A 72,089-nucleotide genomic window follows, 5' to 3' on the forward strand; every position below is an offset into this window, starting at 1 on the left:
ATAGACTGTTTACAAACAGGGTAACGTTACGACCATAGACTGTTTACAAACAGGGTAACATAAAAAAACAATTGGGGGATATATTTATTTTACTTTGTTTTTGAGGGAAAATCTATGTTGTATGGACCATATATTTTTCCAATTTAAATGATAAAAAAGCCTATTTCAATATGAGATTGCAGGAGGGAAATTGCAGGAAACATATCTTATTAATAGGTGTGTTGACAGGCTCAGGATAACACAATGAACCCAAGGAGAGAGTTTTGTTTCTGAAAAGCATGAGTATAGCTTGGACCCGGAAGCGGTGATGCGTGACGTCAGAGTTACGACCCTCTTGAGCGGATATGAAAAAAAAAAAAGGAACAATATGTTGCGCACGCGCAATACATGGACTTGTTGTCGGACGAATTTAGGAGACGGACTCGCGCGTGCGTACATGTTTGTGGGAGGAGCCAGCAACAAAACGCGAAAATTATTAATGAAATCATCAAGTATACGCGTTTATGTGGAGGTCTCTCTCGATTTCAACTCCTTTTACATAATCTAAAAGGTGTGAGAAACATGCTACAATGAAAGGTCTGCCACTAGCTCTTATCTTATCCTTTTACATGTCAAGGTTGTTTATTCATAGTATAGTTTATATTTGTATTATTATTTAATAGAGTGTGATATCTGCCTTACATAACGTTACTGTTTTACTTTGACAGAAAAAAACCCCCTGAAAACCTCTAACTGCACAAACACAGACCACACCCTCTAAAGTTTCTGGAACAAGATTCAAACTGATTTTATATTTCAGGAAAAGACATTAATGATAAGGTAATGCAGGTGTACACTGGTGTAGACTGCAATACTGTTGCACCTTTTTGTGTGTTTGTGCGTTGGTTATCTATAGTTTTTTCTTACTGTTTCAGTCTGAAGTAGCTGCTCAAGAGTTGTAATGGAAATCTTACCATTTGAGGAGGTGGAGTTTGTTGCTGATGCCAAAGTACAGCTGCAGCAAGGTGGAGTCTCTGGTATTCAACAGCATGTAAGTGATGCAGGAATTACTCCTTGAGAGAACGTTTAAAAACACCTCTCTTTCTATGAACTTGCAGGGAAACACAAATTCTGGTTTGACGTTCTCATTTGTACTAAGGAGTTACTTGCTGTATTAATAGTGTTTTTCTAGCAGAAGATTTTCTCAATTGCAATTGAATGACATGGTGGACATCTGCTGACCAACTCAGTCATGCACATGCACAAAAAGCAAAAAAGGCCTGGCATTTACTCACCTTGTTCTGAAACCATTTTTAGATGGTTTTCTTGGTAGTGGTATGTCAAAAGTTTTATTTATACAATTATAGGGATCTATTCTAATATTTCTGTTGGAATATCTTTGCCATTGTGCCCTTAAGCTAAGTATTTAGACTGTTGCGCCAGAGAGATGATCATGACCACTGGGTGACTCTGAGTGACATGCATAGCATTTTCACTAGGAAATAGCTGAAAATTCAGCTTTGCTATCACAGGAATTAATTACATTTTAAAATTAAATTACAATTTAATACTATTGATGTTATATTATTGTATTGTATTGTATTTTTGATAAATGCACTCCAAGGTAAGGATAAGCAACTTTCAAAAACATTAAAAAAATGTAAATGCTAATAAATATTAATTTATATTAAAGTGAAAGTATTACATCATGACCCCCTTTCCTGTTTCCTTCTCTTTTATGAAATGTACAAGGATTGTTTTCTTTGTTTTTAGGGCTATTACAACATCATCTCTGCACCTCTACAAGGTTTCTCAGAAGACTCCAGTGATGAGGATGACTACATGGCACCACTGGGACCTAAAAGTGAGGAAGGCTCTGTGTGCTGTGTTTGTGGAGAAAACATCCCCTTACTGAATAAACTGATAGATCACTTCAAGACACACACAGCTGAGGTGTCTTGCCACCTGTGTTGGACAAAGTTTGGACAAGTTATGTCACTGGCAGTACACTTAAAAAATGCCCATCCAAGGAAAAATTTTATGTGTGGAATCTGCAGAACTCTCTTTAGGTGCACGTGGCGTCTGAATGGACATATGGAAAAGCATCGGAAAGACATAATGGAGGTAAAACCTGTGGTTAAAGTGGAACAGACAGAAGAAATCAGCATCAAGGAGAACATAAGATACACTGATATGAGACAAATAACCTTGATGGATCATTCATATTGTGTCTCAGATCAAGCAGCTACAAATGACACTTGCAGTGCCATCCAGAAACACATCGACAATGATACAAACTCCACAAATCAAGAATCACACATCGAAACACAAACCGAAAGATTGCCTCTTTTTGATAAACAAAACGATACCTTGACCTTTTCTTTATGCCCTTGGAATCAATCAGAGCGAGAGCATCTAAGCTTTAAACTGAAGGTAGAGTATGAGGATGGGCTCGGAGAAACTGCAGCTTGTGAAACGGCTGCACAGGATGAAATTAGACTGATGGAGGATGACGAAAGTACCGACACTGATGAAGATGTCAGCGCCATCCCCCCTAATATTAGAGATGTAAGGGTAAGATAATTTCTTATCATGATTATAGTCACCAAAATTATCACAGCTATCAGTATAATCACGGTATTGTTCAATTTTGCTGGAAATGTTCAAAAAGTACTGACACATAAATCACTTCACCAAGTTTTATATCATTTTTTTTAAAAACTAAACCTATAGTTTGCATACTCACTAAAACAATAACCTTACCAATGACCCCGGATTTTAAATGACAACATGAGCGACAACAATTTATCTAACAGCATGTTCAGATATCTAATGTAAATGTTCAAGCAAAGCTTTGCGAAAAAGGTAAACCTCACATTTCAGTCTTTAAATAAAGAAAAGGGTTCGGTCAAAATGATATTTGATTAATAAATGATTTTATACATTTTTTTCTGGTCCATAAATAATTCTACCGTATTTTACGGACTATAAGTCGCACTTCTTTTCATTGTTTGGCTGGTCCTGCGAATTATAGTCAGGTGCGACTTATTTAGCAAAATTAATTTGACATGAACCAAGAGAAAACATTACCGTCTACAGCCGCGAGAGGGCGCTCTATGCTGCTCAGTGCTCCTGTAGTCTACACTGAAGACATAGAGCGCCCTCTCGCGGCTGGAGACGGTAATGTTTTCTCTTGGTTCTAAATAAATGTGACTTATAGTCCAGTGCGACTTATGTTTTTTTCCTCATCATGACGTATTTTTGGACTGATGCGAGTTATACTCCGAAAAATATGGTACTTAACTTATCTGAATAGTTTAAATGTGTAGAACCACATATGCTTGTTTTTAATGAACAAGTCAAAATTTACAGCAGGACAAAGAAAAACATCGCACAGGCTGAATGTAAAAATAAGTCTCTGTAAATCAACTCTCTGACAGAAGGTGGCGCTTATGGAAAAGCTGAATTACAGCTGTTTCCCGTAAACTCTGTGGTCAAAGCAGCTTTACGATTAAGAGCAGTACTATTACATAGAGCAAAGATGAAAACAAAACACCATCAAATCTTTTCTGAAGACAGTCAGTACCTTCAGAGGTACATTCATATAATTAGTTCATAAAAATATATTAATTTGTATAATTCCCTTAACACTCTTTTAAAACCTCCTAGCTTTTCCGCCATGTTTTCAACATATACTGTAAAAAAAAAAAAAAGGATTTCACACAAAACAAAACAACTCTGCGTGCTGTGCACACGTGAGACTGTTACTTAAAATTTGGCTTTATGCTGGACCAAATTTATTTATCTTCAGTTGTTCAAATCGCTGTAATCTATTATGGTTATAATGGTTATTAAAATATGAAACAGTAATACTAACTGTGGGGAACTTTATCATGATTTATTGTCAAACCGGTAATCGTTACATCACTAGGTAACATATTAATATTAAATTAAAGTGAAAGCATTACATCATGATTGAAATTATACAATCTAATTTAGATCAAAAACTGTTCATGTTCCAAATATGCAGCATCTTAGTTTTGTTAATGATTAAAATGCAGCGATTGCCTGCCTCTAATTTTAAATGGAAAGAGCACAGACAAAGACTTTTGTTTATATGAAGTGATTTCTTTTGCATTAATCATTTATTTGATTTGGGCCTTCTTTTAAAATGTCAATTTAGTTTAGTAAATGTTTTTTTACATTTACATTATATTTACATTTTGTTTTTTAGCAGACACTTTTATCAAAAGCGACATACAAATGAGGACAATAGAAGTAATCAAAACCAAAGCAATAATAAAAGGACTCAGGATTTAATTTGATAATTTGTCTTAAATCTCAATCGAGTGAATCGTTACATCCCTACTTTTATGAAATGTACAATGTGTAAACAACCAGTTTTCACAGGATGGTTTTCTTTGTTTTTAGGGCTATTACAACATCATCTCTGCACCTCTACAAGGTTTCTCAGAAGACTCCAGTGATGAGGATGACTACATGGCACCACTGGGACCTAAAAGTGAGGAAGGCTCTGTGTGCTGTGTTTGTGGAGAAAACATCCCCTTACTGAATAAACTGATAGATCACTTCAAGACACACACAGCTGAGGTGTCTTGCCACCTGTGTCGAACAAAGTTTGGACAAGTTATGTCGTTGGCAGTACACTTAAAAAATGCCCATCCAAGGAAAAATTTTATGTGTGGAATCTGCAGAACTCTCTTTAGGTGCACGTGGCGTCTGAATGGACATATGGAAAAGCATCGGAAAGACATAATGGAGGTAAAACCTGTGGTTAAAGTGGAACAGACAGAAGAAATCAGCATCAAGGAGAACATAAGATACACTGATATGAGACAAATAACCTTGATGGATCATTCATATTGTGTCTCAGATCAAGCAGCTACAAATGACACTTGCAGTGCCATCCAGAAACACATCGACAATGATACAAACTCCACAAATCAAGAATCACACATCGAAACACAAACCGAAAGATTGCCTCTTTTTGATAAACAAAACGATACCTTGACCTTTTCTTTATGCCCTTGGAATCAATCAGAGCGAGAGCATCTAAGCTTTAAACTGAAGGTAGAGTATGAGGATGGGCTCGGAGAAACTGCAGCTTGTGAGACGGCTGCACAGGATGAAATTAGACTGATGGAGGATGACGAAAGTACCGACACTGATGAAGATGTCAACACTTACTCACTACTCTCTGATGACACAGCGTACAACCTGGATGATGACTTCAGCTCAGAATCTGATGGCAGTGACTCAAGAAGCAGCTCATGTGGCCGTCACCAGTCAGTGAATACAATTTCCCCAGCCCCTGATCCTCCACATTTAACGCTGCAGCAATCGCTTCAGACAACTCCTTTGGTTCCTGCTAAGGTGTCAGATTTGGTTCCACAATTTGTGGCTATGCCGCAAACACTTATCAGGCCCCATTTCCCTCATAGTTCTTGTGTCGCTCGTCCGAAAATTCCTGTCCATATACCTTCAGTAGTGCGGCCATTGATGTCGAATCTGGCCAGGATGACTCCTCGTTTCCCTACCACTTCCAATTCACCTTTTCCAAGTCAAGACGTCGTATCCTTCTCACCCACAGTGAACATCTCTGCACCCTGTCTAGTTTCAGCCAACAGGCCTGTTCTGAGACAAACACCTGCAGCTGAAATTAACGTCCCACTGATGACCTCAGTCACTTGTCCCACCCTGGTCAGTGCTCTTACTGAACACAACCAGCCACAGATCCCTCCTGCCCAGGTTCAGGCTCCGTTACAAATAGTGGCCATGTTTGTGAACCAAAGCAGGGATTTGGCTCTGCAGAAGCGACTCAAGCAGAGCTGGCGCTCCAAGACCATCTTCCCCTGTCGCCACTGTGGGGCCGTCTCGAGACAACCGTCGCTGAAGGTGCGTCACCGCTACTTACACCGTGGGTCAAGGCTGTACAGATGTCAGTGCGGAAGGTCGTTCCAAAGGCAGCTGCATTTGCTGAGACACCAGATCCAGCATGCGGAGTCTGTCCGATTTGTTTGTGCACAGTGCGGAAATACATTTGAAGGGGCACATAAATTGACCTGGCACAAACAGAAGCATAGAAATGGCAGGCGGTGTGTGAAGAAGACATGCAAAGCGGCTTTTGACTGTAGCTGTGGACAGATGTTTACAAGGCCATCTGCACTGTTGTGGCATATGCTTCAAAACTCAAAACTCTCCAAAAACACTCGAAAAAACTCATATTTTTTGTGTAAATGAGACGCATAAGATTGGAAACTCACCTTTTAATCAACTGCAAATTGTTTTTATTTGGCCCTAATGGATATTTCTGTATTATTATGTGGTCAGCAGTGGTGTATCAGATTTTTTTCTTTAAGTCCAAATCCATAATAGCACAAATAGTAACATTTTAACCCTAAAGATAAGTTTTGTATCAGAAGAAATGTGAAATGGGAGAGTCTTTGTAATTTATAAAGATTTAGATTTTTCATAAGATGGATGTGACTACTGAAAGAACGGTTAGTGAGAGTATTTTAAGCAAGCTCTCGTTTATTAATGACCAAAAAAACACACTTTTTAATATTTTATGGAGGTTTTGTGTTGTATGGCAATGATTCAGTCTAACCCATTTGTAATAAATTTGTTTAAATAAATATACAAAGTATTCTGTGAGTGTGTGTGTGTGTGTTTTTAAGTGTTCTCGTCATCATGTAGTTGGGAAAACACAAAATTATTTTAACATGAGATGGCTTTATTAAAATGTGCAAAAATACTGCTGTAAACGTTTTTCTATCGTTTTCTATGTCACAATACAACATGCAAAACTGAATTCCCGATCAACTTATCTCGATTCTAAAGCAATACAAATATTTTGGTTTCCTTCACTATGTTCCTGAATAAGCAACAACAGTTAATGATTGGTGGAATAATGAGTCATATGCTTCCCTCATACCAGCAGTTTCAAATATGCAAAGACACCAGTATAACTAAGACAAAGTTCCTGTTTGTTTATAAAAAAAAAGCTGTTTTCTTATTCCCACTGCCTTCGTATAATCATTATAGTGTATACACATCTAGGTATTAAGTCTATTTTAAAAATATTCATTGCAAAAGATACAAAACAAGCACAGGAGTGGTGGCCAAACAAGCAACACATACTTTTGTCCACCAGGAGGAGATACCAGAGAGGACTGAGTCTTTGTCTTAATAAACTCAACTACAGTCTTGAGCAATAAAGATTTATCTGTCACACCAGTTTTCTGAATACCGTACTAGGCAAAACCACCACATGCCATCATTCAACAGATGCCATGTCAGGTTAAAGGGCTGATGGAAATTCAAGTCATTCCCAGATTTTTTGGGGGGGGGGCTGTGGGTGCAGGTTCTGCCTCACTTAGGGTTTTAAAAATATCAGTGAACAAGGGCAATAGACTGCCTTGACAATTTAATAATGACAATTTATCTGACTTACCTTTGAGAAAGTTGCCAGCAAGTTACAGAGACGTTCATCAATGTGTCATTACCAGGTTGTATGCACATGACTGAACAATAGCGTATCAAATTAGAGTCATAAAGTTATTATCAAGTTGCTCTGCATGATTCCTATTTCCCAATTCTGAGATGAACTTCTCAAGTTAAGGTGTTTTCTTCAGTTTGATTAAGATGAACTTCCCCAGTCTCATCTAGGAACAGGAACTATAGAAAGACTGACCATTTGTTCACATTTTTTTTTCAGTTTCACATTCCTTCTGTGACTTTCACACACTGATATAAATCACATTGAGGCCTGTGCGATTGACTAACAAGTAATCTAAATGTGTTCCTTTGTGTAACACCAGAATCCCCATCTCATAGTTTCGGTATCAATCATAAACTGAAACTCAAAAGTTTAAAATAACCAAAATAACCTTTTGAAAAGTTCATGTTTGGAGCACTGAGGAAGTGTTCATAAATACACGCGACAGAACGTCTGTTCAAAATAAAACAATGTCTGCTATGATGTCGCTGCTCTTAATCCTTTCGTTAAGTTCATCATAAAGTTCCTCCATCAGTTCAAGAGGCTTGATTGAAGAAGACTCAGAAGACGAAGACTATATTAGCCTTCGAGAGAGATGTCACAGGTCACCTGTACAGAAATAGATCCACGCTTGTATAAACCTACTCGATCAGGTCAAGCAAATAAAACTTTTGGGCGGCATTACCTGTGGTCCGGTCTGCGGCAATGCAGCGCCTGTGTGAGCAGCTCAGAGGTGATTTGGAAGGAGCGTCCCAGCTCGTCCAGCTTCTGCTCCATAGAGATGATTCGCTGCTCAAGCTCATGGTAAGAGCTGTTCCAGTTAGCACCCAGATCACACATGATCATCTGCATCTGTTTGAAGACAGAGGGCATTTTCAGATAAGAGCTTGGTATTAGCTGTCTTTCATGTGTGTAAGATGAACCCCCCCCCCCCATATTAAGCATATCAATATAGTAAGGACTTTAAAAGTTTGGTTATGTTTCTCTCTCAAATTAATTAGGAGATATAGCTTCTGAAACATCAAGGTCTTTTTATGTGCACAGCTGTATCACGCAAGAGCTGCTGATATCTGACACTGCTGACGTGTTTTCTGGTGTGCCCAATAACAAAGATAACACGTCAACAGCGTCATACATCAACAGCGTCACTGCAGTGTTGTGAACGTGCTCACGATTGACCCGAAAGAGAAGACAATGCTGAATAAAGTCGTCAATATTGTTATTTTTGGACCAAAATGTATTTTTGATGCTTCAACAAATTCTAACTGACCCTCTGATGTCACATGGACTACTTTGATGATGTTTTTGTTGATGATGTTACTTTGAAAGCTCTCGGACTAAATCTAAAATATCTTAAACTGTGTTCTGAAGATGAACGGATTTTACTGGTTTTACTGGTTTGGAACGACATCAGGGTGAGTTATTAATAAAATAATTTGCATTTTTGGATGAACTAACCCTTTAAGGTAGTTTTTACAGAGATTTTTATGGTTTCACTGATCATTTATATGTCTGGGTTACACGAATGCCTTTTTTTCAGGTAAATGGACCTAGAAACGAGTCTGATGTATGTCTGACTTACCTTTGAGAGATCCACCATCTCACTGGCATTGTCCCTTAACTTCCTATGCTTCAGTCGCAGGTGACGAAATCTAGTCGAGACAGGGAAAAAATGTGTTACATTTTTGTACAATGGTTTTAACAGAACTCTAGTCAGCTTGGTTTCTCCTCTATGTAGGAGATGTCAGGCTTTAGATATCACAGAATGCAAAAATATATATAAATGTGCTGGCCATTGGGTCATAAAAATAATATTTTTACCAACTGCTGGGTGTCAAAACAGTGCTATTTTAGTATAATTCGATAATATTATAGTAATTATTAAATTTGAATTAGCTTTTTATTTTTTTATTTTTGTTTAAGGTTTGTTAGCGTTGTTACATGCTTTTTTTTCTTGTTTTTATTACAGTTTTTCTTTTAAACATGTTAGTTAGTACTCTTATTTTATTTCAGTTAGTTGCCAAGGCAACATTTCTCATTTTTATTTAAGATTAACATTTTGAGGTTATATTTATTTGATTTCAATTTATTTCAATCAACAATTAAAATTTTTGTTACAATAACAATATTGGGTCAAAACAACCTCTGTGCATTTCTCAGAATCTTGACTGGTATTTTTGACAAGTTTTGTCTAGAGTAATATTCAATTCATTGATTCTCCCTGTATTTATAAGAAATGTGATTTGTGACATGATTTTATATATATATATATATATATATATATATATATATATATATATATATATATATATATATATATATTTATATATATTATTTTTGTAACTATCATTTTCAAGTGATTTTATCACTGGATAGGCCTCTTTTTTTCACGTGTGCAAACATTTCTCACATAATCATACATAAGTTCTATTTAGAATTAGTTAAACTGAATTTATTTATTGGTAATCAACAAATGTAATGTAAATGTAAATGAAACATTTTTATATTCATGTAGGTTTTTGAGGTCATTTTCAGGGTTAAATTCAGAATTTTTAATTTATTTTGCAAACTTTCATAACGAAAGTTTTAGCAGTACATTTGTGTATTTTTTGCAGTAGGCCTAGTTGCAGATGTCTCTGAATAAAGTCCCAAAAAAAGCAAAACGGAAACCGGTTATTGCAGGGGAACCATCAGCAACTGCCAAAGCATGCAGAAATGACCAGTGTCCATGTGTCATGGGAGCAAAAAGGGAACAGACCGAAAATCACAAACCAGAATGACCTCCTAACTATTTGGCGGTCTGCTTGCTGGCATGCTGTTTTAGCTGTCACTGCGGCACCCACTTTCTTTCCAGAGTATTTTTGGTGGTTCTGCTAACTGTAAAACAGGAAGTCAGAATCCCTCCACCCTTACGGCCATCCACGGTTACACAGGGATCTCATACATGCACATGGAACATTCTAAGAGCCGGATTCCTGTCATTAACAATGTTAAATGCCGCTGTGTAAATTCACACATTGCTGCTTCCTATTCACTGGTCATGAAGGAACTGCAGCCAAAGAGGGCAGCCAGCTGAGCCGCTCTCCCCAAAATCAGCCGCTTATCTGCAGGAAGATGTCAGGACTTACTTGTAAACAAAACAGCAGTCAACAATCAGCTGAGAGATGGGGAAACTGCCATTCTCGCAATGACCACAAGATAAACAATCACAAGACTACATTTTATTCATGCTGCTTCGCACTGCATAAAGTGACCTCTGTGGAACTGACAAGTCATGAAAGATTTTATTGAAAATGACCAAGTGGAAAATGATCAGTGTCCTATCACCATGGGCTTAAATAATAAAATATTCCAGGTGATGGACAAGATGTTTAACTGGTTAACTGTTGCACGAATTTCTCATTCTCATCTGATGTTTAATTTATATATTAAACATGTTAAAACTTTCCTCTACATATATTTATTTACAGGAAATGGCTTTGATGTGGTGCTTGAGGTACAGTTAGCATCTTAATGTGTACTTTATCATACATATCATACAATAAGTTATATAAACAATTTTTATTGAAACATATAGACTTCGGTTTTGTTAATAATTATTAAAAAGTCCACAAAATAGCATTAAAAATAATCTATTCCTCTAAAGTCCGATATATAAAATTCCATCAAATCTGCATAAAATACATATTTTACCTAAAAATATAACTTTATAAAATATTTTTATTAAAATGGAAAAAATGTAATACTATATATATATGTATATGTATATATGTATAAAAATTTAATTTTATGTTTATATATGTTTAAGTCACAATTAATATATATAATAAAATTATATATTAGAAATATGTATAATATTAGAAATTACAAATATTATAATTCAATAAAATAATTAATAAAATTAGTTAAATTATATGTTTGCTTAATTGTGTTTTAAATAAAAAATAACATGTTTAATTGCAATTAATCGCATTGTTGTGCACAAAACTAATAATGCATTCAAAAGTAGTGTATTGTGCACTTTTTTCATTTAAAAGTACTGCTATGAACAAAAGTGCAGTAACATTTGGTTTGCAAACACTTTAAACAGAGTGCGGTTCAGTTATATATAGATCAGTGAGTGTGAGTGCTAACCACGCTGAAGAGCAGATCTTCTGATATGTGCTGCATGATTGTGTGAATATTTCTGGGTGGCAAAAGCGATAGATGTGTAATATATTGTGAGAGGGATGTGTGTCACCGCGTCCCATACAACTCAACATAATAAACCACAAAGTTAGCAAAACGATTCACTCCACTGAGATGAGCAAGCTCTCCTCTGCTGTGTTCACGTGTTATCAGAAACTTCCTATTTCCTATTTATGAAGTCATGATTATGAGCTTATTGCATTGTTTTCTGCTAAAAATAACAGTTGACAGTGGTTTGTGAATACTGATGCTTAGCCTAAATAATTTGATCGGGAGCATTCCCAGCTGTGACCCATGATTTTTCTGTATGTGGATTTAGAGCCCAGGAGCAACGGACATTCATAATAATAAAAACTGAGTTAATCAATGAATGCGTGAATAACTTGCCCAGCCCTAATATATAAGTATTAAATTATAGGCTCTATATTATTATATATTAATACATTTAAAAGGGTTTTAAATTGATTATATTAGAGAAATTATTTACATATCTATCTTTCTACATAATTAAATTAAATATTAAATTATAGGCTCTATATTATTATATATTAATACATTTAAAGGGTTTTAAATTGATTATATTAGAGAAATTATTTATATATCTATCGTTCTACATAAAACGATTAAATAATAATATATATATAAAAAAATTAATATATTTGTTTTAAAACTGTCAGCTATCCACAGACGTTCTGTCTTTCTCTCCTAGTGAATCTCTAAGGATGTTGTGTAATGGTTGAGTGCTGGCTTTAATGGATCACTCACACACGGATGGCCTCCAGTAGGCATCTCTGGTGGTGACGATGGTCTCCGCTGTTGTCTTTTGTCTGGGTGGTGCGATGCAGCAGCCAACATTCTCTTAGCACGTTAGCTGCTGCGTGTCGGATCTGTGTCACAGAGAATTTGATTAGAGTAATAAGTAATCCATCCATCATAGCTCTACAATGATAGTATATTGACAGTCTGTAGGACATTCCTTAAGTAAATAGTGGCATGTTTACATTGTTCAGATGATGGCTGGTCAAACACTGTCTGGAGCTATACTGTACAGACTGCTGTCTGCTTAACTACACCTGCTAACTATGATATGATGATTGTGTAAATACAAATTACAACATAGCAGAGCATTACTAGAAAATCTGGACAGGATGTAAGGAAACTGTTGCTGTTTATTAAGGGGACGGCCTTGATGAAAATAAAAAAGGAAAGACGGGAACGGAAAGGAAAAGTTATGGTTATTTTGAGGGTGATTTGAGGATGAGAATAGCCATCATAAAGATGTGGGTTACGGACAGTCAAGGGCTTTTTTTAATCACACATTTCTGTGCTTTCTTTGAATCTATTATTGTCTGTGTGTCTTCCTGTTGAAGACCTGCTCATAATGATGTCACCAGCTTCCCTTGCAATTCTGTGTGTTTGTGGTTATTAATAGAGTGTCCAACTGTGTCCAGATGTCTTCCTTTAAAGTATCATCAAGGTAAATCATCACAGGGGCTGATGAGTCGGACCCGTGGCATGCACACACACACACACACACACACACACACACACACCCTGTGACAGGATATGGCTTCTGCCAAGTTAAAAACATAGGTTCAAGCCTTCATGAATAAAATGAATATTCTAGGCTCAGTTCAAGTGAAACTCAATCGACACCTTTAGTGGCATAATGTTGATTACCACAAAAACGATTTCCACTTGCCTCTCTTAAAAACAACAAATCAAAAGCTGGTCTACAGTAAGACAAACACAATAAAAGTAAATGAGGCCAGTTTGTGAACATTAGTAGCATAGTATAGCCACAAGAAGGAAACAATGTTTATTACTTTTTTTTTTTTTTTTTTTACTGTATATCACCAAATTTTACAACTTGTCCATGACAACAAAACATCAGAATCCCTAAAATAACAGAAAAAATGATTTGAATAGCTTAACAGCTATAAGTGCTTCCTGGGCCACATTCACTTCTATTTGAAGTTCCTCGTCATAGAAAATATTTATATTTATCTTGTATACAGTATAAATTGTGCATTTAAAAAATAACATAATATATAGTTTTATTGAATTATATTTTTATAATAAATTAAATAGGATAATGATTTAATAAATTAAATGAATAAATAAAACAATATTAATGTAAAATATGATTCTAAAAAATGTCAACTGTCCAAAAGAATATGTGACAGCTTTCCACAGATCATATACAGGGAATTTGGAAAATGATGGACAAGTAAAAATGTTTTTGTCATGCATTATATGAAGGGTTATAATTAAAGGGCATTATAATGAATCATAATGTGAGTTGTAATATATCATATTAGTGTTATATGTATTAACTGTAATTGCAATTATTCATGAGATTATAATGCATATACATAAAGGCTTTAAGTAAAGTGTTTAAGCAAATATGCTGTCGATAAGCTTAAAACCTGGAATATTCCTCTGTAAGGACATTTTCAGAAACACCTGTCAGTGTTTGCTAACTCAAAGCAGTCTGATTTCATTTGCATTTGTGGAAACTGTAAGCATCTACCATCTTCCTCTATGCATTTATTCTGAGGTCTCACCTCCTTCCCTCTGATAAGCAAACAGATGGATCCTGTTAGAGGAGTGCAAGCGGCACCTCAGCATCAAGATCCGGCCCTCGGCACCTTCTCTCCTTTACTCTTTTCCAGTGCATATGCTAACGGACACACATCAGTGCATCTTATTTCCTGACTGAGTTAAATTTCTCATGGACTGACACAAGTTTTCCTGACATGAACCTGATTGTTTCCTCCCTTTGACGCCTTCTGTTGGCTATTATTAAGAGCTCAGCGGCCATCTCCCTGGCCATCCTAAGCATTTTCCCACACCGTGCTGCTATTTGGATTTTCCTATTTAAGGAAAGAAATTATATGCTAAAAAGCCTCCGAAATCATAACACCGGCGTTATGCGGAAAATAACGCTGCTTCCATCCATGCCTCTGCATCCTCCGGGTCACTGCTTTTTATGTTTCTCATCCGAAACGAAGGCATATTTTTAAAGATCAAGTTAGGCATTCCCAAATGGCTAAGCTGAGTCTGATTATCATTAACGTATCTTTCTTATGACCACCAAATCGGTCATAAGGAAAAAACCAAACACAGATAGGTGTTGACAAAAAGACAATAAAGAATTGAAAGAGGGTGCCATTCATGGGGTGTTTTATGTGGTGGTCGGTCTTGCTCACCCGCTTGGAGATCTGAATGTCCATCATGAAGAAATGCACATGTTTCTCCCCTTTGTTAAGCGCCAGTTTCTTAGTCATGACGGCTACCAACATAGCAGTACATGCCACACCCTGACAACAAACACATAGACATGAGCATAGTTACCATCTGTCTCATTATCCCAAACATATACTCAGACATAAAGTATTCAGAGTTAATGATATTCAGAGAGTACACAGAATTACAAAAAGGTTCTTCTTAGCAAGTCTATAAAACATTTTTCGGGGGAATGAAATACAATGGCATTTCTTTGATTCAAATCAGTTTCAAAAATTTGGAAAGCTTTTCCAAAAACAGTAGTTTTATATGGAAGAAAGTGTATGTCTCTATGAAGATTGTTTCCATGTAATTTCACACTAAACAGTTCATTTACCTGAACTCCTTAATTTGTTGCATTAGAGAAAGAAATGATTGAGAGATAAAGAAAGGGAGACAGAGAGAGAGCCAGTTAGTTGTTATGGAGAGAAAGTGTTGTCAGCATCGCTTTAAGGTTTCTTCATGGTATTGACTAAAGGTTCTGAAAAAACAAAGGCTTACAGTTTTTCCATAGTTGATTATTCACAGCAGTCGAGGAAAATGTTGAAGTTTATTTACAGAACTCCCCTTAGTCAATCATCTTAGTAAGCAAGAATTAATCAATTCAAAGGGCAAAAGCTTTAATACTACCATCATTTTTCACAAAGGTTGCTCCCAAAATGCATTGCATGTATACAACATAATCATGAATAAAAAAAAAAACAGTAGCATATCCCAACATTGCTTTTATCATCACAAAATGTAAACTATATTAAATACATGCAACAATGAGTATTATAAATTAACTTGACTTTAATTAAGCTATTAAGAAATGTTTTCAGATAGATTGAATTAAGCTTCTTATACAACTGACAATTATCTAATTGTTTGTACCTTTTTCTTTTTTTTTCTCTTTTTTAAATTAAATTTAATCAAGTTTAAGCTTAAAGCAAACAATTTCAATTTATAACCAAGGTAATTTTAGTATAATTGGGATGCTATTATAATTTATATTCATACTTTAACTTTTTAACTTTTTATGTATATATTTTCATTTTAATTATAAAGTTTTCAGCAAAATTTTATTATAAAATTGTATTGTGTAATAATATAATTAGTACTTTAGTAATTATTACTTAGGTTTTTAATGCTGTTGTTTTTAGTCATTTTTATTTCAGTTTTATTTGTTTTAGTACATCAGTGTATCTGAAATAAAATAATTTTATGTTTTTGTTTTGTTTCAGTTAAACTTTATTTTAAGCAACAAAATTGTTTTATGGTTTTAGTTTAAGTTAACTATAATGACCCTGTTTATAACCAGGCATTTAACAGCTTTTTCCCTCAATTACTCATTTATATTTATCTTTTTGGGCAACAAGAGAAAACGACTGATTAAGAATATATACATTTTTGCGGTGGAGGTGTTGGATGCCAGACACACACACACACACACACACACACACACACACACACAGATGCTCCATCATATTTCCACTTGATAGGTAACAGGTGATGGAAGCTGGTCCTGACACTTTCATTAAAGTCTCATCTTTATGTGGAGAAAGGCATTGACAGGGGGCAGCCAAGCATGTTGAATGAGCTACAGGTGAGAGGGCTATCCCACACTAATGAACACCCGTATACTGTTCCAACTGGATTAGGAAACTTTTTTTCTGGTTTTCCAAGTCTTGGGCACAGGTTTGCACACCCTCCTGATCTAGTGGCGCCAAATGCTATAAACCACCTAAAAATGGCAATGGTGGAAAGTTTTCCCTAAAAAAATGGGGAAAGCTTATAAAAACACTGAGCCAGGGAGAGAGAGAGAGAGAGAGAGGAGTGAAGGATTATTTTCCACTGTGTCAGGGAGGTGTCTGGGTTTGGCATTAGCCCCATGCTCCTGTCGTGTGAGCCCCATGCTCCTATCCTGCCGGCTTATCTGTCCTGATCGGAAATGAGGGATGGAGAGAAGAGAGGGGTGGACAGTCCGGTGCAGATGCAGCTGCCTGAGTCAGAGAGAGGCTGGAAACTTAACCCCCTTAATAAACATACTGGCATGCGCTCTTACTGTCACTGTGAACATTTGTTCACTATAGCTACAATAGTTATCATCAACTAACAATGAAAAATACTAATAAAGCATTCATTAATCTCAGTTAATGTTTTATGTTCAACGTCTAATAATACATCATTAAAATCAAAAGCTGTATACTAATGTAAACAAAGATGAATAAATACCACAAACAAATGTATTTTGCTCATTGTTAATTAATGTTAGTAAAAGCGTTAACAATCGGACTTTATTATGAAGTGTTACCAAACACTTTTATTATATAATTTTAATATAAATATTTAATTTATTATCAAATAAAAACTACCATTTTACCCTAAGAACTATTTTTAATATTTATGTTAATATAATATAATATATTTTATTAAAATAAAGGTTAGTGTGATTTTGCCAAGCACAACTTGTTCCTGGAACAACATCCCAATCAACCAATCAGAATTGAGATATAACTTTTAAGGAAATATCTGTTTTAGGCTTACAATTAGGGTTAGGTGCTTCAACCTCCTTGTTAATCAGCTATCATTTCCAACTGATTTTAGGAATAAATTAAGGGTAGGGTTAGGTTTTTTTGGACAATAATGTTGATCCAGGATCATCAAAAGATGTCTTACTTGGCAAAATCACGGCGACCTAAAATATAATAATATGAAATATTAAATAATAATGTTTAATAAAGCTTCTTGTTATGAACTTTTGCCATGAAATTAATATGTATCGACTTTTAATTTTCAATCATTCGGTCTGAAATGATCTTGTACGGGTGTAACCAAAGTACTTGGTTTACAGACAAAACAATCTGTGTATCATATTGCTAAGCCATTCCCTCCCTTCTTCACTTACTGAACTCTATGCTCAGATACACCCAGACACACACACACACACACACACACACACACACACACACAAGGCCTGAGGGTCCACATTTAAAGTATTTTTTAAGTGTATATGACATTCAGTGTACAATGTATGACAAACAAAAAATGATTTGATGGATATTTTATTAGTAATTCAGACAACCTTGTTTATTAATCATGTGACTGAGATGTGAAAGATGTCAAAGACTGTGATTCTATTGAAATTATAATCTCCATCCTTCATCAATGAGCCTGCCAACACAGCATCACTGGAATCCCTTTGGAGTCCAGTGTCGCTGTCAGGAAGGGAGGAAGAACAGCTGTAGCTGTACTAAAAGTGTGTCCAGATGGACGTGGATCTCATAACTCAGTCACAATGCTTTAAATGTGATGAAGTAGAAGCTGCAGCAACTGCAGACACTGTTAAACCAGTGCAGCTGGGTGCCATTTATGAGACAAATGACTTACAGGTCAAATACACACTTGCTAAGATTGTTATTAATTGATTGAACCATGTTATGAATATGTATCTTTAATTACACGTTATCATGTGGTCAGCAGGTCAGTAAAATGTTAATCTAAAGTATGCTGCACAGTTACAGGTCATTTCTAACAGGACAAAGAAATTACTCAAGAGGGAGTCAGTTGTGAGCTCAGTAATGACTCTAAATGATTCACTGACTAAGTGACTCTGATACCTGGCACCAGCTCACGAGCGAGTCTGAAATCAGTTTTGTGAATCTTTGCTTACTTATTCAAATGAACCGTGCGTGAGAGTCATTTCTTGTGACATCACAGCTCACATTGTGTTTTTTGTTGTGATGATATATTGCATACATACACTGAACAAAATTATAAATGCAACACTTTTGTTTTTGCCCTCATTTTTCATGAGCTGAACTCAAAGATCTAAGACTTTTTCTATGTGCACAAAAGACCTATTTCTCTCAAATATTGTTCACAAATCTGTCTAAATCTGTGTTAGTGAGCACTTCTACTTTGCCGAGTTAATCCATCCACCTCACAGGTGTGGCATATCAGTATGGTTATTGCACAGGTGTGCCTTAAGCTGGCCACAATAAAAGGCCACTCGATGTTGCAAGTTTTGAGGGAGCGTGCAATTGGCATGCTGACTGAAGGAATGTCCGCCAGAGCTTTTGCCCGTAAATTGAATGTTAATTTCTCTACCATAAGCCGTCTCCAAAGGTGTTTCAGAGAATTTGTCAGTACATCCAACCGGCTTCACAACAGCAGACCACGTGTTACCACACCAGCCCAGGACCTCCACATCCAGCATCTTCACCTCCAAGATCGTCTGAGACCAGCCACCCGGACAGTCGGTTTGCATAACCAAACAATTTCTGCACAAACTGTCAGACACCGTCTCAGGGAAGCTTATCTGCATGCTTGTCATCCTCTTCATCTGCATGCTCGTCGTACAGGGCAGATGGCAGACAGCGTGTATGGCGTCGTGTGGGTGAGTGGTTTGCTGATGTAAACACTGTGGATCGAGTGGCCCATGGTGGTTACGGTATGGGCAGGAGTATGTTATAGTCAATGAACACAGGTGCATTTTACTGATGGCATTTTGAATGCACAGAGATAACGTGATGAGATCCTGAGTCCCATTGTTGTGCCATTAATCCATGACCATCACCTCATGTTGCAGCATGATAATGCATGGCCCCATGTTGCAAGGATCTGTACTGTTCCAATTCCTGGAAGCTGAAAACATTCCAGTTCTTTCATGGCCAGCATACTCACCGGACATGTCACCCATTGAGCATGTTTGGGATGCTCTGGATCGGCATATTCGAAATTATGTTCCAGTTCCTGACGATATCTAGCAACTTCGCAAAGCCATTGAAGAGGAGTGGACCAACTTTCCATGGGCCACAATCAACAACCTGATCAACTCTATGCGAAGGAGATGTGCTGCACTGCACGAGGCAAATGGTGGTCACACCAGATACTGACTGGTTTTCGGTGTACATACATACATAGAAAAAGTCTTAGATCTTTGAGTTCAGCTCATGAAAAATGCGGGCAAAAACAAAAGTGTTGTGTTTATAATTTTGTTCAGTGTATACTGACCACTAATATAGCTGACTAAACCACACATACACACAGACACAGAGTTTTCAGGCTAAATTCTCGTTGCTATTTCAGTCACAGTCAGGAGCTACTGATGCATATCATTCTCAGAAAAAGAGGACAAAAGCTGTAACTGGGGATGTACCTTTTCAAAAGGTACACCTTTGTACTTTATTTACCACTAAAAGGTGCATATTAGTCCCTAAATGAGGCAAAACGTCATATGATAATGCTAAACATATTTTATTTCTTTAATAAACCAAAGAAATAGAGTTAAGTGAATCAGTAGGAGTGTTTGTCCTAGTACATACAGTAGTACAATCTCTTTGTCGAGAATTAGATAATTTATAGCATTTGTCTCAAAATTCTCTTGTGTGAAAGAACGGCAGGAGATCTATAGAAATATGACTAATAGTTAAGGGTTAGTTAAGAGTTTATTTACCATGACGCCTGTAAGGAGACACACCACCTTGCCACATCTGGTGTGAGGGGCCACATCTCCATATCCCACTGTGAGGAAGGTGATGGCTATGAGCCACAGTGCGGTGTCCATGCCACCTGTCTCTACCTGCTGCTGCCTGTAGGTGGAGACAGAGAGCGGCTATGTAAATGTACGAAAGACATGTATTGTGCAAAACTTCAACTGATTCAACTGATCAAACGAATTGTTGCAGAAAAGACAACAGTGCTAATGAATAACAAATCCTTGCCGTGACAAGCAAACTAGAATGTATTATTCAAAATTTGACAGTCAGTAACGAGCTGGTGCTGAAGAGCAATTTGTTTGTTCCTGAAATAAATCTATTAGTAAGAAACGTATGACCAAAACTCAAATTGACCATCAACATCAAAAGAAGTATGATAACACTTGATGAGCTGTTTCTAATGAGTGAATGGAAAAAACAAAATAAATACTGTTGCAGAAGTGTTTGTGTTACTCTACAAATATTTGCACGTTCTGTACCTTTCACACAGTCGCAGCATCCAAGCCGCGGAGAGCCAGAAGAACATAATGAAGACCAGCAGCGTGCGGGCCGGATTCTTGTTCATTAGCACCTTGAGCACAAAGCGGAAGGTGAAGTTGATGTTGTTGAGGGAGCCGATGCTCCTGTACGAGGCGCTGAGGAGCACCTTGCTGTGGAGCAGGACGGCTCTGTGCACGAGATACAGTCTGAGGAACATGAGGGCCGACAGCAGCAGCTCCACATCCAGCATGATTTCTTTGTGACTGGAGGACAAGCAGAGGGGGGTGGAGGAATTTTGCACCGGCTTCCCCCCGAGTGTGTCCTCCATACTGGGCCTCAGGTAGATAGCCACGGGATGGATAGCGCAGACAACGAGCTCCAGGGAGATGCTAAGCACCCGGTTACTGGTCATGGCAATGCGCCAGTCCACCTGGTTGTGGTCAATGATGAAAAGCTTGAAGAAAGGAAAGAAAAACAGAGGCAGCATGTGTATCAACAAGAGAATCACTTGATTGATCTCATAAGGAAGCAATGATTAACAAAGAATGGCAGAGACGAGAGAGTGAGCAAGACGTTCTTGATTCACTGTAAGAATGGGGCCAAAACAAACACAGCCCTGCCCTCCCTGATAGGACGTCCAGCTGTAAACTGTTTTGCTTGTGAAGGACAAGCGTGTCAGTGAAACTACTCGGAACCATAAATCACAATTAAATGGCTCATTAATTACATGACACAAAAAACCTTAATCATGACTTAGAGCTGAAAATGAGTAACGCCATATAAATCAACAGTCGTCTTGGATTACAACAGACGATTTGAAAAGTACATGGACCAGAATTCGGTTGTAATTGTGACCGTTGCTTACTTTTTCCTGCTACACTTATTGCACCATTTCCAGCTGCTGCATAATCTGAAAACTTCTATCAATCTGCACTGCAAACGTTTCCTCATCCATGAGGTCATTCGCTGCCATGTCAAGACATGGAATTCTAGGTACTTTGATCAAACATTTAAAGCATTTTAAATTAATAGAACTTTACTTTGGCAAAAAAAACATGGTTTAGAGAAGAACATTCATTATACTTAAACCGCACAAAATACTCTAACTTATAAACTGTAATGTAATTAACCATACCTTACTGTAATCTAATCACAACAGAAATGTAGTAGTGTTAGTAAGGTTTTGATTTTGCTTTGTTAAAGTCATGAAACCAAAAATACTGAAAATAAAAATATTAGAGTTGTCAATATATTGATGTATACAATCTTGATTAGAGAAAAAAGAAAGATATCATTGCGACTTTTCTGATATTTTTCTTGTAACTGTGAATGTATATCTCACAATTTAGACTTTTCTTCTTAGAAATGCACTTGTACTGGTGGAAATGTTCTATCTAATGCATTCATTTGCTTTTTAAAGCAAGTAAGTGAAACAAACTCTCTGCATGTGTATATGCAGTGTCTATAAAGACACTGGTCAATATGTGTTTAAGTAAAAATACATTAACTTTTAGAAAGTGATCCTGTAGCTCAAACAGTAGAACAGAGCATGGCACTATGACTACAATAAGATCATAGCTTTGATTCCCAGGAAATCCACAAACTTACAAATTATTAATACAAATTATCTTACAAGAAATGATGTAGCTTCGTATATACTTCATAAAAAAAAAAGTTTTGCCCTGTTGTACACTACTGATAACAGTACTGCAACATGATGTTGCATAACTTCCTGCTTCGATGGGATTCACAACGTAAACAACTAATACTCAAAAGTGATCTTAATCAACCCACTTGCAAACACATTGCCCTTCATCTGGAGTATAGTGTAAATATTTCAGTGTACCATAATGAATATATCAGCCCATATGAAATTTTACATTTATTTACTTCAATAGGAGTTAATCTGTTACTCCAGCTGTAGACAGTCAAAGGTTTTGTCCCATGAATGAGACCTTACAGTGAGGGGTGCAATATGAGTCCCATGGGAACACAGTTAAGGCTTCGTTGGGCACAGGGTATAGGGTGGGGGATGGGCTGAACTGAGAGAGATGTGAGACCGTGTAAAAGCAGGTGATGTCTTGGCAGAGTGGACCGATGGAGACATGTGCAGAGGTACTTGAGACTGCTGAGGGATTTTGGCCAAATGTCATGCTTTCTCAAAGTACATCAGATTTTAGTAGAGAAACATTTACATGGCACAAACATACATATAAATTACATATTAGGGGTGTAACGGTATGCAGAAATCACGGTTCGGTAAGTACCTCGGTTTTGGGCTCACTCTTCGATACAAGCTTGGCACAACAGGAAATGTTTTTTTTTTTTAGTTTTTTTTTTTTGAAAACACAGTAGTGCTACATACATGAACAGCATGAACAGTTGTTTTTTATTCGAATTAGATTGTATAATTTCAAGATATAAAGCAAAAATAGAATGGTCTGACTTTAGATTTGTGAAATTATGCTACATAAGACACCTGCACAAAACAAAAACAGCAGACGGACTGAATGAAAATGCTGATTTATTCTCTGACAGCAGGTGGTGCTTATGGAACATCAGCGATACAGCGTTTCCTTGGTTACCGCTGTAAACAAAGCAGCTGCGCTTATAAATAAAATTTAATATGCATTATATGATAGTAAGATGAAAAGAAAAACCCCATTGAAACATTTCTGAAGATGGTCAGCTCTTCTCAAAGATACATTCATATAAACCCCCACATATTAGTCTTGCTATATTTTGAGCATCGTGAACAGTGAGCTTGATCTGCCTGATCCTGCCTCCTCTTTACAGACCGCATAAAAATTCCACACAAACTACATTTTGGAAAATGATTGCAATGCAGTTTGTGTGCAATTCTAGAATATGAATTGAAAATAAAACTAAAAACTGGTTCTGATTTATAGCCGGCATGCCATCTGAACTCACCATTCTTGTTTTGGGTTAGTGTGTAGATCGTCTCTTCTTCTGTTATTTCCTGTATTGCCTTTGATCGACTGTATTCGTCATCTTACTGCGTGAACCGAACGTGATGTCCGTACTGTGACGGTTTGGGACGAGTACCATTACACTCCCGATACATATACTTTCTCAGTTCTTTTTCGTCTTGGCTTTTGTTTAACCAAATGAGTCACATTAAAAGTGAAGTGTAACTGACTCTTTTGTGATTAAAGTGAAGTGTAACTGACTGACTTTTTTTTGTACTTGAGGTCCTTTTAGCCCCAAATTGCTCAATCTGGGTGAGGGGTTCAGATAAGCCCCATCTGCTCCTCACAATATACTGCATTTAATTTGTTGCTGTTAAATCTTAGTCAGGTTTCATTCACTGGCCTCATTCAATTTTCTATTTAGTAATCATTCTTTCTTGCTTAACCAAATGCATAATACACTACAGTTTGTATTACAATTTGAAACTACAGTTAGTATTTTCCAGAAAAAATGACTAAAGAAGTTGAGTTAGTAATGGTTAAGGGTAGGAATCTTCCAATGCATTGGGCTACACTATTTAACACCTATAACTTCTCTCGTAAGGACATGACATCACACGTCAATGTGTACTTGTGTTTGTTTTCTTTTGTAGTTGTCAACACAGATGACATCAAGCGGCATTCCATTCTAATTAGTATGACATTTAAACATAAAGAACAAGAACGAAACTAATAATTGTACCAAATCATTTAAACACCTTCAAGAATTTCTTAAAGGGATAGTACACAGAAACATTTTAATTGCGAGATTGTTTAACCAGCTAAATATTTGAAACTGTTTGTGTCTATACAATGAAAGTCAACTTTCATTGTATGGGAAAATATATCTTTGTTTGTGTTACACAGAAAAAAAAGTCATAGAAGTTTGGAATGACATGAGAGTGAGTAAATGATGACAGGATTGTCATTTTTGAGTGAACTGTACCTTTAAGAGTACTTTCATCAGACATTAAAAAGAGGCAATTCAGTTGTTTCAGACTGGACAAAAACACTCACTCTGATGTCTTTATAATGGAAGGCGATGATGAGAATGAGCAAACACCCCGTGGAGAAACTGATGAGACCATTTATGGAGAGGGCATATATGGATCCCTGGAGAGAACAGACAAAACAAAGAGAATGAGAGTGAATTACACAAAAAGGTTACGGTGCTGATACTAATTTTCAACATAAGAACTGAAAAATACTAGTTAATACAACTGATAAACATTTAATAGTCTAAAGTTACAGCATTTCACTGTTATTTCATCTGTATAATTATTACATTTGGTTTAAATAAAATGAGGCAGGTGCTTCCTGTTGAAAGATGTGAACGCAATGAGCAATTTAACATTTTTAGAATCCTATTTAAGATTGCTTTGCTCACTCCAGTGACCGTGTTATGTGGGGAGGACAGCACATGAAAATCAGCATCAAGCGTATATGCCATTAGAGGTCAAAACTCAAATCCATTATTCAAACGGCACTAATTATGCACTAAATGATGTGGAAAGATGCAATATGACCGTAGGCAGTGTGAACAACGCAAAGGGGAGGTAGGGAGGGAAAATGTGGAAAAACCTGCATAAATAGCCAATTTTCCTTCATAACCTGTTTTCTAAGAGACTGGTGAGCTTAAATTATCTTGCCTGTAAGATCGTTCTGTTAGCATGTGTTCCTTCTCCATGCCAATACAACGAAAATAATACAAATATATAAATTGCTATGCAACTGTGTCTGAGCAGAAGAAAATGGGCAAATATTATATTCTAATAAAATGATAGTATGATAGTTTTATGGATCAGGTTCCTTGTCCGTTTACATGTTAAGCAAGGTGTCCTGCATCAGTTGAAATTCTGTGAAGCCCCTCTGTGGCCAAGAAATCATTCTTTGCACTAAAGATGATTCTGACATTTTGAAGAAGAACTGCTTCAACTGCTTGAACTGATTGGCCATGTGTTTTCATAAAGACATCAATTACTGAATTTAATACGAGAGACCACATTTCATAGAGTGAAATCTGGCATAACGAATGTTGTTTAATAAGACCAGGTGCACTTAGGGAGGAAACTTCCATTGCATAAGTTATACATCCAATCCGTGCCTTCCATTGCATAAGTTATACATCCAATCCGTGCATGCTTTGGGATGTATACAGACTTGGCAACTTCATGTACATAAATCTGTTTGATTTATCCTTAAGCGATTGTTCAGCCCAAAAATGAATAATCTGTCATCATTTAATCTGTCATCCCCCTTGAGTTGTGCCAAACCTGTATTAGTGTCTTTTATCTGTTGAACACACACAAAAAAATTATTTTAAAGAAATTTGGCAACTAAACAGTTACTTGTAGCCATTAACTTCCATAAAAAAATGTTTCTCCCAATACTGAAGAACACTGACCATTTGGTTATCAACATTATTTATAATATCTTCTTTTGTGTCAGAATTTTCATTTTTGGATGAACAATCCATTTAAACCCAAAGTCTAAAGTATCTATAGAAACAATTTAAAGTGATACTAGGTATGTATGGTTGCATTGTTGGTTTGAATTGCATACGCAGCATTATAAAAGTTTCTCACAAATGTTGGTTCCAAAAAATTATGATTGATTTCTCTGTGTCCATGCAGATGTATGTGAATGCAACACAAGGAAATTAAGGAAACAGCAAGTAAAATTTACAGAGGGCAGTGCTGGAGTTTGTTTTGCCCTCTTCAATCACCATGGTATGTGGACAGGACAGCACGTGAAAATCAGCATAGTGCTTATGTCCTGTTTGAGGTCAAAACTCAAATCCATTATTCAAACAGGCGCTAATTATGCACTAAATGGTGTGGAAAGATGCAATAGGCAGTCTGAGCAGCAGAAAGGGAGGGGGACAAAATGTGGAAAAACTTGCATAAATAGCTGCTTATCCTGTATAATTTGGTTTCCATGAGAATGGTAAGTTTAAATACACCGTCATGGTTGCAGAAGAAAGCTATGCTTTGGATGTGTAAATTAATTCTTATTCTCTAAATTGTCTGAAGCAGTATAATCAAAAATAAGTTTTAAGCAATATGTCCAAAAATAATTGGAGGAAACTTGCTAGAGCAAATCAAGAAAACAGATGAAAATGCTGATTAGTTGTCAGTGAGGATGTTGAAACTCTTTAGTCACCCGTGTTGACTGTTATACATTGTGAGGCTGCAGAAACTAAGCGTAATGCATTTTATAAAGGTCTAAATGTAAGATGTAGAAGGTTTTATTAATACGTTTTTAAAAAATAATGATTTTCTACCACACTCATCTAACCATTGTAAATATGGGTAAAGAGTTTAAAAACATGCATTCAGATTCCTTTTATAATAATATAACATACTTTTAATGAGGTCTTCAAATAAGTGTTTTCATACATTTATGAAATGGAAATCAGAGCAGGGGCCAGATAAAGGAAAAATAAAATAATAATCTAAAAAATAAAAAGTTAAAAAATTTCAAAAAAATGAATTCAGGAAGTTTGTAAGAATGTTTCTTAGTACAGTTTGTTTTTTTAATTTAACTCTTAATTTCTCAAATATTTTTTTAAGAAAATCAGTTTTGTTTCCTTACAAAAAAAATGACAGGCTTTGCAAGGGCTGGATTAAAAAATGTTCTAAACAGTTTAGGAATTTTCTTTAGATTAATTCCAAGGCGTTGGTAAGAATGCCCCTAAGGGCAATTCTTGTTCCCTTTTTTTATATAACAGACTTATGTAACAAAATATAAAAATAGTGATTAATAAGATTTTATTCCTAAGAATGTTTTGTGAAACTGGCTCTAGGGATATATTAACGCTTTTTTTTTATTATTAAATCTAATCCAAAATATACGTGACTGTTTCACACTTAAAACAGAAGAGCAAGGTGCTAGCAACACCAAGGTCATGGGTTCGAACGAAACTAAAGGAACTCTATTGATGTGTAAAGGCGTCTGTGTGTATCACGACCCACACTGACCTCAGAGAAGTGCCCGAGGTTTTTTGACTGGTGAAAGTTAACGAAGAGCTGGCTATCTCGTGTTTTTCCGTGTATGTTCGGCCAATCCCGTAGGTCCTCGAGCTCCCTAAATGAACGTGTTTTGCCAAAAAATATTATTTAAAAGATCACTTAATCAGCATAATGTACTCCAGTTAAAGTCATTTCAAAGGTTAGATAAAGTAGCAATTGTGCATGTTTCCTCTTTTTACAGTGTAACAAAACAGTTAAGATTTTGATTAATTCAGCAACGACGTTAGTTCCACACAACTAAATTAGAATTAGCTATGAATATTTCAACCAAGCGTAATTTCGGAAAGTTTTTTTTTTTGTCTTTTCTTCTAAATGTGGGTGATATTTCTCTTTACTGAATACCATTCAACTCTCTAGAGCTCAAAACTGGTGCTCTGTCCATCAAATAAACCATTCGGTTGTCTCAAGCGCACTACTGTTTTCTGTATTTCACTATAGCTGTAGATCTACTTACTGGACGATACACTACTGGGCACAGCTCAGCATGTAACACCATCAGCAGAATGCCTAACAGCGCGGTTCCCAGTGCCCACGCACAGAGGCGCTTCTTGTCCTCCAAAAGGAACTTTCTGTCACGCAGTCTATAAAGATTTCCCCCCTCGATCGGACTGAGTCTTTTCCCCGTGTGAGACAGCGGAACTATTATCTCCGTCGTTTCCCCGTAGTGGTTGACAAGTCCATCACAGTTTCTGCCATCCACCTTGGTGTCCAAGTGCGCAAGACGAGCGGTCATCTCCATAGCGCGCTCTTGTCTTCAGCCCATACAGACATCAGTCGCCTTGTTCTCCATCCTTTCCTACCAAAATATCGGAAGGCATAGCACGCTGAAGTCTAGAAGTAGCTATTTCAAAGCACAGAGTGAAGAACGAAATGCGCGCTCCAACCTGCGAACTTCCACTTCCAGTGTGCGCGCCTCAGCATTTGACCTGGTCTGTGGGTAGGCGCTCTGAAACTGTGCACTCTGAAGTAGCGCTCTTACGTAGCCTATGCTGTGCTGTTGATGGACTACATCAATTTCTTTATAAGTGGTGTCGCCTCATATGATTATTGTGGCATCTGTTTTTTTCTTGGTTTGTTGTCATTAGTCAAATTATTATTATTATTTTTTTTTAAGAAACTATCGTTCAAATTTTTGGCAATGTGTTCTTGAAGAGCTACAGTCCAAGATCAGTGAAAATGCTAAGGTTATATGCCATAGTGAAGCTCCAAACATTTATCAAAACAAGTGTTAGAATGAAGTGTTTAAAAGCTCATATTTGCGCTCTCAGCACGTTTGAGCTACAAAATAGTCAAATTTGTCCAGAGGGGTAGGCTACCTCTAACGGGGGACCCGTTTAGTGCAAGACTAACGGTTTAGTTAATTGTTTATACTAGGCTAGTGCTCCAATTACGGTAGACTTTATAACAAATATTTTATATACATTTTTGGGGAACAATTTGTTCCCGCGTAAAGTTCCTAGACTAGTTGTATTTGTACACAAAAGTGATAATTGAAATACTGACGGCATTAGTCATGTTAGTACACCGCCCAATGAATTGGAACGATAGTAGCTTATTGTGCTATGGTTACCTCTACTAGCTATGTTTAGTAACTAGTTGCATTTTTGAGGTTAGCCTATTGAATCATTTCAAAACACCAGTTAAACTATATACATACATATAAAAGGAATATAGATTTTAAGACTCAAAGTCTTTCTTCTTAAGCCTTAAAAACGGGGTCAGACCATACGTTGCTGGCAGGAGGACCTCACAAACTACTGCACTGCCCACCGCAGTTGATATAGGCCTATATTTGTTTGTTAGATTAACACTGACAGTTAATTTAAAGCATTTGATAACGAGATTCCTATAGGCTATAGATCATTCAGAAAATGAAAAATCAAACTGTCACTTCCATAATGAACTCTAGAGGGACAGGAACTCAGAAACTAAACATGAGTGGCCACGAGGTTTGCGCTCTCTACTCTTCGTTTACAGTCTGCATCTTCAAACCCAGTGAACTGAACCAGATTCTATTTCGACGTGCAGTTTCTAGCCCGTCTTCCTCTAGAAATGACGTAATGACCTTGGGCCATGTGACGCACTAGTCCCATGTGGATCCTTCCGCCAGGGCATCCTGTAGCACAGAACCTACAATAACCACCCCAATAAGTGTTTAGTCCAATTCAGTCTAGGAGCCCATGAAGAGTATTAAATTAGGATGGTTCCATCATATATTTGGCTTAATTTCAGAGGTTAGAATGTCGTTAAAAAGCTTACAAAGATCATATAACCCTGTTTTATATTTACCATAATCAAATAAGAAATAAAACTGTTACTGTTTTAGTAATAAAATATATATTTGTAACATCCTTTGGACATAGCTCATTACTTTTTTGCTAAAGGAGAAACAATATTTACAGTGAATGCATAACAGCATAACTTTCAAACAGCGGATTTGAAAGATTACAGGGGAAGAAAGGACACATGCATTTGAAGACAAAAAAAAAGGCAAAATTGGTAAATAAAGCATAGGTCACACGTATAACATACAAAACCACACACAATTAATTTATATAATAATAATGATATAGCAAAGGTAAAATCTAAAAAGGCAGGTTATTAAAACATTTCTGCTGGTACACATGACAGCAATTGTGAGATGACACTGTACACTTTTACATGCAGTGTTTACACAACAAATACTACAAGAAGAAAATCCGTTATGTACAATCAAAATATCAAGATAATGAAATGTGGAAATATGGCTTGTAATGAAATTGTCTTGAGGCAATGTATACTGCCACCTAGTGGTATTGGAAAAATATACAGTACAATTATCATCATTTAATGCAGTCCTCTCTACATCTTGAGCAGATATGATTGTTCTTAAAAGTGAATTCCCATTAGTCAGGAACTTCAATAGCCTATATGAGATTATTTTTAATAGAAAAGGTATAGGATGCTTGTTGTTTTAGAGGTAACTTCATAAACTATTACACCTGAGCTGAATTGCTGGTAATATTTGGGAATGTGCATCCATTGAGTATAATAACTAAATTCACTCAAAACAACTACTCCAATAAATATAACTCAAGTATTCTATGAATAAAAAGTTACTAAAACATTAAAACAATCCCGACAGAAGCTACTGGAAAAGTTTTCATTTCCATATCTATGACTGAAAAAATTTCAAGTATGTGGTAATCCATCTTTGGCAAAGTTGAGAAATAATGCCTGTACAGTTTGTGATCAAGTAAAAACAGAGCCAGTGTTTTGTGCAAGAGAAGCTTAAATATATTGACTGACCATTTTAAGCGCATAAAAACCTAAAGCTAAAACCCAAAGAAAAAATAAATAATGGCAGAATAGGTCAAACGAAAAGCTTAAAGTTCATTTGAATTAATAAGCCCAAAATCAGTAAAAAAAAATAAAAAGTTAAATAGTTGGCATGCTTGACACTGTATTTCAAGTTTATAATTTCATTCTAATATGCTATAAAGTTCCCTGCAGATGGGCAGATGCGTCTTACATTACAGATAGACTGGTTTAGGTTACCCTTTCACTGTCCCCCAGGTTTGGAGGGTAGCGTGAGGCACAATGAACTGAGGAGGGGCTTTGGGAATGACGTAGTAAGCAAACAGCGGAGAAGGTGCCGGTGCACATACAGTCGTGAAGAACATGCCTCTCTTCTTCTTGTGATGGGACCACATCGGTGCAGGGTTATAAAAGTACTGCGGGCCAGGGATCTGTTAATGGCAGAAAATGTTTTAAAATGTTAGTTTAATTACTTTTTTAATTGCAGCAGTTGCCCCTTTTTATACCTTTTTTTACTCAATGTAAATTGCTGAAGTTAACTTTAAAGGGACAGTACAACTTCAGTTACTGGTACATAGTATTGAAAAAATAATAATATGCATGTCAGTGGAGACCAGCAACTGAAGTTGAATTATCCCTTCAAGTTATCCATAATGGTACTTACCTGAGCTGGAGTAAACTTGCATGGCCCTTTAGATTCCCTTGCTTTAGATCTTGCTGTATGGACTGTATTCTTCACTTTTCTCTCCTCTGCTTTTTTTGTTTGGTTCTCTTTCACCTCCTCTTCTGTATCACTTGAGACTGCTGAGCCGCAGTCAGATGAGGTCGCTGAGTGGTAGTCGGATGTATCCAGATTCACAGAATCCGCTTGGCTAAAAGTATCACCCTGATTAAAGTCCCTTTCCTCATCCTCCACTTTAGTAAACTGAGCGACTGTAAAATATCTGCCATTCTCTCCAGAACTGCGGGAACATATGAATGTGAACCATTACTTTTAGTGAAAGGTTCTCACTTCACAGAACATGTTGAGTATAATCATTCATAAAAAAGGCCAAAAAGAACGTTTGAAAGTCTTTTTTTAATTGATCAAATAACAAGCCTTTCACAAAAATATTGTAGAACTTACCGCACACACACCTCCGATGGATCGATCCAGATCGTGATCTCCCGAGGAAAACCTAACTCGCTTGGCTTTAAGCCGCTTTCCACGCACGCTTGTGATACCGATTCATCACAAGGAATTTTGTCATTTATTCTGATGCATCTGAGTAGGGAATAAAAAAAGGGTCATTGTGAATGACTGCTATGTATGTTTGTAGGTCTTTCATATATTACCTCATGTAGAGAATGAGGTTACACTTAAACAACAAGTCAGATTTTTTAAAGAAATTCATGTTTTATTTAGCAAGGATGCATTAAATTGATCAAAAGTAAAAACATTTACAATGTTAAAAAAGATTTTCATTAACAAAATGCTGTTCTTTTGAAATTTCTAATAACCAAAGAATCCTTGAAAAATTAATCGCATGTTCAATTAAAAAAAATATTAAGAAGTACAACAGTTTGATAATAAAAAGGTATGTTTCTTGATTTCCTAATCAGCAAATTAGAATGATTTCTGAAGGATCATGTGACACTGAATACTGGAGTAATGATGCTGAAAATTCAGCTTTGCCATCACAGAAATATACTACATTTTAAAACAAGTTCAATTTGGAAACAGTTGCTTTAAACTGTAATAATATTTTGTAATATTACTATTTTTAATGTATTTTTGTATTTTTAAAAATGCAACCTTGACCCTAATATTAAACAAAACCCTTTTAATATATAACTTATAACTAGAATATATAACTTTCCTATAACAACATTATAATAAGCTATACTAAATTAGTAGATGCCCTTGATTTACCTGTATGCCTGTCCTTTGCAAGGATTGTCTGGGTACCAGTGGCCAGTGAACTTTTTAAGCAGAAGCTCTTGTAAATTAGCAGCGAAAAGTTTGGCTTTAATTTGATCCACACCTCCACGCTCCACTACCAAACCTTTCAGAAAATTCACGCCAGCACTCACTTCCTTCTTCATTCTCACCACTATAAATAAATTTAAAAAACAGTTATTTTAGGCTTCTTTCATATTCAAATAAACAAATAAAAAGAATACCTATTAGTTTCTAGTCACCTGCCAAAAATATTGACAAAAAAAAAAAAAAAATTCTCATGCTTAACCACAACCTGAAACACCTACAGTTTTGTAGGTCATCTCTGTTGGCATCTGTGATAGAGGAACTTCCATGAGCATTGTTTTCTGTTTCCTCTGACACGTGTTGAAGCTGTGTCAGCTGTTACTGGACTCCACATGTGAAGACTTGTCATACTGATAATATGCCACAGCCATAATTTGCATTACACAGGCAAATAAGATACAAATAAGAAAAAAAGGCACTCTTTTTCCAACAGCATATTGCTAAATAAGGTTAACAGTTGCAAATGTAGACACATAAAAGTGCAAATAAACATAAATAATAAACCTTTGGACTCACATTGGAGGTTGTATTATCAAATAAGTATTTTCATAATGCTATATTGCTGAACAAGATACCTGACATAGGCCACTCTTAAACTTTTTATGAATTTAAGGATTTTATATCCAAGACATTCAAAAGAATGATCATGACCTGAGCTTTCTTTTTTTATCTTTTTTTTTTTAGTTAATAAAACCAAAAGAAGATATGTTTATTAAATGTTTTATTCTACAATTAACAGCTACTGTTTAAATTAAATTTTGGTTTTTACCTTGTGAATCATGATAGTCTATGTATGACAATTCATAAGTCTTTGTAACCTATAAATGATTCATTTTTATAAGGTTTCAAGAAAAAAAAATCAGGTTAATCTATAAAATGTATATTACACTAATTAAACCAAAACCGAACATGTGACTGAGATTGTTGCATTAGGCAACCTTTGAGCAGCATGCTGTGAATACACTCAAGCATTAGTCAGACTGCTGATTTCAGTGACACAATAATAACTCATTCAAGTGTAAGTTTTTTTTAACAATGCACAAAGGGCTCAAACAGCGCTGAGATCAAATTTGTTTTCCACCTACATGTCAAACTTTTGAGTTGGAAATACAGGAGATGAAAGATCCAATCGCAGTGTGGTTTAATAAGGGTAATCCAAATCGTAAATTAACAAGCAAGGGTCAAAAACCCGAATTCAATCCAAAAATCAACAAACAGGGAAGGAACAGGAAAAGGAACAGGACACTCGGAGGGCGAGGAAACTGGGTAACGGAAGGAAAGGACTCCATGCAGACAAACAGAAAAGGACTGGTTAATATAGGGAGGATAATGACTAATAAGTTAAGGCACCTGGTGCAATTAACAGGAGTGCAATTACTGTGTTGAAGGGATAAGGCTTTGTGGGAATTGTAAGCTGTGTCCAAATTCAGGGTCTGCATCCTCCTTAGGATCCTTCCTACCCGGTTGAAGGAGGAGGGGTCCTCCGACAACTGCAAAAACCGGAAGTCGGTGTTTGTGAATTTGGACAGCCTACCCTTCTTTCAGTTTCCTCCCTTACCCGTTGCTCATATCCTGTCGCCTAACAACCGTGCTAAGCAAGACGCAGATGAAGAGCTCATCGTTCTCTCCCCGGAGCTTTATAAACACTTCTGTCTGCTCTTTCGTCCGTAGAAGCATTAAAAACAGCTTCAATCACTAACAAATTTGCTGTGTGTAAGGGGATATTCACACAGGCAGTAAGGAAGAAGCTAGTTTACGAAAGTAAAAGTTTTTTTATTTACATATAAACGTACAAATGTATAAAAAAAATAAAAAAAAATATTAACGCTAAAACAAAATACCTAACTAGACAACCACTGAAAATATATTTTTTTGAAAAGCCAGTTTTTTAAAAATCTTCGACACATCGAAAAGCATACTCCTCTCCCACTCCGCTACCGCTCGCTTTTTCCGCCATTACGCTCTGCCGAAAAGAATTATGGGATAGGTAGGACAGGAAAGGATCCACACACGTCCTTCCAATTCGGGGAAAAGGAGGACGTATTTGTGGGCAACATTTGAAGGATCCTACGAATTTGGACAGCCTTCGTCGCGTAAAATGTGACGTAAAATGAGTACTCCGAAGGATGTAGACCCTGAATTTGGACACAGCTGTAGTGTCTAGGGTGAGGTGCCTAAGGGGAAGTGAGACCACTAGTGGACACCCAGGCAAACAAAGACCAGACAGCGTGACAAGGTTCAGATGAACTGCAGATAACAGCCACTGACTCCTGTACAAAGTCAGCAGTTCAACTGATGCTGAAAGTTTTGTCTAGACTATGACTAATTGTGTAATTAATACATCACACAAACATCATACTGTGTGATATGTATGACAGTTTTGAAGAGGAGAGGTTTTATTTGATGTATGATAAAAGAAGATAAATAAATAAAAGGAGAGATCATTGGCATAATGGACTCTGAACGGATGTCACTCCATTCTATGTCTATATAGCGTGAATCACACGGTATAAACTCAGTTTGGACCATTTTAGACAAAAAAAGCAATTTTCAAGACAATATATCTAAGTGCTTGTTGTATGGGATAAAGTTTACAATAATCAAATATTCTATTCTCTTATTATAGTCTAGTAAAACTGATCTATTAACAATCATGAGCAAGATTACTGTGTAAAGGAGTAAAAAAAAGCGAAACGCACTCAAGAACAATATACAGTCACGTGCTACACGCGCACCACATGCAATACTGAAACTTTTCAAGCAAGCAGTTGGGAAAGTGCACCATCGGAAATTCCCATAAGAAACCCCCAAATCATATGTATGTAGACCTATGTATATACCTATATTATAGATATATATTTACTAAACATTGCTAATACATACAGAGTGATAACACTAACATGGTGTCTCCAAAAGTAATAATGTATTTCAGACTTTTTCTTTCTTTCTTTCTCGTTCTTTCTTTCTTTCTTTCTTTCTGTCTCTCTTTCGTTCTTTCTTTCTTTCTTTCTTTCTTTCTTTCTTTCTTATCTTTTTTATCTTAATATAATGGTAATAAGTTTAACGGTGTTATTAAATTACGTTATACTCGGATTTTAACATTTTATATACTACATCACATTTATGTTTTGATACTTTAACAACTTAATTTCTATAACCTCCAGATAACAAATAAGAAAGAAAAACTTTAAATGTTATTGTCTTTAATGTATAGTTCTTAAGGTAAGTTCTTACCGATAGGATTCTGATTCCAAAGCGACTGGCTCTTTTTCGTTCTCTTCAGTTATAGCTATTTCTTCAAAACTGTTCTAGCCTATCCGAACAGACTAATAACCTGAGTAAGCACGTTGCTTCCTTGTTGTAGTACACTAGTGTTCCACGTTTCTTCATTCGCGTTGTGCTCGGTCGACCAACAAACACGTCATTTTACCGTCAGCGATTCGCAAATGACTCACTTCCTTGTCCAGAAAGTACAGTTGATATTCTGTTATTATGGCGCTGATTCACCCAAAGCCCAAATATGGGCAGCTCTAGTGTACTAGGAAGTAAATGTAAAATATAATAATCAAGTTGGCCAGAATATTTATTTACACCAGGAATTTAAGAAGACGTTGTAAGAACACGTGCTACGTTATGTGTGCTACGTCTGTTATAGTCTAGATTAGTTTAATAATAATAGAAGGTATTTCATGTAATTAATAATTTCAATAATACTCAACAATGAAACCATTAATTCTATTTAAAAAGTATTTTGGAAGAATTTAAGACAAAGAGTCTGTTCATTATATAAAAAGCCGTTGATAGAGGGTGAACTTCTTCTGATGTACAGCAGATGGCAGAACTGATACCTTCTCTTTCTTTTTTCCTCATTTATGCTGCTTTTCTGTTGCTCTCTGGGTGAGAATCTGATGTAAGAGCATGTTCATCAACCAGCGTAAGTGTTAACTCAGCTTGCTTATACAGAAAATGGAAAATGTCCTAATGATTTGAATTCTAAAGAACAGCTTATAAAACAGCATGATATAAACATTACACTCCGTTTTCTAGGCACTCCTTTGCATTCACAGTCAGTCACTATAAATTCAATCCAAAGTCACAGACAGATCACAGGCTACAGCATGTTCAATATGCCAAATCAAGATGCAATTATGGTTAAAAAAAGATAGATGAACACAGATTTAAACAGAGGAAGTAGATAGATCACAGGGCCATTACCAATATTCGCTAGGCTTTTACTGGCAGTGCAGCCAGGGGAATAATCATTCTGCCTCTGCTTGTAACAGGAATTTGAGAACAAAATTGGTGATTTCTCCTCATTTTCTCTTCCTTCCATTGTCTTTTCCTCCTGGCTCCAGATTCCTTGTAAGGGGTAATTCCAGTCCTCAGTTGGTAGACTGATTGGATTTTTCCTGGATGCCTTTGAACAAACAATTAATTTGGTCAAAGAGCCATGGGTGATTTGGCGGCCCACTTAAATTAAGAGTGTGATTCATTCCTTAGATCTGGCACCTCAGCCCTTGAGAGGTTGGTGTTATGTGAATCATAATGAAGAAAACCTATGCACTTGGTTCATTTGCATTTGATACATTTTTCTTCAGTGCAGAAATGTGTCTTGAATGTGACATTATGGCCATTCGTAAGCTGATTTCCCGATGTCTAAACACTCTGGCTCTATCAAAACATTTTGTTTATTTCTGCATCCCAACCAGCCCAGCAACAGTGGCTCGGCCAATGGAAGGAGTTTTGGGGCAGGGCTATCTGCATGACTGACCAATAGCAGACACAGTGTTCGGTCATATATTTTTTTGCAAATTTAGCAAATAATACTTCAGTTTGGTCAGAATTTGTGCCAGTTTGGCGACATGCCAAAGAAATTACACATTTTACCTTTAATTTCTGGTACTTTTCTGGTAATTATTATTATTTTTTTTTATTCTCTTGCTCTCCCAGCTGCCCACAAGTCCTTAGATTATTAGTCACAATAATAATAGTTGAAAAGTAGCTTGAAGGTTTTTTTCTTTAACTCATCGCTACCAAGGCAAATTAACTCATATTAGCTCACATTCGAAACCACAGGTGTTTCGTAGCTACGTGAAATGATCAAGAGGAAGTTATTGGTTTAAGGGCTTGTACATAAGGCTATTTTTGGTTGCCCAGGCTGAGCTTTGTACCAATGTAAAATGTAAAAATGCATTTTAAATTATAGATGTTTTAATGTAGAATTTTAATAATATTTATTTGATTGTGAATGTTTATTTCTTAAAATCAATCAATTTTGAAACAAATGCTATCTGGAAGTTGCTTCGCCTTTAAAAATTTATTGATTTCCCGGGCTCCCAACAAGCTTAATGCAATCGATAGAGATGGCCTTTCAAGATCAGCACCAGTGTAAGCATACCATCCTCTCATGCACAGTTACCTCTTCACAGCCACACACACTCTTCCTCTGTATCCCCCTCACAACCCCAGGTTATGATTGTCCTTGGGCAAAAGAACAGTTTGTCTGCATTAGGCGTGAAGTGTTCCTATGGGATTGTTCTCCCACTCTGGTAATGATGTTATGTATGAAGGGCCATGCAGTTTGATTCTATAATGAAGGTGAAAGAGATTGCAGCACATTTCTCTTTGACCTCTGTTATCTCTGTCATCTGTATTTTCTCCATCTTTCATCCCATCTCAGCTCTCACCAATTCTGCAGAAGATCGATATCTGTTTATGTTTGCAGTGTGCTCAAAGGTCTGCCTCGTTGGTTGTGTGGTGGGATCTGTCCTTGTAACTCTGGGTGAGGGCAATCAAAGAGGTGAGACTGTGATTCTGATTACTTGTGAACTCAGTGTCATCAACACAATGTAAAGCTCTTGTTGGTCTTAACATTGTGTATTTACAAAAGTACTGTAATGAGCTATATGTGCTTAAATGAGAATATTTTGTGAAACTGCTTATAATAATTACACATTGTTATGTTCTGGGTACAGGTAGTGGTGAGAAAAAATGTCACGTAAATTCCAGTGGTGAGTGGATTGTAAAACAGCAAATACTAGTTCAAAAATAACCAATGCAACACTATTTTGTTATATGCTTGCAGTTGTTGTGTATTTTGCCGGTTCTCCCAAGGATCAAACTCAGTCAGGGATTTTTCTCTCAGAAGAAAAGACTTTATTTTAAGCAAAACAAAGTCGAGAGCTTGTTGCAAGAAGTTCTGTCTAAATGCTAGGTTGCATCTCATTATATATGCCCTATACAGGGCGTTTCCAAACAGTCAAACTTTCCCTTAGGCTTGCAATTTTGATCCCTCCCTAGGGAGACGCTATGGTAAAGAGAAGAGACCCATTGCATGTTTTTCCAGATGTTTCCTGAGATTTGCTATGGTAAAGAAAAGTGGTGGTCAGGATGTTTTTTGCAGACATAGGCACATTCCTTTCACACAAAGGCTATATGATTCTAATGGAATAAAACATGTATGTATATATATATGACTAGATTCATCTTGATCATACTTGATTGAGCAAAATCCCACCAATAAAAATCTTCCACATATTCTCCCCTTTGAGACTTAATAAGTCTCACATTTGATTATTCTTATCCAGAGTGCTACTCCATAATCCAGTCATATTATTTACACTATCTAGTGACTAAATAAGTCACATTGTATTATCACCAGTGACTAGATTATGAAATTCCACTCTGAGGGATTACTGGACCAAACATCTCTCTCCTAATTTGACAAGGAGTGAGTAAAAGATCCAGTCTCCCTAACCCCTCTTTAATAGTAGACATTGTTAAAAACATGAATGTGCAATTGGTTCAGCCTTTGCCTGGTTATCACAGTTTTGTATAAAAGGCGTAAAAATACATACACATACAAATACAAATCACATCACACATTGAATATCACAAGATTATAAGAGTTGATCTTCAGCTTAGATACCTTATGTATCAATTTCCCATTATCTTGATATCTTTGAATTTAATTTGCTTAGCTGTGGCTTTGACTAGTGACCTCAATATAGGAAGTATACAGTAAAATAGTAAATATCCTGTCATTAATGCCATTCCTAAAAACTTTCCCTATTTAATTATAAACTATGCTCCACATGTTCCTAATTGTAAATCAAACCAGTCTTACATTTTATTATCTTTTCCAACATTTTCTTTATCACCATTCTTAGCCTTTTCAATTTGATCAGTTCTTCATTAAATGCTCCCTTCTATAAATACAGCATTTTCCCCAAACATAACACATACTTTTCCTTCTTCAATTCACAAATCTTGAGCTTTTCTATTTTGCTCCTTTCATTCTATTTGTTGCATCAAATTGCTCTATTTTCCCTTCAAATCTTCCTACATCCATATTTCCCTTCTCATAACCTTCAAATTCTTCATCTACCATTACTTAAAATTCTCTTTCCACCTTTTCTTTTCTAATTGTTGGCTCATATCTGCACCTCAGTATTTTGATCTCATTAGCAGTCCCATCATTCTCTCATTCCATCTTCACCAGGGAGACTCTTTGCGAGTCGTTGCAATGGTCTTTCCCTCGTTGGCAAGGGTGGGTCGTTACTAGCACGCCCTTCATCCCTCACTTCATGCTGTGTGGAGTTGTTGAAGCTGGTTGGCGTATTTTAAGGTTAGAGATGTGAACTCAGGTGTCACTCTGTAACTGTTTTTCTGATTCATGCAAGGCTCTCGAGATCATTTCTGCACCCTCACTGGTTCTCTTTGATGGAGCGAAGCATTCCTTGGTCTTACTGGAACTGCTGTCACCTGTAAATGGAAAACTTAAGAATTTTTTGTTAGTGTTATCAAGCATGCTAATTTGTTCATCTTGCCAGTCGTCCTTCTTGGTGTGACCTGTGGAAATGTAATGTGGGTTGAGGGCTGTCTTGGCCCCTTTTTGAGTTTTCACAATTTCAGTGCTGTCTTTACTATTTTTTTTTTTTTTTTTTCCTTTCAATTTTATTCTCAACCATTTGCTTATTCAGTTATCTCTTTGTTTTGTAAACTGAGTTCCACTATATCACTGGATAATTTATCTAGGCCTATGTTGCTCAGTAGCATAGGCCTTTTGACCTGGAAAACACTCAACCCACTGCATTTATTTTAACAGTCAGAAAGATAATATTTCATCCTTTTGACACAATCAGCTCCTTCATGATATGCTGAAAAGAAAGTTAGATGTGGGGTGGACAGAGCAAGCGTGCTTTGCTCTGCCTTCCCATGTTATACGCTGCGCATGTGTGGCACTGTTTTTCTTTCTGCCACAACAAGGACCTAGGTACTGACCAGGAAACTTAACCAAATACATCCATGGTCATTATTTTTCTGGGCATAAGTTTGCCCTGTGGGCCCACATTCATATTTGTATACAGCTGTTTGGGCAAATTGGTTGAATTGCCTCAGTGTCTCGTCAGACACTCTCTTTCATGCCATACAACACCATCATTCATACTTTTTCACACACTTTCACTCCCCCTTTTTTTTTTTTTTTTTTTTTTTTTTTTTTTTTTGCCAAAAACTTTTCTTTTCTTTCCTTCCTTCCTTTTTCCAAAATCTCCTAGATGAATTTGTTTAGATTATTAGGTCTAGGCATTGAGCATTTGAGAGAGCCAATTATCATTTCTCAAATGTCATGTGTTTGTCTAATTTAAAGTTTAGTCAAATACTTTTTTGTTATTGCTCATGAGCAACTCTGAGAAGAGGATTGGAGATCTCTGTAAATCTTGGATCCATGGCCATCAACATTTCCATCTTGCTATCCCCAGTGATGACAGTATATGTGATTACATGATTTTGGATCTCTGGAATAATTTTTTATTCAATATTATTTTATTCAGTTTTACCTTAGAAAATTACCTTTACACAAAATGGAGTGACCAATATTTCTATTTTTTCAACCATATATATTTTTCCTATTGTTCATCAGGATACCCTTTTTTATTTATTAATTTATTTTCTTCTTTCCCAAAGAGCTCAGCATTGTTGTCAAGTATTCAGTTGTGCATTTTCCCCTAGTTGTTTAATGAAACTGTCTTACTATGCCAAATCCAGCTCCATGTTTATCTGATTGGTGAGTCAAGTACTCACTTCTGTCTGTCAAAATTATTTTTTCTTTAAGACATGAGGCTGGACTGGTACCTATTGAAAAGCAGATTGAGAGAGTTAGTTAAAACACAGAATTTAAGGAAGTGCTGTGAGACCAGTGAATAATCAAGATTAAAACATAGTAAATAAAATAATTAAATAAAATAATTAACATTTAAAGCAGTCTCTATAGTGTTCATTGAATATGCAGCACCTGTGCACTTAAGGGATGGAAGTCCTTCTGATGACATCATCAGGCCTGGGCTGTTGTACTGGGTCGTCAGTCTGTGATGGCACTCAAAGACCTGATGTTGTGGTGTACGGTCTCTGTTGTTCCTCTGCTTCTTCTCAGTCTGGCTTCTGGTTGCTTTCTGCCAGAGTTTTGCATTTCATAATGTTTTTTTCACCCTCAGGAAAAGTCTCAAGTGAAAGATTCACCTTTTCCTGCTTTGATTCAGTCTTCTCCTTGCTGAAGTGTGTTCTTCTCTTTCAGGAGGGGAGGGGAACATCCATCAGCCCCTCCCTCTTCTTCTCTCTGCAGCTGTGTTTGTTGCTTTGCCATTCCTCGACAGACTCCATTTCATTGCTTTCCTTTGTCAAGGCACTGTTCCAGAAGTCATCTGAAAGTTTAACACTCAGAGACTGCATTAATCAAATGTACCTATGTAACTTCTGACCAAATTGTGTCTGAGCAGTCAGCTCTTTTTCTAATTTTCACTTTTCAACCTCTTCTTTCAGTGGTCCCTTAATAAAAACTAAATCATCTGGTTGAAAACAGCAGTTCTCTTATTCTTTGTTAGTTAAGCAAGTTCTTCATTGCAGGAAAATAGCAAGCATTTTTCTTCTTTGCAAAATGCAGAAATCAGCTACCTTTATTATCTAAATATACTGCAATAAAATAAAATAAACCTTCCTTTTATATCAGCATGACATGCATATGGTAAAATAAAGACTTCAATCATATTTATTTCTTCTATATTTGCATACATGATTCAGAATAATCTGGTATTTGTGAATTAATGTTTCCTGACCAACATAAAATAATTCCTGTTATTGTAAATAAAATAATTAAATTTAATTATTTAAGCAACTAGTTCCCTTCCTATTGAAAAATGCCTATAGCTTTTGAATCCAAATGTCTATTAACTTGGTCACCCAATCTTGCTTTCATTCCACATTGCACAAGTTATTTCTTTTATTTTTGACATTTACACAAGCCCAATCTCTGAAACTCTGTAATGGATTAACTTTCATACTGTCCCAGGGATAACAAGAAACAAATTTTAGATGTCTTCACGTATTAAAAAAGTTTTAAGCACGTGCATCTTTTAAATTCATCTTTTAATAAAAGTTGTTCAATAATAAATGCATATCTTATTTTAATTAATTTATTATTATTTCTATATTCCACCATATCTGCCATTTCTATATTAGTCCATTTCTTGGAACATTTGTATTTATTTTTCTCTAAAACAACCTTCATACAGTTGACTTTATTGTTTTAGGGCTCCTGCATTCCTTTCTCAACACCAGTCTCTGTAACCTGATCACTCCCAAGTGATGGTCCAGGAGGGGAGAGCACCTCTTGCTCCCCCCATGTAATACAACTTTACTGTGGAAACGTCCTCCTTTGTTCTCACTCCCACTACACTGGGCTCAGAAAATTTTCTCCCCTTTCACACAAACATCCTAAATGCAAAAATCTATTATAGATCTTGGTTCAAACTTTATTGATGCTATTTTCCTAAACCCATTCACACTTGCTACACTCTTTATTGAGCCAGAGTGCTTATTCTTGCATACTTTTTCCCTTTATCTAAGGGATAATCACACATTAATTGTCCTTTTATTATCAAGGCTCATAATACATTCATCCCTCTCAAGTGGATACTAGCTGCGTCCAACTCCACCCAGCCACCCTGAAGTGACGGTCCAAGAATGGTGCGCAACTTTTACCCACCCAACACAGAATTTCTTTGTTCACACATTCATTCAGTCCGGACACAGATACATTCACACAACAAAACACAGCTCTTCCTAGAGCTCGCTCTACCTAGAGCGTCCTTAAGGGCCCATCTATTCAGTCCTTCGAGAATTTCACTTATACATTCTCAAAGCGGTATCCATGGGACTTTTCCTCGCGATTCCTTAACTAATCTGCTTATCCGTTTATCACTGTCCTACCTGGCACAGCTATCCAATAAACACAGACCACAGCATGCCATGTCTTTCTGCCTACACCATATTTGTCTTAAATCGAGATTGCCTTCCAAGGCCTTCCTATTAATAACCCAAATATGTGCATGCAATTATTTCTTCTGGAGTGAAACCCCTTTTTCAATTTAGATATCATATTATTTTTCTAAATTTGGAAGAGCAGATTTTAAGTGTCCTTACCACTCAGAGCTGACCAGTCAACAACACACACTAATTATATAAGCAAAAAATGCTTACCTTATTCTATGGTGGCCACCACTGTGTGTGTGTTGCTCATCAGTCAGCTCAAGAGCAGTCGTCCACTCTGCTCCTTTCCAGTCCCATCTGGGGTGCCAAATCTGTTGTGTATTTTGCCGGTTCTCCCAAGGATCAAACTCAGTCAGGGATTTTTCTCTCAGAAGAAAAGACTTTATTTTAAGCAAAACAAAGTCGAGAGCTTGTTGCAAGAAGTTCTGTCTAAATGCTAGGTTGCATCTCATTATATATGCCCTATACAGGGCGTTTCCAAACAGTCAAACTTTCCCTTAGGCTTGCAATTTTGATCCCTCCCTAGGGAGACGCTATGGTAAAGAGAAGAGACCCATTGCATGTTTTTCCAGATGTTTCCTGAGATTTGCTATGGTAAAGAAAAGTGGTGGTCAGGATGTTTTTTGCAGACATAGGCACATTCCTTTCACACAAAGGCTATATGATTCTAATGGAATAAAACATGTATGTATATATATATGACTAGATTCATCTTGATCATACTTGATTGAGCAAAATCCCACCAATAAAAATCTTCCACACAGTCCACTTAAATGTATAAAATTAAATTTAACTGTGTTAGGACTAGCCTATTTAAATATTTTTCGCTGGCATTAAACAGAAAATGTTCTAGTTTCTAGTTCATATAGCCTGCTTTGCATGGGACCGGATTAAGAGTGAGTGTATGTTTAAATTAAGTGTTGTTTGATGCGTTTTTAAATAGGGTAAAAAAAAATTCTTTTGTGTTATGTTGCTGAGGAATGGAGATTTCCTTTTTCATAATTTGGGGGTTAATAAGGTTTTCACTACTTGGCAAATTTATGTAAAGAAATCCTATTTATTATTTCCATATTTCCAACCACTATGAAATTGATGACGACAGAAGTCGCAAAGTCGAAGTCGACAGCTTTTTTTTTTTCGTCCGTCTTTACCATTTAAATAGTCATTCTGTTCCGTTTCACTGTTTCGATGCGGCTTTTTTGGGGTCTTAAACCCAATAAACGTAAAAGTAAAAAAAAAAAAAAAAAAAAAAACGCGAAAAACTTGCACGCTCTGTTCAGTCGGTGTTGATAGACTGTTTAAGAATAGGTTTGAACTCAAGACCGTGTTCCGTGTGAACCGCCATTATTCCAAAAGTGAATGAACGGGGATTCCTCAGATCTACAGGGCGACATTTGAACAGACCTTTCTGCACAAAACAAAGGCGAGGAAGGAATATACGAGCATATATAAATATGAAGACTGAGGCAGGTTTTCACGCTTTTTCATTAAGTAGCTAAATATTTCTTATTTTTAAAAGTAAGTTTGTAATCGTAAAGCTAGTGAATGTTACTGAATCCCAGAAAAGAAGACGAAGAAAAAAGAAAGAAAAATCATTTTGACCCATAAGCGGGCGTGTTCCCACAGCTAATAATGTAATTTATAAAAATGTAACAACCTGCCTTGACCTGACGTGAAAAATATACCCTTATGCAGTCCAGCGTTGAGTGTAAAATCTACTTTAATTATAAAGTTGTCTAAACACTCTAAAAATGTCGGCCAGTGTATTTTTCTGTATTAATTTGTCTATCCAACAACTATTTAAAAAACTCCTAATTTACAGGGTTTTTCACATAGCCTATACATATCTCCTTGATTATTGAAAATGTTATATTTTCACATAATAATATTTCTATGTCTGTTTGAGGGGTCATCTGTCAGGATATTACTCAGACTGTCCTGCATCTCTGCTCTGCATATCAGTGTTCACTTTCCCTTTCTTGTTCCCCAGACTCGATGTGTTTCTCCTGCACGAGGTTCTCTGGCAGGGAGAGGCCAGGATGGGGTTGCAGACCAGGGAGAGAGTTTCAAGTTCAAGTGCAAGATTACATGTTCCTGACCAAGAGGAAGAGCAGAGAAAAAATGTGGTAACTAAGTCAAGAGGAGTCGTCTGTAGCTATGCTGCTGTAACCTTAACAGCACATTGATTCCGAGTGAGAGAAAAAGTGTACAAGAGAAGCTGGGGAGAAAAATCCACCCCTCTGCTTTCTCTTCACTGCTACTCTCCTCCTCTTTCCCTCCCACTAAGATATTCTGTCTGATGCCACCCCCTTCTCTCTCTCTCTCTCTCTCTCTCTCTCTCTCTCTCGATCTGTCCTGTATTCCGATCCTTCACTCTATCCTACACATGCACATACTATTAAACACCACTTTTCTTCTTTTACTTCGTCTCTCATCAGGCTCTTTTAGTGCACGGCTTTAAAGAGCCACTAGTATTTCTGTTTCTCCCGACGGGTGGAGAAACCGGCTCAATGCGGCTCTCTCTCTCTCTCTCAGCTGTGTATCACATACTGGGATAGCCTGTTTTTCATTGAGAGGCCCTTTTTTTACTTGTAACACAGAAGTCTTGCTCTCTTTACGGTGCAGGTTTCCCTCCCCCTCCCCTTCTTCTCTACACTTATCCGTAAAGAAAGGAAGGAAGCGGAAGAGAGAGGTGTCTGTGAGGAGGAATGATGAAAAGGCAGAGAGAGAGAGAGAGAGAGAGAGAGAAGGAGGGGGTAAAAGAAGAGCGCAAGACTGAAGAGAGTGGACTGGCAGAAACGTGAAATACGAGAGGGAGAAGAGTAAAGTAGGAGAGGAACCCGTAAGAGGAGAAACGAGGGATGGCTGACCTGGAAGTGGGCAAAATCGAGGGAAAGGAAGCCGCCGTTCTTTTCCAACACTTGCTGGTATTTCACTTTTAACTTTGCTTTTGTTTGAGTCTTTCTTGTCTTCATTTTTCATAATTTTTTCAATTTTTTTTCATATCATATTTCATATAATTCCTGGCTTTTTATTATTGTATAAATGTGCTTTCTGCTTCTTTACTTACAAAAGTAACCATCCGTTTCCAGACTTTAAGTACTTTTCCTTCCTCTTCCATCACATTTTCCTCTCTGCAGCAGTCACGTTTTGTTTTCTTGTGCGACACATATTAGCTTTGGTTGTGTATTTTTGTTAGACACTTTATTGTTAACAGGTTAGGCTAATATTCATGACTACTCAAAAAGGCTCAAATGGGGCCCGCTAGTCAAGATGATCGCCTAAAAGCTTTAGTACTTACCATTTGCATCAGTTAAATTAGTTCTGCACTGATGCACTTGCAGAGTGTGTGATCTTTATGTAAAGTCAGTCCTGGCCTCCTCAGTTTGTGCCACTTTTGTTTCACTTGAATCGTTGAAATGTAGCGTAGTCCCTTTATTGGGGTGTCCCCTCTTCTCTCTCCGTACCACGCTCCTCCCATCACCCCTCATCCCCACCGTCTGTCTTCCTCCGTCTGCACCCTTGCAAAAAGGTTCACCGCTGCAACGCTTGTGTTCATCAAACCAATGAAATCAGATGTTAACATTTAATGAACGATTTCCCTCTTTCTGTGTTCATTCTCCTTCTGTGTTTTTATTCTCTTCTTATAATTTGATAACAGCATGCTATCCCGTCCTCTGTCTCTTTGCTTGCATATGTGTTTCTTTCAGGGTTTTATATCTCACATCTGATTGCATAACTGTCTCCACAGTGATCATCCTCTACTGCCCCTAACCTCATGGTTCCTGCTAACCTGCCAACATAATGGCAGTCTAGCGGTCAAAAATGAAATGATGTTTAGTTTAGGCATAATCCTATGAAGAAAAAGTTAAGAGCTTGTGTGTTTTGATACTATGATTTTTAATTCCCTGTCCAGTAACTTTCTTGCTTTTATTTTCTTAAAAATTGTGTTTATTTGTAAACACTAAGAGTTCTTCATGATCTTTGCGCAGTGTATCATCATTTTTACTGCAAAAGTGCATTCCTTTTACTGCCTAAAAGTTTTCAATTGCAGAAGATAAAAGAGCATGGAGGTAGTAAATAATAGGAAAGATGTTTGAACATCTTCCATCTAAACCTCAATCCATGCATGAAATGTGAAGATGTAGAACAAATGTTCAGAGCAAACAGATGAGTCTAATGCAGTGCTTCTCAACCAGGGGTCCAGGGCCCACAACATCCACAGGGGCCTCAAGATAGCTATAAATCATTTTAAATAAGATAATGCAACTAAAATTCAAGATATTTACCCTTTTAATGAATTTTTTTTTGTGTTTGAAGAACCAGGATTGCCTTGCACTTGCAAAATCTGAAAATATGAGGAAGACTCATTTTAAAAGTGCGGTTTCAAGATCTGGGACTGGAATAATGTAAGTTAATAAAGTCTTATAACACCATGGGCATAATGAATATACATTTTTCTGGTTAAGCCAAACTCTAAAATATTTTATCGGTTAAAATTATGAGGAAAAATATCTGTAATAATACTTATACTTGATCATATCCAGCAAATCATGAACAACTAGAAAACAACTTTAAGAATTAAGTCAAAAAGTTTGAGAACCTAATGTCTAGGTACTGTTTTAGTTTTGTCATACAGAACTTAGGAATTAATTTTTTGACCATCCCTTTTTCACTTGTGCTTTTGTAGTCTGTGTTAATGAAACCCCAAAAGAATGCATGTTCCATTTGCATTGATGTTTGTGTGCTATAATCGACCATCGCAGCACAACTTAAGGAAAGACATTATATATATACTATTTACAGTGGATGCAGGCAGTAAACTGATGTGCCGGTATATTTCTGACATACAGTAGTACTCAAAGCACTCGTGCTTTTTCTAAAACGAAGGACAAATGGATTTGGCAATCATTACAAGCGATGTAACACATCCAATATAGTCAGTCCCAAGCTAGTGTGGCGTTGTAAACACAGTGTAGTGCAAATCATGTCAAGCCAAAAAAAATCCAGTTAGTATACTAGGAGATATACAGTAAATAACTGTAGAAATTACCGAAGTGTCTAATGGTGTAACAACCTCAGTTTCCTTGAAACTACATTCATCATTGATTCACAAGTACATTCATACAGTAGAGTACCACATCAATCCGTATTCAGTACCACAAATAAATCACCTTGAGCCTCAATTCTTGAATACTACCAGCAGTACAAACCAGTACAAGGGCCATTGACTCTCCATATGTTCAAGTGACTCAGATTGCTAGATCCCACCCTCACCCTCACAAGTGCTCAGGAAATCAATAGGTTTGACATAAGTGCTGTCTCCTCTCTTACAATTTGTCACGGAGGAATAGAATGTGGAAAATTCATTTTCATCCCCAAAAAAAAACAAAACAAAAAAACACCCTACTACTGTTTTCTTTTGTGCAGTACTTCAATTAACTTGCTTTTAATTTTTGTACTTTTAATTGGTTCAACATTGTGCAGTCAAAGTAACAAAAATGTATTAATGAGCGATGCCATTTGCTATTGTAAAAAAAAAAAAAACTTTATTCCTATGGGCTCTGTATAAAGATAGCATTTCTATATATAATATACTAACAACTAACAATGTAGTTGATAAGTCAAACATCTGGTTTCAGGGATGTCCGTGAATGTGTCTAATTGGACTAAACTGTATTGGTTAGTTACTGTATATTTTTTTGGGTAACCTTACTGTTGACTCAGGTCTAAATGTCTCTTTCATCAAATCTCAGCCCTCTTCATTATCCAAATTAGGCTGAATTAAGATATTTGTTGGGGAGCTGTTGCCATTCTCAACAACAGGTGGATATGTATTACATTAAGTAGAGCAAAAATGTATCTTATAATTTTCTGTTACTTTTTTTAGGATCCTGTTATTAAGAGAGTCTGGTAAGGAAACATTTCTGTCTTCTTTAAATGACTTGAATAGTAAAAAAATAAAATAATAATTCAATGTAACTGCACTCATTGAGTTCTTAATTAACTTGATTCCTGAGATTCTGATCATAATGACAAACCTTAATTGAATATTTTTTTTCAGTTATTGTTTAAGTGAAATTGAATCCTAAATTTAAATGGATAATTCACTTTTTTTTTCAAATGTCATCATTGTCTCTCACACCCTTATATTGTTCAGTTTTTTTAACTAAACGTAAAAATGAAACTATTACAAATTTTCAGTAATTAAAATAAAGCTAAAATATAACAAAATGAAGTATAGCCGAAATAAATAAACTGTAGTTGACATACTGTAATTGCTAAAACTACAACAGAAATAATAATAAAGTAATATAGAAAAATTATAAAATAATAAAGATAGAAGAAGTTGCATTATAAATGACAACATTCTAAATAGTAATAATAAATGAAAATAACACTGATGTCATTCCAACCTGCTTGACTTCCTTTCTTCTGTGTAATACAAAAGAAGATATTTCGAAAAATGTCACATGGTGTTTTTATCCACACAGTGAAAGTCAAAGGGGTCTGAAACAAAACAACAATCAATAAAACTGACTTCCCTTTTGTGGCCAAAAAAAATAGACAAAATATATTTTCGTTTTGTATTACACAGAAGAAAGAAACTCATACAAGTTTGGAACGACATGAGGGTCAGTGAATGAAGAGCTATCCCTTTAAGAATAATGTGTATTTATTTGAACTGAAAGGCAGTATTTCCTGTGGAGCTATAGTGGAGGTGATGTTTTTCAGGATGATATTCTGCACCTGCATAGTTAAATGTGCTGACAGTATGGGGCTAATTAACAGTTGCCTGACTACTGTAGAACTGTGTGTTTACCTGGAGTGCTGACGAACGAATTACTGGCGAACCACCAGCTATTAATGTGTTCAGTATGTGTGCGCTATACACGTTTACACAGTGAAGTTGACACAGAAGTGTTAGTATGCATGACCAAGTGAGATGACATTAGGTCATGACTGTGTATCGTCGCACCTGAGGTTTGCTAGCATGTGTATAGCTCTTATGATCATGTGTGGGTGTGTGTGTGCATACAGTGGTCGCGTGTGGGTTAATATCTGCAGTCTAGAGGAATGCGTTTCGGGTCAGCAATGAGAATTCCTCAGTTTTGCATTAGTAGGTCACAGCACTGCTGCTTGCCTCAGCAAACTCCCTCACTGGCTTTTGCTTTAGCTAGGTCTCATTTTCATTTTTCAACCTTCACTTTTTCCCACATGGAATTGTTATGCATCCTCTCATTCTTTCTTTGTTTCCTCGCTCTCCTGCTAAGACGACTGAGATGTAGGGGGTTGGGTGAAAAAGGGGGAAGGCTATATATGTGTGTTTGTGTTATATAAATGTAGCCACGTGCACTGTACGCATAATGCTTATATTTGCATTTGATTTATGTAGAAGATCTTTCTTATAACCAGATACCACCCATTTCAGTCTCCTCCTATGAAGAAAAGGGAGAGGGAGTAGCAAAAAGTTGAAAAGTTCAGGGTAAATAAAATTTTATTCAGCAAGAATGCATAAATTGATCAAAAGTGACAGTAAAAACATTCATAATGCTACAAAAGACTTCCTATTCATAAAAGGATCATGAAAAAATGGTATAATGGTTTCTCTACTGTAAACAAAAAAAGTATATGATCAATAAGTCATGTTAAATGTTTAATATAAGCTAAAAATGTATCAAACAATTTAAATATTTGTAATTTAAATAAAGCAAAAATAAAATACATTATGAATATTAGATTTAAAAACTATCTGTCTGTCTGTGTCTATCTTTACTGTGCACTGAGATGTTAAGCTCAGTACTGATAATAGTAAAAGTAAAGGTTTCTTGCGCCCAAATCAGCACATTATAAAAATTTTAATCTATTTTTTTTTTTTCAAAACATTTGACCGATTCTCTATTTTTTTTAATGATTTTTAATTAGACAACAATTAACTTTTTCTTTATTAACCCTATAGTTAAATAAAAGTCTATTCCAAGTGCACCACATTTGTCAATATGATTTAAATGCTAAACAAATCATTTGTTAAGTATCTTTGCAGAAAAGATGCATGAAGTACAACTACATATTGTACAAACTTGTCTTATATATGTTATATGTTCATAAAAAAATAAGAGGAACATTTTTTTTTTCAAAATTCAGGTAATTTAAATTCAAAATGACTTAAGTCACTGAAGTATAAGTATAACACAAGTAGACTATTATTAACTATAGATGTAAAAACAACAGCAGCTTTCAGCCTGTCACCATGATGCAAACATGAAATATTCAACATACAGTACTGTAGTTGTTACAGGTTTTTTATACACTTGCGCTGCTTTTCCATAGTTTTTTCTATGTAAACATACACGTGTTTGACCGTTGCCCTCTCGTGCATGAAATTACATTCTAAAAACATGGCGCTCAAGTTAAAAAAAGTTCACTCCAATCTTCTTGCATGTTTTTTCCTGTTCCACTGCCTGCGTTGCATCTTTGTCAACACAAATGCTCATTCTGTGTGAATGGGGACGGCGAACGATATGAGCATGTCAAACATAAGGTGGTTAATCACGTGCACCAACATACAGTTAGATTGTTCTTTTCTTTTTACTGTTATCATTGGCATCTGGTCAAAGTGTCTAATTCTAACGTTTGGTAATACTTTTATTTAAAATCATGATTACTTGATTTCTAAAAAATAAAATCATGGCAAATCATTAAATTCGAGTTAATCAATAAAATCTGAAAAGAAAATCACCCATCCCTACAATGAAGCTTGAGTAATGGCTGCTGGAAACTTTCAATTGTAATATTTCTCAATGGTACTGTATTTACTGTATTTCTGTTTAAACAAATGGCACCTTGCTTTAAAAACATTACAAAACCCGAATGTTTTATGGTAGTATACTATATGCTGCATCTGCTCATCCAGAAGTAGCTTACAGTCTCTAGCACCCAGAAATGAAAAATTTCCATCATTCATGTTATGTAAAATGCAATATAGGGCAACATATGCCACATATTCACAGGCGTACAAATATGCAAATTGGGGTATTATGTACTCATTCACCACCGAAAGCAGGGCGTTATTTGGTTTTAACTTTACAAATTCAGTTGAGCATATGGCCTGCAGCTTCAGGGTGGACCCGCTTTTCAGTCGTACCTTTGTTCCAGTGTCTCAGTGCTCTTTTATTTGTGTTGTATCCCTGTCTTTCTTGTGGAGATAGCTTTCTCTGTCTTGGCTTTCTCTCTCCCATCTGTGTGTGCACTTTGTTCATGTCTGCATCCCTATCTCCGGCCTGTCTCTGCTATCTTATCCTCTGATCCTACACTCTCCAGGTTGTTATTCTGCTCCTTCTTGTGTGTGTGCGTGCTCCCAGAAAACTGTATTTGTGTCACTCTTTGTCCCAAAGGCTTGTGATATGTGTCTTTAAACCCTTTTGGGAATCAGGGAAAAGACAGGCATAGTCTCGCCGGATTCAAAGGGTATTTTAGTCCATTTCCCAATTCAAAAGAAAAAAAAATTTAACAAATGAGAAACTAGGTTTATTTTCTCATCTGAATTAATAATGAATGGTTATATTTAGCTTTGACTTATCAAGTACATTGTTAGTTGTGCGTTTATAGTTGTGATATCAAGGCTTTGAGCTTCATTGCACATGAAGAAAATCTTAAAAGATGCCTTAATGGTTTTAAGATTCATTAAACTGAAGGGTTTTATGCTGTTTCTTTCTTGGCTTTACAAGATGGAGATGTCTTGGATTAGATGTCTAAGCTAAAGCTATAGGTTCTCCAGTCATTAAAACAGTTATAATTTAAATGTTTTTGTTCAAGTTTGTTCATGTGCTGCACACCTTCAGAAATCATTCTACCATTCGAATTATTTGTTGCTCAAGAAACATTTCTTATTATTATCATCAATGAAAATTAAAAATTTCTTTAATTTAAAAGAAAGTGCAAAAGAACAGCATTTATTTCAAATGTTTTGTAACAATGTACTGCTTCTTTGAATGTGTCCTTGCTAGAATAAAATTAAAATGAGCTAAAATACTAAACCCAAACATTTGAACAAAAGTTAGAAAAATGAAACAAATTATTTTGGCTGCAATATTGATATTTTGAGAATGTATCAATTTATCATTTATCAGTACAGGCTTTGTTGAAGCTCTCAGCTCAGTGTAGAACCAAACATAAAAACAGCAGACTCTTCGAAGCAGCACTGAATACCCAGCAGCCTCATAGGAAACATGTTTTTTTGTTATTTTTTTGGATGCTTAAGGCCTTTTGGGGACAGTCATGGGGGCGTTGGATTGCATTTGCCTTTTTATGGAGGAATGGATGAGGAAAACGAATGTACTGTTGACTGATCCAATGGCAGTAAAAAGTGAAAAGATGACTGGTTAAAAAGCAGCTGTGGCTTTTGGGTTCATGCAGTTTAGAGGAACCAGACTGTAAGATGAAAGCTGCCGTAACCATGGTTCCCCTTCTCGGGACGTTTGCTTTGAGCAATGAAAGGTCAGGAAACAGATCAAGCGCAAACACTTGTGAATTGTTCAAGTTCAAGGTGAAGTTTAACGGCTAATGGAAAACATGGTAGAGTAAGAATAAGATCAGTAGATACAAGTACAAATTTTACTGTATAGTATGATGTGGCTAGTTCTGCTATTACGGTTTGGTCACAGTGAGAAAAGCATGTTTGACTCTTAAATGACAGTTGATAGCACTTCAGCAGTAGTATTTCCTAATTAATATGATGAAAGCTTCTCAAAACGCTCTCAATTTGTATGCATTAATGACTTGAATACTGGAAAAAGAGTCACTCAGTGAACTCTATGTTGTTGGCTTCAAACCATGCTGTAGATTAGAGCCTGACCTGATTTTCTGCCAGTGGATTTGAAGGGTTATGCAAAGCTAACTAGTTAAAGTTGACACAATGCATATTTATCAGCAGAGAACAGAGACAGGTATAGAGAACAAGAGAAATGGCTAAACAATAAAGGAGTCATAGAGTGATCATACAGCATTATCTTCTGGAGAAGGAGGTGATTTGTGCCCGGCTGCGTCCGGCTGCGTCCGTCTGCCCTCTCAGACGATGTACAAGGTCACAGCCAGAAGGTCAGATGTCAAAGCCGGGGAAATGTGATACTTCCCTTCCCCCCAGCTTTGTCCGATGACCTCCTGTGTTGTGTCTGCTCGGCTGATATGTGTCTGTACTTAACCCCCATGGGATGCCCATTATCATGTGCTGTTAACACATGGTCAAACTCTTTATCCTGTCTTAAAAAACATAAAGGGCACTTCCGTAATATCACAAAAAAATTACATTATTTTAGGGATAATTATCTATAATTTTTATTGTAGTATAATAAAATATATTTTATAAAACAATTACATTCATCTTTGTTTTATTTAAAATATATTTATATAATCTTTATGTAACTCTAATAAAATAATTGTTCACAAAGGATGCATGATTAAATGGTTTTACGTGACTAATGACAATGCTATAAAAAAAAATATATATATATATATATATATAAAATAAATGCTGTTCTTTCAAACTTTCTATTCAGGTGCAGCATTGGTGAGCATAAGAGATTAAATAATTCTACAAACCCTAGACTTCTAACAATTATTTAAATATATATTTATATAACATAATTTAATGCAATTATTTAATTTATGTATATATAATTTTCCAGCTGAAGGCTTCCTTCAGATTTAGCAAACTTCTGTGGACCAATTTATACCCAAAACAAGCACACACACACACACACATTCACATAAATTAGGTTGTGACTCACCCATTTAACAGAAAGTCAATAACAGCACAGGAATGATTAATCAGTGGCTCCATTGTCCAATTCCACCAATTCCCCCTCCTCTCTCACACACTCTGGGCCCCTCTCATGGCACAGTATTGATCTGAATGCATTTGCCTTCCATTTATCCACTGAACACAAAGAACTGTGAACTCACCCGGTACTGTGCCCAAATCCATCTAGGGAGGGATCACTTGCTTGCCATAGACGTGCATAAATAGGTTTAGTGTTAGTCAATGGAAATGTACTCTGCAACAGCTTTAGCCTTTTTTTCTTTTTTTTTTTTTTTTGCTTCAACCCCCCACCCCCCACCCACCCGAATTAATTGACAAAATCTCACATACTGTTGGTCATGTGTTATGAGGTCACGTTATTTGGTAGCGTGATACAAAATTACATATTGCAGCACACCAGCAGAGAAACATAAATTAGATAATAAAAGTCGATATTCAGGCATAAGACATTAACATTCAGGAAATGGGGAAGCTGTATATCACGCAGTGTTGAGTATAGGAGAAAGAAATGGTAATTAAATGATGGAGTTGGTTGTGAGAGTTAAAGGAGCCACATGCACAATGTTTGATGCTGGAAAACTATACTAATTATTCGACAGGTTTACACTTTCTCTATGGAAATAAAATAAGAAGATAAATATTATTGTCAGAAATGTAATGTCAGTGTATTGTGATGAATGTACTTTCTTATATGCTTTTAGTGTAGATACTGTAGATACATACCATAATTTGACATTTATCATTTTAAAATATTTATTTACTCTATTTATTTAGTTTTAATATCTTTAAAACATGCTCGTCAATCATCATGTTTAAGAGTTTGTTTGTCACTGTTTGTCTGTGTCCTTATCTGAGGGTTTTGAGAATAATTTGACGGACAGCCTGTTCAAAGCTCTCCCTGCATACCCTATCATTGTGGTTGCTGAGAGTCAGGTTGCCATGACACCAGACTGTTTTGTCTGCCCTTTGACCCCTTTAAGAGGTGCTTTGGTCAATCAGGCATTACCCATGAGGGGCCAACCAAGGGGGGAAGATGGAGCGACATTTCCTCTCTAAAAATGAGGTACAAAAGGTTCCTCTATACATCCATTGTATGCAGGGGTACCAGCATAGTTATGGGGAGGCACAGACGTGCACACAAAAACAAAAGGCACAGATGAATGTATCCATGGTACAGTTATGCCTTGGAAAAAAATGAAAGGATCTATGACGTCCCTTGTGTAGACGGAGCTCGTGCTTATGATAAGAGCAGCTACAAGCACAGGAAAAATTTTCATACAAATGCTTAGTAGAAAGATTACAATTGGGTAGTTTGATGGTCAGAAAGATTGCTGACAAATTGGCTTTTGGAGACCATTAAGGCACTTTATAGCTTTAAATGTTGTAAACTGATTAGAATGCAACTTCATAAAAAATATGAATATAAAATTATAAAAAATTTATTTATAAAACATGCACTACCATTTAAAAATTGTCTATCTTAATGTATTTTAAAATGTATTTTATTCATCTGACGTCAAAGCTGAATTGTCAGCATCATTACTGCAGGCTTTTTGTGTCACATGATCCTTCAAAATCATTTTATTGATTTGGTTCTCAAGAAACCTGTTTTTCTTATTATCAGTGTTGAAAGTAGTTGTGCTGCATATGTGTTATTCTATTATAAAAAAAATTGTGCATATCAGTACTTGTTGAGCAAAGCCCCCAAATGAGGATAATTCAAAAACATTGAATTATTGTGCCAGATAAGTAAAGAATTGATGGATAGGTATTATTTCAGGTTTTAAGGGGGCAGTTATAGGGCAGTTATACTTTTTTTAGATTTCAGTTTTGGTGAAGATTTAATAATAGAAATAAAAGCAGAGTAATATTTCACCCATCAAAAGTCATAAAAAGTGATTTCAGACCATCTTATCCTGTCAGGGATAAGGACCGCTTTGGCAATCATGGATAGTAAAAGGACTATCAAGCATAATATAAGTCCTATTTACACTTGACTCGAGTGAACTAACGCCTGCCAAGCCTTTGAAATTAATCCTCTCTAGCCAGAACTGCAGCATGCATCCTCCTCTCCTCCGAGGATTGTTGTGACTCACTGTGAGTCCTCGTCAGGACTGATCAGATTAGCGTGGGTTCTGTTCTCACCCTAGGACACAAAGTATGTGGAACAGAATAACAGCTCATGGGAATTTATGTTGCTCTGTTTAATAGTGTTAGATATGTTATGCTTCAGACTATGAAATTGGCCTGGAACAGAGAATTTGTTTGGCTTTCTCTCCCTGATAGCCGCATAAATGCAGATAATTGGTGATGAAAATGAACTTATTTTGATTTCTGAAGGCTCCTTTCATTTCTGTTTTATTTCCGTCATGAGCGCTGACCTGTATGTGACCCGTTTAATATGGTGTATGCAGATAAGATTACTGCCAGGCAGAAGGGTGGATTTTTTTTCTCATGCAGATGAACACAGAAGCCTGTCAAAACACATAAAATATGAATTACATACCGGAGATCTGGGGCCGGAGTTTGTTTATATTTAAACAGTTATGTGGATTCTTGACATGATGTCACAATAATCTGGGTAAGATGATGCATCATGGGACAACCCTGGGTGTCTGGATAAAAAAAAAAATGAGAGCACATGCTTGCAAGCATAAGGCAGAAATAACTTCATCAAGCTAATTTGATTACTTAAGAATTATTACTTCAATCATTAAAATACACTGTGGTCCAAAAACTCTCAAGACTGCTCTTAAAAATGTATGAATGCCCTTGAATTATACAACAAAATATCAAATCAAGCAGGACTGTATTGGCAAAGCTGAATTTTCAGCAGCCATTGTTCAAAAGAACAGAATTATTGGAAATCGAAATCTTTTGTAACAATATAAATGTCTTTACTGTCACTTTTGATTAATTTAATGCTTCTTTGATTAATTAAATGGCAGTGTAACTGTGTAACAGTGTAACAAACCTGACGATTCGGTGTGTACCTCGGTTTTGACATCATGGTTTGTATGGTTTCGGTTCATGAAGTTTGATTTTTGTGGAATTTATTTAAAGGGGTCATATGATGCGATCTCAATTTTTTCTTTCCCTTTGGAGTGTTACAAGCTGTTGGTGCATAAAGAAGATCTGTAAAGTTGCAAAGACTGAAGTCTCAAATCCAAAGATATATTCTTTATCAAAGTTAAGACTTTGCCACACCCCCCTAAAACGGCTCATTCAAACACGCCCCCACATGTCTACGTCACGATGTGGAAATATTTGCGTAATACCGCCCAAATGTTCGAAGAACTTTGTAGAAAAGGATGCGTTTGAGAGAGGCGGGGCATAGAGGACCTACAATAATGTGTTTTTTGTACATTAAAGCATGTCAACATATTCTGTTACACTGAACACAAAATCATTATCTTTTAAAAAGCATCATATGACCTCTTAAAAAAAAAATTAACGGTACTGTTTTTCCGAGAAATAAATGATTAAAAATGAACTGATGCCACTTGTTTTGTTATATAATGCAACATTTATGAAATTTTGAGTTTCTCTTGGGTCAAGATGTGTCAGAAGTTTCTGTTGCCACTGTATGCACAAAGCCATTCATTAGTGTATTTGTTATATGTTGGAAATCACCAGTCCTTTGTCTTTTTAGAAGCTGTGATGAGATCTGCTCTGGTGCTCCTCAGGGACTACAGGTGTTCACTCAAAGGAGAACAGCTGGTCAGTGATCAGGTAACCATACTTTTCTTTCCCACCATCATTCTCCACCCTTTGTCTTCTCTACCTTCAATGCTCACACACCAGAGCTGAATACCACCTATGAGTCGAAGCTTTAAACTCTTAGAACCCGTTTTGTTTTGTTTTTTTGTGCCACCAAATAGTTTTGCTATTGTTCAGTATGAGTTCCTCCAAGAATGTTGTATGTTCTTCTGCATATGTTTTTAATATCCTTCCCATTTCTGCCATAGTTTGTATGTTTTCTTATGAGTCAGCTTTTATCATAGAAATATTTGTTTAACAACCTTACATTCCTGTTTTGTTTCCCACTCTTTTCTTACATTAACGGCCGACGCTGGATGTCAAATAGCTCTCTGAATATTTCTGATTGTTCCTGAATATCCTTACAATGCCAGCTGACCTTCATATTTTGCAGCTGATCAGAGCGGTGCGTGTGTATTTCTCTTCTCTCAGCAGCAGAGCTCAGTCCCACCAACATGCCTGGCATACACGCTAACCCCTCTGACGTGATTGACAACTCTGCCCTAGCAACCGCTTGGCACGTTGCCGGGCTGCCCAGGGTTGCCAGGGAAAGTGTTCCCATAGCAACACATTTAACCACTTTATTTGCCACTTTGAAATGTAGCAAAGGTTTTACAAAGAGGCAGAAAGGGATTACTGCTGAAATTTGTCCAAGAAGAAAATATGTGGAAAGCTGATATGATTTTTGTGATTCATTTTTGCTATTTATTTTTCTATTTACTTTTTATTTTTGTATGTGTTTAGGGATCTGCTGGTAGTGCCGAAGACATTTTTTTTTCTTTATGTAAGACTATGTAGATTTGGTATGGTGTATGGTGGACAAAAGGTCCTAATACCGGCCATTTAAAATCAAAGACATCAATATTCAATTCCAGAATAAAAATGTCCTGATAATTTACTGACCCTCGTGTCATCCAAGATGTTCATGTCTTTAAGGAAAGTGTTTTTAAGGAAAACATTCCAGGATTTTTCTCTTCAAAGGGCATCATACACAATCTCAGCTGTGGAATAAGTGTCTAATCTAGCCAAATGATTGCTAATTTTCTAAGTAATTACAATTTCTGTACTTTGTAAACAAAGGTTCATTTTGCACTAGCTCTGCGATGTGCATATGCGACTTAATGCATTGTGTAATCACACTGGAAAGATCATGCGTTGTTACTTCTGTGTATTTCGGTTAAAAAAGGTAGAGTAGGGTGAAAAAAATTTCTCCTCCAATTTCAAAATCATCCGGCATTGCTTTTTCACATTTTGTTATAGTAAATGCCATTTTACTTTCTTTGCACTTTTTTTTTGTAAACACTGGGTCGGTACTTCTGTCTGTCATGCGTGACTTTTCCTATGTGATTACGTAATGCGTGAGGTGGAACTAGTGCAAAATGAGCATTTGTGGTTAAAAAATATATATACATCTGATTTGTTTAAAGCCCTCTGAACCTGAACTAAAACTGCGATTTGGACCTTCAACCCATAGGCCACCATTGAAGTCTACTGTATGGAGAAACATCCTGCAATGTTTTCCTCAACAACCTTAATTTCTTTTCGACTGAAGAAAGAAAGACATGAATTTTGTATTCTGGAAGTTGACTAGTCCTTTAACATCCCAATGCACATCAAGGATGATCATTTAACTTTAAGTTCAAGGGTGCACACAAGTGCATCATGTGTTCACGCATAGGCATTTCAGTCACACAGTTTCACATTAACACTCAGATTCAGGTGTTCGTTGTCCAGTATTGACATTTACATGGAAAGTGTGAACTGGAGAGGGTGAGTAAGAGTGCATTGGGGAACCGATGGGAAGAAAAGTATAGAGAGATTCAAAAAAACACCAACTGGAAGAGGGGGTGTTACAAAAGCTGTGTCTTGTGAGGATGACGCTGAGTGGAAATCAGTGCTGCATTTATGCATGATTTGATTTTAAATGAGAACAAGGGGGTGAGAAGGTCAGCAGAGGGAGGGGAAATAAAGGGATTGTATAATTGAAGAAAGAGTGTTAGAATGAGAACCGTAGGTGGTCCAAAGGTCGACTAAGTAGTAGGATGGAAAAAAGGGACATTGGGATGTGGGCAGAATTAGGGAGGGAACCTGACAACACTCATAGTGGTGTGAGAATTAAAAAGGGGCAAGAGTGTAGAGACAAAAAGGATATAGGGCCAAATAATCTACCTGGCAACATGCTAAAGGAGGCCCTGGTATTGCCATGGTAACGTGCCACAGGATTGTCACAGGTTTTTGACGTGTCTCTTGTCTTTTTTCATTCTGTGCAAAAATACAGAATGGTACAAGCAAGGGTTTGTGCATTATTTTGGGGTGTTGTTTAAGTGGAGCTTGTGAGCTCTCTGCAGAACACCAAAAAATATATTTTTTTAAGAATGTTGGTAACCAGGTTAAGTTATTTTTGACTGAACTGTCCCTTTAAACTGCTTTCTCATACCCTTCATTAATATGCAGAGCATGGTGTGAGTCTGATCTGTTTATTAGCCAATGGCAGACAGGAGAGTGTTCAGGGATACCCATTACAATCAGGTATTCTTTCTATTCCATTTGGTGATGCAGGTGGTGCAGAAATTATATATTTTTTCTTTCGCATCAATGTATAACACACAGATAATCGCTCATTAACCACATTAGCTATAAACATGTTCCACTTACATTTCTCAACCAGACAATTTTGCTTAGAAAAACACGCCCACAAGGAGTTATTTATTAATTATCATTACCTAAAACAAAATAATTTTCATTACTTAGATAATAAAATAAACATTACAAAACATACACACACAAAAACCCCACCTTATTTTATTGGTAGTTGCCAAGGCAAAATTTTTGATTAGTTTAAGCACTAAAATAACTAAAACTAAACTTGATGAAAACAGACATATGAACAAAAATTACAATGACACAAAACCAAATTACTAAAACTAATATTAAAATGAAAACAGAAAATATAAAATAAAATCTTCAAAATATTAACAAAAAAATATAATAGCAGTCTATAGTCAGTACATATAAAATAAAACTGAATACCACTTAGGGGTTTAATTTGACTTTCACATTCATTCAAAGCATATTTAATGTTAAAATAAGACAACTTGACCTGCTCAACACAGCAACACTGGCTCAAGCAATAGCATGTGTTTGAAGCAGGACTATCTGTTTGTTAGTCAATAGCAGACAGGGAAAATGTTCAAGAAGGGATACCCATCTGAAAACAATTATTTTCTATTCTGTTTGACTCGAGTGGTGCAGAAATTACACATTACACAACTAACACATTCACAATGACATTATATAAGGCACAGAAAGACAGACACAATTATATCTTAATATAATATTTGCTTCTTGGCACAAATTAACTGCACTAATCCCAGTTCCCCGGCTAGCATTCATATCTGTGATTACACAGAAGGTCATAAACTCATTAGCTGAACCTATACACTCATTACGCTGAAACCTCTTGGATGAATTCTCACTGCAGTAAAAACAAATGTAGAGAACAAACACAAACATAGGAGCCAGGCTGTAGACCGATCGGCTTATGCTAGAGCAGATAAACACATTTGCGTTCCTTTGCATGTATGCCATCTGAGAAATGTGTAGTCGGCATGCAAAGCGTTACGGCTTGAACCGATGGCTCTCGTAGGCCTTTGGTGTCTGTGTGTGAAAATGAGAGGTCTCAGAGGAGCGATACACTGCTGTTTTCCTGCTGAATAAGCACTAGCTTCTCTGTTAGCAGACAGACTCTATATTGCCAGGCCTGCAGAATCTGTCTAGACTGATGGAATAGGAGCTCACTGCAGTGATTTACACAGCCCTCTTCACATACTCATTTATTAAAATGATTTTGTAGCATTTCATTGTCATTAAGGAAAGATCAATAAGCAATTTTTTTCTTAAACATTGAGTATGTCTGAGGGACATTAGTGTGCGAGGGGATGACGGTGATAAAACATTATCAGGGAAGCATGAATATTTTAGTAGTTGCAGAGTTTCACCAAGGAGGTCAGACTGTGTGCGTACATGTGGATCCGTATGTGTGTGTGTGTGTGTGTGTGTGTGTTTCATGTGTGTTTTATATATGTGAAGCCACTAATGAGCAGAGACAATGCAGGAGGCAGGGCTGAGTCCGTTCAGTATACAATATCACCAGCAGAGGGCAACAATGCCACAACTATAACTGCAAAGTGCTTTCGACAAGGGTTTTGTGCTTGTATTGTTTGCTAAATATGCAAGAGAGTTTGTTTATGGTGATTTTGTGTGTATTTGCATGTGTTGTGTACCCAAGGACTATTATTATATAGAGTATTTTAGGTATGGTTTGAGGCCATTATAGTGGTTTTGAATACAGAACTTATACCTGTATCAGGAGAACTTTTAACTTTGTCATGAATAGAAAATGCCTTTGAAACATCAAAATTCAAGGAATGGCAGTGAAAAAAGTAGGGGGGGAAAACAATGCATCTGTTTATCTGGCAACGGAGTAATAAGTTCCTCAGCAATATCTCTAATGGGCTTTTCATGGAGAAATATCTGGGCCTGCATGTGCGTTGCGGTGTGAGGTAGTTGGTTGTATGGTTTCGCATAATAAACAGCCTGGAGATAACTGTACAACCTTCTAGCTTTCCCTGCGGCTGCACGCTTACGGCTATCAGAACCCACTATGACGCCTGAAGCAGCATGAGATGAGCTCATGTGGACAACTTTGAGCAATGATTCAAATTACTATGGTTATGTAGTGGATATGTAAGAGATGAATTGTTTTTTTTTTTTTTTTAAGATAATCTGAGGTATTAAATTAGATACAGTGAGGTCCAAGATTGAACATGTGGGATTCAAGCTTTAAAATCTGTGAAATAATATTAAACACAAAGAAACATGATGTAAATTGAATCAGAAATTTTGAAGAATCTGCATTATTTCAGATATGGAAATCTGTGAGGTGAACTCTTTTGTACAAAAGGTCAGATGTTCATCTTCCATTGCAGCACAAGATGCTCTTTGGAGAGCATGATCATCTGGTTTTACTCGAACCTGTGGAATTCATGTTGCCTCATTCAGAAATTCACTTGCATACTAATTATTTTGCAATTATTATTATTGTAATGAGGAAAATTTGCATAACAGAAGCACTTTCTCTGGTTTCTGACTCTTGTTCCCCATTTTTTATATCATACAACATTTAATTTTCAAAACTGACTGTACTGTATTACTGCGTGCACTACCAAAGTCATAAGCATTTTATTATACAACTGGAAACATCAACAGGAGATTCTTTAAAGCAGTATGCGTGTCGTGGAGTCAAAGTCATTTTTTGTTTGGTGGTGACTGAGGAATGTAACAGCACAAAAGCTGCAGTTCTTCGTAGTCTGTATCGTATTTAGATTGAAAAGCAATGCGTTCATAAATTTTCAAATGAATGTTTCTCACAGCAGTGGTATGCAGCATTGTTTATCAGCTTCATAGAAATGCTAAGAACATTTTAGTTCTGATTTATCTACACTGGCATCCAATTAGATGAAATTTGTCTGATACCAAAGGCTGTCAGATCTTGCCTTTAATTTTTTAAATAACATTTTTTTCAACTAATGTTCATTGAATTATAGATTAGATATCAAATGAATTTATTTTCTCTAATTCATTTTTTAGATTAATTTCTTACTGAAAAATACTGATATGAAATGACCAGCATTCACCTTTTTTTCCACTCAAAGAAAGCGGAAACAAAGCAAAAGGCTTTTGCCTGCACACTAGCGTGTGTTTGTGTTTATTTGTTTGCATCCCCATCCAAGTCACCCCTCATCTTCCTCCTCCTCCTCCCCATCTCCCCCTGTGTGTCTGGCTGGTGGCTCAGACAGCCAGCATCCGCATTGCGTTGTAGCTCTCTTTTACTCCCCCTCTCTTTCTCTTTTTTCATTCTCTTTCTCCCTCACTCAGTCTCTTTCTTCCTGTTTCACCTCCATAGGGTGGGAAAAGGGCATGTATCAGCATATATCCTATCGGAGGTGTGATGAGCAGTTGTTCTTTGGTCAGATGTCGATAGTTTCCGTTGTATGTTGGGGATTCAGTGTTCATTTCACACACCGTAATGGTATGGACTGGTACGTTATGGTAATGGTACACTTCAAATGATCACAGAAGATCACAAATTCAAGATAGGGCAGACAATTTATTTTTATACCACTTCAAACAAAGGGTGCAGTTTTTTTTTCTCTAAAAATTACAATGATTACAAATGTGATTATTGATTTCAATAAACAAAAAGTTAAGTAAGATTCTTATGATTTAGACACCATATTTACTGTTTATGCAGTATTTTGAAAACAACAAAAAATGATTCCATATACAGCTACTGTTTTGAGTCTCTGAGCAAATAACAGTGTTTTGTTCCTGAATGAATCAACCGTTTAAAGGATTTGGTTCAATCGCAATGACTTGATTATTAACAGTGACTGGAAGCCACCTATTGGTGGTTTTAATTTCACAATTAAAGTTTCTTTTTACTATTTAAATTCTTCAAATATCAATATTCAATGCTTTATGTTTAATAGGCCAATATCAAAACATTATTCATGCATTTGTAATTGAAGGTTAAATGCATTCGTGTCCTGCATTAAACGGTGTGTAAATACATCTAAATGCCACTTCAGATGCAGATTCTGTGTTTCCTCTGCATTTGTTTATACTGATTTCATAATTTACTGATATGGACATTTTAGAGAAAATGTCTTTATAAAGGTAAAAATCAATTTAATCAATTTAAACTTACTGGAAAAGATTAATATCTATCAGTATGAACTGACCACCATACAGAATATGAAGAATATAAAAAATGTTAGCAGTCAGCTGGCCACATCAGTCCTTAAAGGGGTCATCTGATGGCCATTTCCACAAGTTGATAATGAATAGCCTGTGACATGGTTTGGTTAACCCTTTCACACGTGAGTTTAAAATATTCTAGCTGAGCCCCCAGAGTGAGTTCTTTTTAAAGCGACTGTATTAAGAAATATCTTATATTCCGATTCTGAAATATGTGCAAGTAAATCTATTTGGTAGTTTAAACACTTTCATATCGACTGTGTTAGTTGTGTGAACTGTGGGATTTACAACATGCTAATTCATCCTCTCCTCCTGAAACACGTTAAAGTAGCTCTCCAGTAAACTGGCAGAAGAGCAAAGTAAACTCTATAGTTACCTAACCTTACGAAAAAGAAGTTTATTCAAGTGTGCTATTAGTATACTGTTTCCCAGCACGACAAGACAAAACCAATTAAACCAATTTATTTTAAACGAGTCATTTGTTGAATCCATTGGGGACATAATTACTGATTAGAATGACTTATACTGTGTTTTTACGCATAATGTTGCATATCACGCTGCGTAAACACAAAACCATGTCTGAATTTGTGATTGGAGAAACGACAAACAACAAGTGCTACTCTTCACTGCTTAAAACTCACGTTTAAATCAGCGTTTAAAATCGCTTTTTAGAACAGCCTTTGAAAACAGACGCATTGTAGGCTACTCAGTAGGTTCTGGAAACAGTCCTCTATAAAATGCGCTGCACAAATCTGAATATTTGTGTTGAACTGTTCTGGAACAGTGTTGTTAATACACCATAACCACTGATTTCTAGTTCAGACAGGAACCACTTTGGACAGTTTACTTGAGTTTATTAAACACAATTTATCTTTGGCGGTATGGTTCCTTATGGGGGTTCTTGGATCAGCTCTAGGCATGATGAAGTGTATATCGTCCTCTTTTGAAAGGCCAAACAAAGTAGTTTTGCTTTCACAGTGAAACACACAGCATCTCCACAACATGGCGGGAGAAGCAACAACAATAATACTATGGCTAGAATAAAAGTTATGCCGTCTTTCTTTGTGTGAAAATTTAGGGTGGCCTTATTCAAATTATCCCACAATGTGATGTAGACATGTGGGGGAATGTGTTTAAATGAGGCATTTTAGCAGGGCATGGACAAGGGTTAGTTCACCGAAAAATTAAAATTACGTTATTAATAACTCACCCTCATGTTGTTCCAAACCCGTAAGACCTCCGTTCATCTTCATCGGGACACAGTTTAAAATATTTTAGATTTAGTTCGAGAGCTCTCAGTCCCTCCATTGAAACTGTGTGCACGGTATACTGTCCATGTCCAGAAAGGTAAGAAAAACATCATCAAAGTAGTCCATGTGACATCAGAGATTGGATGGATTTTTTTTAAGCATTGAAAGTACATTTTGGTCCAAAAATAGCAAAAACTACTTTATTCAGCATTGTCTTCTCTTCCGTGTCTGTTGTGAGAGAGTTCAAAACACAACAGTTTCTGATATCCGGTTCGCGAATGAATGAATGAACCAGTTCACCAAATCGAACTGAATCGTTTAAAATGGTTCACATCTCCAATACGCATTAATCCACAAATGACTTAAGCAGTTAACTTTTTTAATGTGGCTGACACTCCCTCTGAGTTAAAACAAACCAATATCCCGGAGTAATTCATGAAAGAACTACTGGTGACCCACCCACCTCTTGAGGATTGACCACAAGTTCTCAATGGGATTAAGGTCTGGGGAGATTCCTTGCCATGGACCCAAAACTTTAATGTTTTGTTCCCAAAGCCACTTAATTATCACTTTTGTCTTATGGCAAGGTGCTCCATCATGCTGAAAAAGGCATTGTTCATCACCAGAATGTTCCTGGATGGTCGTGAGAAGTTGCTCTCGGAGGATGTTTTTGTACCATTCTTTATTCGTGGCTGTGTTTTAAGGCACAATTGTGACTGAGCCCATTACCTTGTATGAGAAGCAACCCCACACATTAATGGTTTCAAGATGCTTTACTGTTGGCATGACACAGGACTGATGGTAGCACTTTTCTTCTCCAGACAAGCTTTATTGCGGATGCCCCAAACAATCAGAAAGGGGATTTATCAGAGAAAATGTCTTTAACCCAGTCCTCAGCAGTCCAATCCCTGTACCTTTTGGAGAAAGACTTCCCCTTTCCTGGGGATGTCGTGGCCAAGTGGTTAGAGAGTTTGACTCCTAATCCTAAAGTTGAGGGATTGAGTCTTGAACTGGCAATACCATGCTTGATGTGCCCTTGAGCAAGGCACTGAACCCCCAACTGCTCCCTGGGCAGCTGCAGTATAAATGGCTGACCACTGCTCTGGGTGTGTGTGTATATGCACTGTATGTCACGTCACTTTGTCACTTTTTAAAATATCAGTCGGTTCCTGAAGTTTTTCCTGGAGACAAGTTGGTTCTTTGCTGCCCTTTTTGACACCAGGCCATCTTCTAAAATGATTTCCTCACTGTGTGTTCAGATGCTCTCACACCTGCCTGCTGCCATTCCTGAGCAAGCTCTGCACTGGTGGTGCCCCAATCCTGTAGCTAAATCAACTTGGCGCTTTCTGGACTTTCTTGGGCGCCCTGTCAGGGTTGGGGATGAAGGGATGAGGCAAGGACTCACTGATACAGGAGAAATGGATTTTTATTGGCTAAAGTAAAACAAAAACAAACCAGAACTAACCTGTAGGGGAAAACAGGCTGACAACCAGGCTTGGCAAGGCAGGACAGGACAAGGGAGAATGGATACAAGCGATGTACAACAACAAACTGGCACGGGACTGCAAACACATGGAGAATAAATAGGGAGCAAATGAGGAGGGTAAAGAGGGAACACAAGTGGGCAAATTAACCGATAATCTGCTAACAAGATAATTGAGATCAAGACAATTTACATGAGAGCACATGGTATAAAGTCAAGTCACCTATATTTATATAGCGCTTTAAACAAAAATTTTGTGTGAAATCAAAGGAAACAAAGTCATGTGCTCACACAAAACAAAAACAAAAAATTTGGTCTCGACTTCGCTCCGCCCGTGTGCCTTCTGTCTGCGTGTGTTCGTGTATTGTTTTTTCAAAGCACATGGCTTGTGATTGTTTTGCTGGCCATGTGCTTGAAAAAAACAAGACACGAACACACGCAGACAGAAGGCACACGGCCGGAGCGAGGTCGAGACCAAATTCTTCCACAAGACAGAACATGGAGTGCAAGTGTACGAACCCCGACGCCAAACTCCTGTTCCAACAAAGTAAAATTAATTAGTTTAACCAAAAATAAAGAGTAAGAATGCGCAATTTGTTCAGATGCATATGGAGTCAGAATTTAAGAGATGCATTATTTGAATGCATGGCGAAAGAGATGTGTTTTTAATCTAGATTTAAACTCCAAACATTATCAGGAAAGGCTATTCCAGAGTTTGGGAGCCAAATGTGAAAAAGCTCTTTGTGTTTTGAGACCTTAGGGTGCGTGATGGATTGTAACGTGGTATAAGGCTAGTTAGGTATGCAGGAGCTAAACCGTTAAGTGCCTTATAGGTAAGTAATAATAATTTGTAACTGATATGGAACTTAATAGGTAGCCAGTGCAGAGACTGTAAAATTGGGTATTATGATCATATTTTCTTGACCTAGGAATAACTCTAGCAGCTGCATTTTGGACCTGTAGCTTGTGGATGTATAGATGCAGGACATCCACCTAGAAGTGCATTACAATAGTCCAGTCTAGAGGTCATGAATGCATGAACTAGCTTTTCTGCAACAGAAACAGGTAACATGTTTCGTAGCTTGGCAATGTTTCTAAGATGGAAGAATGCAGTTTTTGTAACATGGGAAATATGACTTTCAAAAGACAAGTTGCTGTCTAATATAACACACAGATTTTTGACTGTAGAGGAAGTAACAGTACATCCGTCTATTTGCAAATTGTAATCTACACGATTCTGTGTAGTTTTTTGCTCCAATAATTAATATCTCTGTCTTATCGGAATTTAATAGGAGAAAATGATTGGTCATCCAATCTTTTACATTTTTAACACACTCTGTTAGCTCAGATCATTTAGACATTTCATCTGGTCTCGTTGAGATATATAGCTGAGTATCAGCTATAGTATCAGCTTTAGGTTTCGGTGTCACACGATTTCTGAAGAATCGTGTGAGACTGTAACCTGAAGTTATTTACAAAAACAAATTACATTTTCAAATATTTTAAAACAAAATATTTAATTTAGAAATATTTATTCATTTTAAATTGTCTCACATTATTGTTTTTACTGCATTTTACTGCACTACTGCCTTAGTGGGCATAAAAAATCTTATTGAACCTTAAACTGTGTGTGTGTGTGTGTATATATATATATATATATATATATATATATATATATATATATATAAACCTACCTATATATAAATCTAGTGTAAACAAAAGTTACCTAGAATGACAACTAGCCCCAGTCTTTCCTATACTGTTACACAGTCATTCTCCTCCTTAAACCAGAGTGGACATTTTCCTGACATTTCTCTGGTGACTGGAGGAAGTGGATGTCTTGCCACTTGATGAGTGGTTCAATTGAGAATGACTTGTGTGGCCATCCGGGCCCTGAAGTGGGGAGACCTATACCAAACAAGGTGACGTCATTCCTTCAGTGAGAAACTCAGTGCTTTGTCTCATTGTGCTCCCTTATTGTGGGCATGCAGCACACTGGACAGCACAGGAGCATCCATGCAAACCGAGACAGAAAGCAGTCCGCATCGAAAAAAGGAGATGCAAAATAACACAATATCAATAAAGCACAGACATTAGAATATAAAAAGGTGGAAGAAGACAGAGAGTTAGATATATAGAGAAAATAAAGAGGTTTATTTATGAGAGGATGCATAGAAATGAACAAGTGTGATCAAGCAGATCAAGCACTAGCTATTGCAAATAACTTCCAGACTGCCTGCAGTCAGCAGCACTAATAACAGCTGTTGCCATCCCTCGGAGTTGTGGAAATGGAGGTTATTAAGCATTCCCTTTGAATAAGCTGCTGTAAAGCTAATGTATAGTTGATCCATACTTGTGCACCGTTGCTTAAGTAGGCG

The 72,089-nt window shown here is 36.6% G+C and overlaps 3 protein-coding genes across 4 annotated transcripts; 1 reads left to right on the top strand and 2 right to left on the bottom strand.

Moving 5' to 3' along the window:
• Nucleotides 1-408: 408 nt before the first annotated feature.
• si:dkey-79d12.4 (zinc finger protein 423) lies at nt 409-6,654 on the top strand. Of its 2 annotated transcripts, none has more exons than XM_052577986.1 (5): nt 409-576; nt 708-819; nt 915-1,030; nt 1,753-2,553; nt 4,411-6,654. In XM_052577986.1, the coding sequence occupies exons 3-5, from the start codon at nt 941-943 to the stop codon at nt 6,238-6,240; spliced, it is 2,721 nt and encodes a 906-aa protein (XP_052433946.1). In that variant the 5' UTR covers nt 409-576; nt 708-819; nt 915-940; the 3' UTR covers nt 6,241-6,654. The 2 variants fall into 2 exon arrangements, with proteins under 2 accessions (XP_052433946.1, XP_052433947.1); XM_052577987.1 differs by having other exon boundaries at nt 1,753-2,547.
• Nucleotides 6,655-6,974: 320 nt separating this feature from the next.
• Nucleotides 6,975-29,163, bottom strand: kcnn4 (potassium intermediate/small conductance calcium-activated channel, subfamily N, member 4). Its single transcript, XM_052577994.1, has 9 exons — nt 28,389-29,163; nt 24,921-25,016; nt 20,934-21,388; nt 20,412-20,547; nt 14,899-15,009; nt 12,452-12,573; nt 9,081-9,150; nt 8,184-8,350; nt 6,975-8,107 (listed from the first exon to the last, which is right to left on the bottom strand). The coding sequence occupies exons 1-9, from the start codon at nt 28,671-28,673 to the stop codon at nt 8,104-8,106; spliced, it is 1,446 nt and encodes a 481-aa protein (XP_052433954.1). The 5' UTR covers nt 28,674-29,163; the 3' UTR covers nt 6,975-8,103.
• A 1,085-nt stretch (nt 29,164-30,248) lies between these two features.
• si:dkey-79d12.5 (maternal B9.15 protein) lies at nt 30,249-36,704 on the bottom strand. Its single transcript, XM_052578003.1, has 5 exons — nt 36,492-36,704; nt 33,144-33,324; nt 32,358-32,495; nt 31,896-32,193; nt 30,249-31,662 (listed from the first exon to the last, which is right to left on the bottom strand). Exons 2-5 carry the CDS (start codon nt 33,314-33,316, stop codon nt 31,468-31,470), a joined length of 804 nt encoding a protein of 267 aa, XP_052433963.1. The 5' UTR covers nt 33,317-33,324; nt 36,492-36,704; the 3' UTR covers nt 30,249-31,467.
• Between the last annotated feature and the right edge of the window lie 35,385 nt (nt 36,705-72,089).

The sequence above is a fragment of the Carassius gibelio genome, chromosome B16 (genome assembly GCF_023724105.1).
Source record: "Carassius gibelio isolate Cgi1373 ecotype wild population from Czech Republic chromosome B16, carGib1.2-hapl.c, whole genome shotgun sequence".
NCBI classification, from domain to species: Eukaryota; Metazoa; Chordata; class Actinopteri; order Cypriniformes; family Cyprinidae; genus Carassius; species Carassius gibelio.

Coding starts and splice junctions, on each gene's coding strand:
- kcnn4 (XM_052577994.1), bottom strand. CDS start 28,673: ATGGAGATGACCGCTCGTCTTGCGCACTTGGACACCAAGGTGGATGGC. Junction 20,548..20,933: donor ATGCTGCGACTGTGTGAAAG/GTACAGAACGTG, acceptor CTCCACCTACAG/GCAGCAGCAGGTAGAGACAG. Junction 12,574..14,898: donor ACATTCAGATCTCCAAGCGG/GTGAGCAAGACC, acceptor TCTGTGACACAG/ATCCGACACGCAGCAGCTAA.
- si:dkey-79d12.5 (XM_052578003.1), bottom strand. CDS start 33,316: ATGAAGAAGGAAGTGAGTGCTGGCGTGAATTTTCTGAAAGGTTTGGTA. Junction 32,496..33,143: donor TGCAAAGGACAGGCATACAG/GTAAATCAAGGG, acceptor TTCCCTACTCAG/ATGCATCAGAATAAATGACA. Junction 31,663..31,895: donor GCAAGTTTACTCCAGCTCAG/GTAAGTACCATT, acceptor TGCCATTAACAG/ATCCCTGGCCCGCAGTACTT.
- si:dkey-79d12.4 (XM_052577986.1), top strand. CDS start 941: ATGGAAATCTTACCATTTGAGGAGGTGGAGTTTGTTGCTGATGCCAAA. Junction 1,031..1,752: donor TCTCTGGTATTCAACAGCAT/GTAAGTGATGCA, acceptor CTTTGTTTTTAG/GGCTATTACAACATCATCTC. Junction 2,554..4,410: donor CTAATATTAGAGATGTAAGG/GTAAGATAATTT, acceptor CTTTGTTTTTAG/GGCTATTACAACATCATCTC.